The 71608-nt window shown below is 42.4% G+C and overlaps 5 protein-coding genes and 1 long non-coding RNA gene across 7 annotated transcripts; 4 read left to right on the forward strand and 2 right to left on the reverse strand.

Annotated features, from left to right (window-relative positions):
• The first annotated feature begins 1510 nt into the window (after positions 1-1510).
• On the forward strand, positions 1511-11241 carry LOC306936952 (histo-blood group ABO system transferase-like). Of its 2 annotated transcripts, XM_079520617.1 has the most exons (10): positions 1511-1650; positions 1762-1807; positions 3019-3045; positions 3498-3554; positions 4320-4388; positions 6679-6714; positions 6831-6965; positions 9456-9507; positions 9710-9976; positions 10174-11241. In XM_079520617.1, exons 1-10 carry the CDS (start codon positions 1548-1550, stop codon positions 10555-10557), a joined length of 1176 nt encoding a protein of 391 aa, XP_079376743.1. In that variant the 5' UTR covers positions 1511-1547; the 3' UTR covers positions 10558-11241. The 2 variants fall into 2 exon arrangements, with proteins under 2 accessions (XP_079376743.1, XP_079376744.1); XM_079520618.1 differs by lacking the exon at positions 1762-1807 and having other exon boundaries at positions 1525-1650.
• A 2603-nt stretch (positions 11242-13844) lies between these two features.
• Positions 13845-26932, forward strand: LOC306937450 (histo-blood group ABO system transferase-like). Its single transcript, XM_079521214.1, has 10 exons — positions 13845-13908; positions 14020-14065; positions 15412-15435; positions 15570-15626; positions 16395-16463; positions 19540-19575; positions 19692-19826; positions 25729-25780; positions 25982-26248; positions 26446-26932. The coding sequence occupies exons 8-10, from the start codon at positions 25778-25780 to the stop codon at positions 26827-26829; spliced, it is 654 nt and encodes a 217-aa protein (XP_079377340.1). The 5' UTR covers positions 13845-13908; positions 14020-14065; positions 15412-15435; positions 15570-15626; positions 16395-16463; positions 19540-19575; positions 19692-19826; positions 25729-25777; the 3' UTR covers positions 26830-26932.
• Positions 26933-34442: 7510 nt separating this feature from the next.
• On the forward strand, positions 34443-47426 carry gtf2f1 (general transcription factor IIF, polypeptide 1). The gene is made up of 14 exons (XM_079519693.1): positions 34443-34560; positions 35724-35794; positions 36148-36194; positions 36936-37008; positions 37871-38064; positions 38883-39053; positions 39633-39841; positions 41807-41963; positions 42413-42477; positions 43358-43489; positions 43679-43755; positions 44539-44680; positions 45987-46131; positions 46903-47426. The coding sequence occupies exons 2-14, from the start codon at positions 35783-35785 to the stop codon at positions 47105-47107; spliced, it is 1629 nt and encodes a 542-aa protein (XP_079375819.1). The 5' UTR covers positions 34443-34560; positions 35724-35782; the 3' UTR covers positions 47108-47426.
• Positions 47427-53588: 6162 nt separating this feature from the next.
• LOC306937615 (GDP-L-fucose synthase-like) lies at positions 53589-59553 on the reverse strand. The gene is made up of 11 exons (XM_079521471.1): positions 59533-59553; positions 59152-59309; positions 58846-58960; positions 58587-58715; positions 57098-57171; positions 56774-56907; positions 56502-56566; positions 55808-55874; positions 55192-55271; positions 54898-54997; positions 53589-54555 (listed from the first exon to the last, which is right to left on the reverse strand). Exons 2-11 carry the CDS (start codon positions 59298-59300, stop codon positions 54500-54502), a joined length of 969 nt encoding a protein of 322 aa, XP_079377597.1. The 5' UTR covers positions 59301-59309; positions 59533-59553; the 3' UTR covers positions 53589-54499.
• A 908-nt stretch (positions 59554-60461) lies between these two features.
• LOC306936352 lies at positions 60462-61889 on the forward strand. The gene is made up of 3 exons (XR_013791482.1): positions 60462-60894; positions 61532-61564; positions 61796-61889. It is a non-coding gene; the product is annotated as an uncharacterized lncRNA (long non-coding RNA).
• Positions 61890-62093: 204 nt separating this feature from the next.
• On the reverse strand, positions 62094-68276 carry alkbh7 (alkB homolog 7). Its single transcript, XM_079519843.1, has 4 exons — positions 67890-68276; positions 64451-64624; positions 63506-63630; positions 62094-62578 (listed from the first exon to the last, which is right to left on the reverse strand). Exons 1-4 carry the CDS (start codon positions 68160-68162, stop codon positions 62458-62460), a joined length of 693 nt encoding a protein of 230 aa, XP_079375969.1. The 5' UTR covers positions 68163-68276; the 3' UTR covers positions 62094-62457.
• Between the last annotated feature and the right edge of the window lie 3332 nt (positions 68277-71608).

The raw sequence follows: 71608 nt of genomic DNA on the forward strand, positions 1-71608 counted from the left end.
TATATGAAGAGATGTTGAAAAGTGGTGAAGTGGTCCTTTAATTCTCCTGAGTGTTTCCTCATGAGGCTGACAATTTTTGAGTGGTGCAACCACTCCTATACGGAGCTTTGTGTGTCTCTGGCTGGCTGTGTCCCTGGCTGTGTCCCTGTGTTCCTGGCTGGCTGTGTCCGAGCACGAAAATAGCGCTTGGTTGCTTTCTATCACCAAGTGTCTCTGTTGTGCAGCCTAACACACACACACACACACACACACACACACACACACACACACACACACACACACACACACACACACACACACACACACACACACACACACACACAGACAGACTGTACCACTTTGAGTGATAAGCAGAATTGTATTGCCACTATGTATAATAGGGTGCAAAGTTGCAGGACAGTGTTTACATTCCGTAGCTCGGAGAAAGTATCTATTCTAGCCTACTGAATGGTCAGTCGGTGCTACATAGTTGGTACACATATTAACTGTATATATGATGATTTTGGGTTTGACAGTACAGTACAGTGACAGTACAGTACAGTAGAGGGACCCCCTGGGGACCCCCACATGGTAACTCTGTCATTTCTCACCCGTTTCGGACGTGAGGCGGCTCGCCAGAACCGGCCCGACCCCCTGGGCCCCCCTGTTTTTTGCCCCGTACTAGCAGAGAAATTGTCTGCATGATGACAATTGTATGCAAGTATAAATAAAAAGACAAAAATAGAGCATGTAGATATAAACATGATGAAACATAGTAATGATAGTAACAATACTGTAATAGCATTAATTGCTGTAGTATTAATAAAAAAAAGTCCCTGATTACACCAGTTACATGAATATAAAATAGTAATAATAATAATCATAGTGAAAAATAAATAAATAAAACAAAAAACAAAATAGGCATGCAGGCCACCGAGAGAACCAATAGGTGTCTCTGCCTCTGGATTAATGATTACTGTTTATTACCCAGGCTTTGAGGCTTACTCAGCCATCCTGTATTTAAGCAATAAGCCACGAGAGGTCTCAGGTTATCGGGTATTTTACAATGGCTGGGAGGTGTAGGCAGACCCGACGCGCAGCGGAGGGTCTTCCACCTCCCAGCCATTGTAAAATACCCGATAAGCTGGGGCCTCGAGTGGCTTATTGCTTTTCTAAAACGGTTACAAACATATAGCAATATTAACCTAATAAAACTATTACATTCACAAAAGTAGCTACGCTTTGCGCCACCAGAGCGAGCCACATCACTTCCCTGTTTTGCTCGGCAAGTAGACTATGTGACGGGAGAATAGCGCTTGATGTCTTTACGGGGCTGCCTGGAGCCACACATTCACAGTCATATGAGCCGGGTGGTGCTTAGACGCCCGCACGGCATGGGTTCGTAAGGCAATCAAGCGCTCCCCTTCCCCAGTACAGCTACAGAGCTGCGGAATCAGCTGGGAATGATATAAAGTGATTGAAGGTGTGGGTTATCGGTGAAATTTACAACGGTCACATGACGGTAACCAGCCAATCAGAATCAAGTATTGGGACTAGCCGTTTTAGAAATGCAAACTAGTGACAGTTTTAACAAATCTTTAAGACTGTCTGGAGCTAACAGATCATTGCCTCTTGTTCTCCACTATTTGACTCAATCAAATATGTCAAAACGTGAGTAGACTATTTACTACGACGAATAATTTACTTAGTCTATTAAAAGAAACAAAAACGTATCAGTGTCATTATAAGGATATTAGCCTAATTGTTATGTATTGTTTAAAGGACAAGTTCTACTGTTACTTGGAGCCGTACTGCTTTGTCTCAGTTGGTAAGTTTTGTTTTCAAATCATGGTGGCGTGGTCATCTGGGCATGCACATCAATGTAAAATTGGCTATTTTGTCATGCAAAATGTTAAGAAAGAAATATTTGAAAAAGTGTACATGATTAGCACATGCTTAAAATATGAGAGTTAAGGTCTAATATTTCTAATATTTCTTAATACTTTTGATGCACTGTTGTTGTTCTATATGCCTATCCGTTGGCTTGGTCGTTTCTCTTTTTTAATATAGACTATAGATTTTATTAATAAATAAAAAGCTAATGTATACCCTCTGATTGCCTATTGGTCACACTCGATGTTGCCAGCTACTATACTAACTTGCTAATTTGCATAGGCCTAACAAAGGTGCGAGGTTTGCATGCCCTATATTCAGTGGTTCCAAAACTGTGGTGCGTGCACCCCTTGTGGTGCGCGAGAACCTTCTAGGGGGTGCGCGACATGAAAAGGCTAATGGTGGTGCTGTGGTTTTATTTTAAATATATTAACATATTATGCCAATATATGGCAAGTATATGCAGAATATAGCCTATGCTGCATATATAAGCCATATTCAGGTTCATATATATGTGGATAAATAGGAAATGTATATGTATATGTCCTTATATAGCTTATGCAATTTATATTTCCATGTGGGGGGGTGCGTCAGCTAGGTCAGGAGGTAACAGGGGGTGCATGGCCAAAAAGGTTTGAGAACCGCTGCCCTATTGCTACAAAACCTGTAAATCCAGTCATTTTGGGGCATAAACAAAAAGTTGAAGGATAAGATATACTGTGCGTTTGATAATGATGTGCGGTGCATGTCCACATCATATATACTTTACATTAATACGTTTAATTAATACTTTTCAATATTTTTACATTTTGGACAAAGTAGCCAATTTTATATTGAGATGTCCAAGGTGCCTACCTATCCTGGTATCCAATTAACATATTTTTGTCCCTGGATACTTTTCTAGCTGTGTGTGACCATTTTCTAACAAATGTGTGGATTGAATTTACACCTGATTCTGATCACAATTCCTTGCATTAACAACCATTGTCCATCAGGTGAAACTATATCCAAACAATATGTCAATATTAAAAGCACATACCCATCGAATGTACTCCATGGGTGTGAGCAATTATTTACTGTATACTTAAGGTGAAATCGTGTTTAGGGTGGGTGTATGACTCATACAGCTTCTTTATTATTCCAAAGCTTCCTGTTTTCATCACAACGTTTGAGGTAAGGAGTGGCAGAGAAGTATCTTTGAATTCCCTCTACTCCCCAAGTCCCCTTACAGTTTTCATTTAAGCATATATATATATATATATACTTTTCTAGCTGTGTGCAACACTGTGTGTGACCATTTTTATTTATTTTCTATAACAAATATATGGATTGAATTTACACCTGATTCTGATCACAATTCCTTGCATTAACAAGCATTGTCTATCAGGTGAAACTATATCCAAACAATATGTCAATATTAAAAGCACATATACCCCGTGGATGTGAGCAATTATTTACTGTAGTATATACTTGTGGTGAAATCGTTTTTTTTTACTGTGGCCGTGTACTCGTTTGTTTGTTTATTTATTTATTTATTTATTTATTTTACTGTACAGTATACATAAAGTTCCACTTAAATGTCCATGTCAACATTTAACCATTGTCACATTTCTCCACTTTGCTAGTGGGACCTCTGCTGTTGGAAACCTGATAACACAGCCGACTGAGCCGATACCAGAAAGGTAGGGACTTTTCAATGTTTGATAACATATTATCCTCAACCTCAATGATTTCAAGAAGCAGAAATAAGAACGAAGAATAAGAAATGCAATATGATTAGTCCTTACACTGCACAACAACAAAACATTGAAGTACATTGAATTAGTTTAAGCCTAACCTATTCAAGGATGTTTGATCCTTGAATCCACAAGGGACACATCAGAGGACACATCAGTGTCCACAGACACTCTGATGTGTAAATGTCTTAACAATAGGCAAGACTGGTGCATTCTTATTTATACATATTCAGATTGTTGTACGTATATGTAATAATATAGAAAGCAGCTTACAGTGGTCAGCATCTTTTACTGTTATTCTAAAATGTACAAAGGCAAAGCTCTAGTCGACCAGGATCCTTTTTTATTTCATACTGCATGCTGACCTGCATTCTCAACAACATGATTTTTTTTTGAGTGGTGCAACCACTCCAAGGAACAGCAATGTCCATGTTAACCTATGTGACTATGTTTGTGTGTGACTCATGTGTGACTGAGTACCAGTAGGGGCGCTGTTGTGCCAGAAACAGAGAGAGAGAGATAGTGCTGCACTGTTGCCTGCTAATGAGAGCGATAGGGGGGGGGGGGGGGGAGTTGCACCACTCAGTTCACACGGGTGTGATTTTTTTTTTTACTGAGCATGTGAGCAAGCAGGTTTCTGACCAATTAATGCATATTGTTCTTTTTAAATATGCATGTATGTGCCATTGTCACATTTGTCTGCTTTGCTAGTGTGGACTCTACTGTTGTTCCAACCCTGACATGGCGACCCATACCAGAGAGACTAGTGGTGAAAATATGGTAAGCTGTTTAAACTGCTCAAATTTGAGTTGATTTTCTACTTTTGGACATCACAATCACATTGCTCATTGCACAAGTACAATTCGTAGATGCAATTGCTTACAGTGTGTTAGCACAAGGCTAATTCTCTATCAATGGTCTATCAACCAGTCCAGAGAACAAAGGTGAAACATGACCATGTAAACATTAAAAAAAAAACAATTTGATGGGGAAAAAAATGTCAAACGTAAAAAAGTTGTGTTTTTTTAAATCCATCTCATTGGCTTTTGATCCATGATTTGTATAGCCTGTTTGTATATTGATGTCATGTAATTGGTTTTAAGACAGTTCCTGGTCTGGATATGTCTTTCTGCCAGTGGAATGTGTTGCTTTGTCTTCTACCAAATCAGTGGTGGGAATGAGACCTGGGAAGGTTGTGGCTTTAAATGTTACTATCCAAAAAGGATTGAGTCTGTCACTACTGTAAAAAGATATGGACAAAGTGAACCGGCTTACATGACCCATTGGTATCTATAGTACAGACCCGTTTTGTTGTCTCCACCAGGCCGAAGGCATGGGGAGAGAGTATGTTTTGCACTCCGTCCGTGTGTGTGTGTGTGTGTGTGTGTGTGTGTGTGTGTGTGTGTCCGTGTGTGTGTGTGTGTGTCCTTCCGTCCGTCTGTTACCAGCTAATCTCCGGCACCGTTAACCCGGTCGATGCCAAACTTTGCACACACACTCCCTGGATGCCAACGATGAACCGCTGCCCCACATTTTCCAGAACGGCCTGTTATAGCGCCACCAGGAGGCCGCTTTGTGCAAAACAAGTTTTTGGACAGTACACCTACAGATTTTGTCCAAACATCACACAAATTGGTACACAGTCTCTCTAGAGCCATTCAACGAAACAGGTCTTTCAGATTTCTCAGACTCCATCCTGATTGGCTAAGATTGGCTTCCAAAGTTCGCAGGAGTGCTCAGTTTCAAACAAAATGCTGCAAATCATGAACACATCGTGTGATTTCCGTGAAATTGTGCACGCACATTCCCACTAGGCCGAGGAAGAAATGCCACATGAACATTTTCAACTCAGCCTCATGGTGGCGCTATAACTGGCCGAAAAGTGTTTTTACCTCTAACTGCATGGATCTGTGGATAACTTTGTATGCCAACTCCCTAGAGGCCAAGGAAAAACCTTTGCCTGGAATTTTTCACATCTGCTCTTTATAGCGCCACCAGGAGGCCGACATATGTAAAACACATTTTCTAATATTACTCCTTCAGATTTTATCCAAATTTCACGCAAATCAGTACACATGTTCTCCATAGTCATGTGATCAAGACGGGTTTGTTTGATTTCTCATAATCCACCCTCATTGGCTACGATTGGCTTCTAAACTTTTCAGGAGTAGCCCGCTTTGTACCCGTTTTGTACAAATCGCCACAACTACTCAACGCAGCGTCCGATTGCGGTGAAACTGTGCATGCATATTCCCACTAGGCTGAGGAAGAAATGCCACTTGACAGTTTTCGAATCAGCCTCATGGTGGCGCTACAACAGGCCAAGCCGCGTCTCACACACACACACACACACACACACACACACGTTTATATATTACTCCTACACATTTTGCCAAACATCACACACACTGGTGGAGACCTGTGCCCGGAAGGGCACTTTTTCTAGTTTGTACTTTTTTCGTCTAATTCAAATCCACCATCTTGGAACGTCCGGTCCTGAAAATAAACTTGAAACGATCATTCATTTAAAAATTGATGTAACCATAATTTACTGAACGCATATCATGATAGTTGAAAAAAGACTTTAAACTATAGCGATTGAAAATATAAAGTATTTGTGAAAATGTTAAAATCAAGTGTAAAGTCTGGGCAAAATCTTGTTCACTTGAATTATTATTGAATTATAGTTGTTGCAGCCTGTAGGCCTAGGAGGTGAAATAGCAACATCTTATAATATATGCCACAATACGATTGGAAAATCAGTCAGATTGAAAAAGGTGCACTCGGTTTCACCGTTGAAGGCGGTCACCTGAAGGTGACTTTCAATCTGACTGGTTTTTCAGTTCAGAATACAGAATATTTGGGCGCTGCACTGCGGCGACATGGGCATAAGGGCTACGCTTGCATGCGGGCCCTTTGTCTAAGACACATTTCTTCCTCGGGAGGCAAATAATAAAGAACCTTGAACCTTGAATATTACACGTAAGATGTAAGGTAAACCTCCCCACCTCTATAGGTCTTATGTGAGACCTCCAGGGTCCAATTCTTTAATGTCTTTTTTACATTTCAGGCAGGACACCCAACAGGCTAAAATCATGCAGCCGAGGTAAGTACAGTATATTGTACATCAGACAAGATATTTTCAAACACAAACATCTCTAGGTCAGTTAATCAGCACAGCAACAGAATCTACTTTTCTCCATAATGTTTTTTTTGTTGAAGGCGTCAAGATGTTCTAACAGTTACTCCATGGCTAGCACCTATTGTTTGGGATGGCACCTTTGACCCTGTCATCATAGATGAGGCCACCAAGGCGCAAAATATTGTCATTGCAACCACCGTGTTTGCAGTTGCCAAGTAAGTTTATGATATTGCACTTTTCTGGTAATGTTGCTTGTTTTGGTTAAGTGAGACTCCTAAGCAACAAGTCTGTTTCAGGAATAGTTTTTTCATCTATTCTCTTACATGATTATATTTATTTTTGTCCCCACCAGGCCGAAGGCATGGGGAGAGAGTATGTTTTGCACTTTGTCCGTCCGTGTGTGTGTGCGACTGTGCGTCCGTCCGTCTGTGTACAGCTGATCTCCGGCACCGTTGGCCCGGTCAATGCCAAACTGTGCATACACAGTAGGCTACACTCCCTGAATGCCAACGATGAACCTCTGCCCCAAATTCTTCACAACGGCCTGTTATAGCGTCACCATGAGGCCGGCTTTTGCAAAAAAACAATTCTTTATATTAGCTGTACACATTTTATCCATACATCACGCAAATCTGTATACACTATCTCTATAGTCATGTGATCAACACGGATCTGTCCTCTTCGCTTCCTCGTTTTTACCCCAGTGAGGGGTGGGAGGGGCTAGGGGCTGTTTGGATGGCAGACAGCTGTGAAACTTGAAGGACAACGGGACGTATAAAAACGTAGGCGAAAACAGAAGCGCAACACGAGGATAAAGGAAACCTTCAGTACAAATGTCCAGTTTGCTAATTCACAATAACTACTACTACTTTGGTGTTGAAACTTTGAACTATAAACTTTGACGACAGCAGACAGCCTAAGTACGAATATAATTTATGAATTTATGTTCTCCATACATCTGGCCATCTCATTTGTGCTTTCTGCACCAGCGTCTTTCTTTAGTATGTCCACGTAGGTAGGTGTGGGACGTCCTCTCGATCGATGCCTGTGTGTTGGTTCCCACAGTACAAGCTTTTTGGCCGGGAGTTCTTGGTGTCGGTGGCAGTGGCCAGCAAGTCTCATCCTCCTTACTGCTATCTTCTCTGATACACTTAGTAAAACCCCGTAAAACCGACGCTTGTTGGTGATGTGCTCGTCCTGGTTGATGTTCAGTACCACATGTAAGATTATTGTGTAGCACCTGTCCAGGGATTTCTGTAGGGCTTGTGTTAGTGTCCAGCATTCACAGCCATAGAGGAGAACGGACTCCACGGTCGCAGAGAAGAAACTGATCTTGATGTGTCGGTAGGTTGGATTTCCACACACTGGTCATACCATTAAGAGCTCTCCAGGCAAGTGCTTTCCTCACTTTAAGGTCCATTTCTGTGGAGCCGACCCATGCGCCCAGGTATTTAAAGTCACTGACCTCCTTTAGCGCAGTACCCTCTATTGTTGTTAGGGGCAGATGTTCTTGGGGGATGTTATAGGTTATGACCTCGGTCTTCTTTGCATTTAGCCTGAGGTCAACTTCAGCGCACTCCAACTCCACTCTGGTCAGGAGAGCCTGTGCCTGCCTTACGTGGTCAGATAGTAGACAGATGTCGTCAGCGTGTGAAGGTTTCCGCAGGGTGTCTCATAGACCTTCTGGGTACAATAGTGAAGCCGAGCTCCTGCTCCTTTCCTTTAATAGCTTGTCTCAGAGCATAATCCAATACTATTATAAAAAGGAAGGGGGCTAGGGTGTCTCCCTGTGGCACTCCGGTTTGGATGTTGGATTCCTCGCTGTTATCGTCCGGCGTTGTCACTCAGGCTCTCGTTCCCGTGTGCATGGTCCCATTGGCTCGGAGCAGGTTCGGAGGAACATCATCATTCGTCTGTGGATTGAGTCAAAGTCCTTCCTGAAGTCAATGAAGCATAGCACTGCTGCCTGGTTGTTCCTCTTTACATCTTCAATGATCCTCCGTAACGCAAGGATCTGGGCTAAGGTGGTTCTCCCCTCTCGGAATCCGTTTTGGTTTTCCCTGAGGTGGGGGTCGATTGCGCTCCTTATCCTGCAGTATCATGCGATTGAACATTTTTGCAATGATACAGGTCAAGCTGATACCATGGTTTTGAGAGATCTCCAGATTTTGGTACTGGGATGATGTGAGAGAGAGACCAGATTTCTGGCATGATGTTTTCCATTAGAGCCTGGTTGCAGATCTCCAAGATGACATCATCAAGATTGCAGTTCTTGATTACCTCAGGTGGAATGCCGTCAGGTCCAGCACTCTTCCCTTTCCTCAGGGAGGCTTTGACCTTGGCAAACTCCCCTGTTGTGAAAGGGCCGTCATTAATGTTGAGATCCTCTAGGACTGCAGGTATTTCCTTCTCAGCACCTTCCAGTTTGGTGTGGCCAAGGAGGTTCCTGAACACAGCGTGCGATTTCCTGTGAAATTATTCACGCACATTCCCACCAGGCAGAGGAAGAAGTGCCACTTAAAAAAATCCAAATCAGCCTCATGGTGGCGCTACAACAGGCCAATTCATGTTTTCACCTATAACTGCACCGATCTGTATACAACTTTGTATGCGCAACATTATGTATACACTGAACGTTTTATATTACTCCTACACGTTTTCTCCAAACATCACAAACGCTATTATTTACTCATCTTTTCATTCAGATATATCCGTTATCTACAAGACTTCTTAGAGACAGCAGAGCAGCACTACATGGTGAGACACAGAGGACATAAATGAGTCCATATCATTAAAAATAATTATGGGGTTCCACTTGATATCTGACAAACCTTTCACATACTTGGCCCATTACCTTTTTAATAAATATTTATCAATAAGTATACTAATTCAGGAAATTATGTTTTGATGAACTCAACCAACATCCTATTTTGGCTAATCTGTCCGTGTACTCTTGAAGGTGGGACTGGCTGTGAACTTCTATGTTTTCACCGACCAGCCTGATGCCGTAGTCCTACCCATCAATATGACCATGGCAGCAGGGAGACAGCTCCATGTCATCAAAGTACCTAAATACAGCCGCTGGCAGGAGATCTCCATGAGGAGAATGCAGTTCATCCAGGAGACCATTGAGAAGCGCATACGCTACGAAGCCGACTACGTGTACTGTGTGGATGTCGACATGAAGTTCCACAGCCGCGTTGGTGCTGAGATCCTTGGTCGGCTGGTGAGTTCATGAAAATAATTAAGTCAAATAACCCTGATTTGAGAAATGCTCTCATACCAGCAACATCATGTTGTATACAAGTTACATGTACACATTTGAAAGCAGTACAGGCGAAAATACTGAACAGGCACAACTATTTGGCTCTTTTCAATAAAAAATAAACAACATTTAATTTAATTTAATTTCTATATATCCAGGTGGCTGTCCTGAATCCTTGGCTGCACAAAAGTGAGCGAAACAACTTCAGCTACGAGCGACGTAACGCATCTACTGCTTACATCCCATATGGCAAAGGGGATTTCTACTACGCTGGGGGTTTCTTTGGAGGAGCGGTGGGCGAGGTGCATAAACTGGTCACGGCTTGCCGGGCCAACCTGGAGGCAGACAAGCTGGTGGGAATAGAAGCCAAGTGGCAGGAGGAGAGCCATGTCAACCGCTACCTGGTGGTCAACAAGCCCACCAAGGTCCTGTCCCCCGAGTACCTCTGGGATGAAGAGCTGGGCACAGGAGGCAGTGAAATAAAGTTCATCCGCTACGCCACAATACGCAAGAACATGAAGGAAGTGAGGGAGAACATTTGAACATGTACATTAAAAAATATATATATATTACACAGAGATTCATGAACATCATTACGATGAAGGGGTCAAGGAAACTATGGTGAGCAAGGGCTTCCTTTTTTTTTTAAATAAATAAAGGAATACATTAAATAATAATAAGTAGATAGTAGATAACTAGAAAGAAAAGTGCAGGTTAATTTGAAAATAAATAATTGTGCGTAGACAAATACATAAATGTATTACTGGTATGTGTGTGACAAGTTATATTTCCAATTGTATTTATTTGTGTTGTGTTGATATCTGATTGTTGTGTTGACTATTTCTAGCCAGAATTTTTGTATTATTGGGCAATCCCAGAATACATGTAAGTGGTCAGCCATTGCCTTTGCCTTATTACATTTTCTCCAACAATTCCCTGATTCCGGTGTCCCACTCTGTAGGCTTTTTATTTTCGAGGTAATGAAGAACCTAATCATGTTTTTCCATGAAAATTCTCTCCATAGGCCAGAACTAGTGGTTGTGGATATCATATTACATATATTCAGCCAGTCCTCCTGCGATGGTTAGATTTGCCTCCTTTTCCCATTTAAGTTTGACATAAGATGTGGAGTGATCTTTAGCAGACTGTATATTCGAATATAGTTTTGATATTAGCTTTTTGGTGGGTTCACCTTTGTAGGCTTCAATAAAGATGTTAATCAGGTCCGTTTCAGGTTTGTCTGTTTTTATGTTTTTATCAAAATGGTGCCTTAACTGTAGGTACCTATAAAAATCCTGTTTTTCTATCTTTCAGATATTGGAAGCTTTCTAGGCCTGTACTGGATGAAATCAGACAATATGTTGTTATACCATCCCAAATCCATTGTTTGAATCTAGCATCCATCTGGGCTGGTGTAAAATCTGTATCATATGCTATCCATTTCAATCTCTTTATCTCTTTATCCATCTTTTAATCCTTACATTCCTTAAACCAGATGTTCAGGGGGACTTTCGTCCAGTTACTTAAAGGACCACTTCACCACTTTTCAACTTCTCTTCCTATAATTGGTCCTCACTAATGTTCATGATAAGATACCACCATTTTTGTCTCCACCAGGCCGAAGGCATGGGGAGAGAGTATGTTTTGCACTCCGTCCGTGTGTGTGTGTGTCCGTCCGTCCTTCCTTCCGTCCGTCTGTGTACAGCTAATCTCCGGCACCGTTAACCCGGTCCATGCCAAACTTTGCACACACACTCCCTGGATGCCAACGATGAACCTCTGCCCCACATTTTCCAGAACGGCCTGTTATAGCGCCACCATGAGGCAGCTTTTCAAATGTTTTACCTAAAACTGCACCGATCTGTGTGAAACGTTGCATGCACACTCCCTAGAGGCCAAGGACAAATCTTTGACCTGTATTTTTCGCATTTGCCTTTTATAGCGCCACCAGGAGGCCGACTTTTGTAAAACACATTTTTTTATATTACTCCTCCAGATTCTGTCCAAAAATCTCACAAATCGTTACACAGTATCTCTATGGTCATGTGCTCAAGTCGGATCTGTCCGATATTTCATATTCCATCCTAATTGGCTATAATTGGCTTTCACAGTTTGCAAGATTGCCCCGTTTTGAACAAAAGCCTCAAATCATGAACGCAGCATGCAATTTACGTGAAATCTTTCACACATTTTCTTACTAGGCTGAGGAACCCTTTTCACATTGGCCTGTTATAGCGCCACCAACAGGTTGATTTTTGCAAAACACATTTTTGGAACAAAATGCCTCAAATCGTCCAATTGCCATTAAACCCTTTTCACATTGGCCTATTATAGTGCCACCAGGCACTCTGCATTTCCTCAACAAAATGAAGAAAATTGTTGCAAAAAACTAACAAACAAAAAAACCTGTTTATATTACTCCTAAACATTTTGCCAAACATCTCACACAGTCCTATCCTCCTGGTGGAGACCTGTGCCCAGAAGGGCACTTTTTCTAGTTTCCTACTCAGTCTGTGTCTCATAGGAAGGCTGTGGGCAGTTCAGAAACCCGTCCACCAGTGACATCATCGATGGTGAATCCAAGCTAATAGAAACGGCAGGCTTTCTTTTCCTGAAAAGTTGCAATGCAAAAGTTGAAGCCATCGTTCTCGCGATAATAAAAATCTAAATGTATTTTAAAACAAATATTTGTTTTAAACAAATCTGCCTAATGATGATGTCACTGGTGGACGGGTGTCCGAACTGCCCAAAGCCCTCCTATGAGACACAGACTGAGTAGGAAAAGATGGTGGTGTTTTATCATGAACATTAGTGAGGACCAATTATATGAAGAGATGTTGAAAAGTGGTGAAGTGGTCCTTTAATTCTCCTGAGTGTTTCCTCATGAGGCTGACAATTTTTGAGTGGTGCAACCACTCCTATACGGAGCTTTGTGTGTCTCTGGCTGGCTGTGTCCCTGGCTGTGTCCCTGTGTTCCTGGCTGGCTGTGTCCGAGCACGAAAATAGCGCTTGGTTGCTTTCTATCACCAAGTGTCTCTGTTGTGCAGCCTAACACACACACACACACACACACACACACACACACACACACACACACACACACACACACACACACACAAATAAATAAATAAAACAAAAAACAAAATAGGCATGCAGGCCACGAGAGAACCAATAGGTGTCTCTGCCTCTGGATTAATGATTACTGTTTATTACCCAGGCTTTGAGGTTTACTCAGCCATCCTGTATTTAAGCAATAAGCCACGAGAGGTCTCAGGTTACCGGGTATTTTACAATGGCTGGGGGCATAGGCAGACCCGACGCGGAGCGGAGGGTCTTCTACCCCCCAGCCATTGTAAAATACCCGGTAAGCTGGGGCCTCGAGTGGCTTATTGCTTTTCTAAAACGGTTACAAACATATAGCAATATTAACCTAATACAACTATTAAATTCACAAAAGTAGCTACGCTTTGCGCCACCAGAGCGAGCCACATCACCTTGTTTTGCTCGGCAAGTAGGCTATGTGACGGGAGAATAGCGCTTGATGTCTTTACGGGGCTGCCTGGAGCCACACATTCACAGTCATATGAGCCGGGCGGTGGTTAGACGCCCGCACGGCATGGGTTTGTAAGGCAATCAAGCGCTCCCCTTCCCCAGTACAGCTACAGAGATGCGGAATCAGCTGCGAATGATATAAAGTGATTGAAGGTGTGGGTTATCGGTGAAATTTACAACGGTCACGTGACGGTAACCAGCTAATCAGAATCAAGTATTGGGACTAACCGTTTTAGAAATGCAAACTAGTGACAGTTTTAACAAATCTTTAAGACTGTCTGGAGCTAACAGATCATTGCCTCTTGTTCTCCACTATTTGACTCAATCAAATATGTCAAAACGTGAGTAGACTATTTACTACGACGAATAATTTACTTAGTCTATTAAAAGAAACAAAAACGTATCAGTGTCATTATAAGGATATTAGCCTAATTGTTATGTATTGTTTAAAGGACAAGTTCTACTGTTACTTGGAGCCGTACTGCTTTGTCTCAGTTGGTAAGTTTTGTTTTCAAATCATGGTGGCGTGGTCATCTGGGCATGCACATCAATGTAAAATTGGCTATTTTGTCATGCAAAATGTTAAGAAAGAAATATTTGAAAAAGTGTACATGATTAGCACATGCTTAAAATATGAGAGTTAAGGTCTAATATTTCTAATATTTCTTAATACTTTTGATGCACTGTTGTTGTTCTATATGCCTATCCGTTGGCTTGGTCGTTTCTCTTTTTTAATATAGACTATAGTGGCATGGTGGCAGCGGTGGCCGAACGGATAGCGGCGCGGTCTAGATACCGGAAGGTTCCCAGTTCGAACCAGCCGTCCGACACGTTAAAATTACCACCGCTGAAATGCCCTTGAACAAGGCATCAACCACTACGATCAAATGTGTTCTATGAGCAGGGCCTGGCTGGAAACAAGTTCTTGAGCTTAGCCCAGATACCCTGGGTAAATATAGATTTCATTTCATTTCATTTCATAGATTTTATTAATAAATAAAAAGCTAATGTATACCCTCTGATTGCCTATTGGTCACACTCGATGTTGCCAGCTACTATACTAACTTGCTAATTTGCATAGGCCTAACAAAGGTGCGAGGTTTGCATGCCCTATTCAGTGGTTCCAAAACTGTGGTGCGTGCACCCCTTGTGGTGCGCGATAACCTTCTAGGGGGTGCGCGACATGAAAAGGCTAATGGTGGTGCTATGGTTTTATATAAATATATATATATATACATATTATGCCAATATATGGCAAGTATATGCAGAATATAGCCTATGCTGTATATATAAGCCATATTCAGGTTCATGTGTATATATGTGGATAAATAGGAAATGTATATGTATATGTCTTATGCATATAGCTTATGCAATTTATATTTCCATGTGGGAAACAAAAAGTTGAAGGATAAGATATACTGTGCGTTTGATAATGATGTGCGGTGCATGTCCACATCATATATACTTTACATTAATACGTTTAATTAATACTTTTCAATATTTTTACATTTTGGACAAAGTAGCCAATTTTATATTGAGATGTCCAAGGTGCCTACCTATCCTGGTCTCCAATTAACATCTTTTTGTCCCTGGATACTTTTCTAGCTGTGTGTGACCATTTTCTAACAAATATATGGATTGAATTTACACCTGATTCTGATCACAATTCCTTGCATTAACAAGCATTGTCCATCAGGTGAAACTATATCCAAACAATATGTCAATATTGTATAAGTACATATACCCCATGGATGTGATCAATTATTTACTGTAATATATACTTGTGGTGAAATCATTTTTTTACTGTGGCCGTGTACTCATGCAGCTTCTTTATTATTCCAAAGCTTCCTGTTTTCATCACGTTTGAGGTAAGGACTGGCAGAGAAGTATCTTTGAATTCCCTACTCGTCCCTTTACAGTTTTTACTGTACAGTATACATAAAGTTCCACTTAAATGTCCATGTCAACATTTAACCATTGTCACATTTCTCCCCTTTGCTAGTGGGACCTCTGCTGTTGGAAACCTGATAACACAGCCGACTGAGCCGATACCAGAAAGGTAGGGACTTTTCAATGTTTGATAACATATTATCCTCAACCTCAATGATAGGCAGTATAAAGGGGCATGATTTCAAGAAGCAGAAATAAGAACGAAGAATAAGAAATGCAATATGATTAGTCCTTATACTGCACAACAACAAAACATTGAATTAGTTTAAGCCGCAAACCTATTCAAGGATGTTGGATCCTTGAATCCACAAGGGACACATCAGAGGACACATCAGTGTCCACAGACACTCTGATGTGTAAATGTCTTAACAATAGGCAAGACTGGTGCATTCTTATTTATACATATTCAGATTGTTGTACGTATATGTAATAATATAGAAAGCAGCTTACAGTGGTCAGCATCTTTTACTGTTATTCTAAAATGTACAAAGGCAAAGCTCTAGTCGACCAGGATCCTTTTTTATTTCATACTGCATGCTGACCTGCATTCTCAACAACATGATTTTTTTTTGAGTGGTGCAACCACCAGCAATGTCCGTGTTAACCTATGTGACTATGTTTGTGTGTCACTCATGTGTGACTGAGTACCAGTAGGGGCGCTGTTGTGCCAGAAACAGAGAGAGAGCGAGATAGTGCTGCACTGTTGCCTGCTAATGAGAGAGAGAGGGGGGGGGGGGGAGTTGCACCACTCAGTTCACACGGGTGTGATTTTTTTTTTACTGAGCATGTGAGCAAGCAGGTTTCTGACCAATGAATGCATATTGTTCTTTTTAAATATTCATGTCTGTGCCATTGTCACATTTGTCTGCTTTGCTAGTGTGGACTCTACTGTTGTTCCAACCCTGACATGGCGACCCATACCAGAGAGACTAGTGGTGGAAATATGGTAAGCTGTTTAAACTGCTCAAATTTGAGTTGATTTTCTACTTTTGGACATCACAATCACATTGCTCATTGCACAAGTACAATTCGTAGATGCAATTGCTTACAGTGTGTTAGCACAAGGCTAATTCTCACCACCTGTCCACAGGAGACTTTTCTAAAAAGACGGTAACACTTTAGTTCAAAAGACCCAATCGAGTAAAAAAATTACAATACCCATTACATTGACCTACTAAACATAATCACTCAGGTAACCAGTCAGACACTATACATGTGGGCACAGTTGATTTGATTTCAACCAGTTTGAGTCCTCTGTAGAACACATTACCATCCGTCTCTAGTTTTAGACCCGTATAGGCAAGGAGTTCCAAAGGTTTGCCCCCTTTACTTAGAACTTACTATCCGAATGTTGTTACACCTGGGAACAATACAGTTACCACTTGTTGAGGCATGTAGTTTCTCTACCAGACCAGAGCTTGGAGGTCTATCAACCAGTCCAGAGAACAAAGGTGAAACATGACCATGTAAACATTTAAAAAAACAATTTGATGGTAGAAAAAACTTAAAAATGTTGTGTGTTTTTTAAATACCACAAAGGTGCCATCTCATTGGCTTTTGATCCATGATCCATGAAGTTTGTATATTGATGTCATGTAATTGGTTTTAAGACAGTTCCTGGTCTGGATATGTCTTTCTGCCAGTGGAATGTGTTGCTTTGTCTTCTACCAAATCAGTGGTGGGAATGGTGGGCACATGAGGTGTTTTCTTGCAACTTGTAAGGTATAATGATTGTGTTATAAGCACATTGTACAGTAAAATAGTTAAGCTGGCTATCAATCAATCAATCAATCAATCTTTATTCATATAGCACAATTCAGACATCGAGTGTACTTCAAAGTGCTTCACAGAAAGTGAAAATACAACAATAAAGCATCAAGTACATAGTAATAGTAAAAAGAAAGGAGCAACTAAAACAGGGAAAAAAGACATGCAACGATCTAAGTAAAAGCAATGCTAAAGCGGTGTGTCTTAAGATATCGTTTATAAATGTCCACAGATTCAGAGAACCGTAGATCCCTTGGCAGCCTGTTCCACAGCACAGGGACATATATAGCTAAAGGCAGCTTCTCCATATTGTTTTGTGTTAGGGGTCTCTGGAATCTCTAGGAGACCAGCACTAATATCCGCTCTGTATCTTCAATGCCCACACTGCAGTATATATTTTTGAGTGGTGTAAACCACTCCTACAACTGGCTTTGTTAGTTTGTCTGTCTGTCTGTTCGTACCAAAAAATTAGCATGGTTGCTATGGTCACCCAGTTCACACGGGTGTGATTTCATTACGTCAGACATTACGTCAGACCACAGCTGATCAGTCTATATAAGACCTTACACCACTCAGTTCACACGGGTGTGATTTTTATTTTAAAGATGGAGTGCAGTGATTTATTTTTAAAATTGTCCAGTTTTTCATGTGTTTGAGGTGACAGTACTTCATTAGATCCCTTGGCGTGGTTATGTGCAATGATGTCTTCCCCTTGTATTTAGGGTTTCTTCCTGGAGGCTGAAACCTCGACAGTCAAACTTGCCAATGAAAAAAACAGTGTTGTGTATTGTTGTGTGTTGTGTAAAAATCACACCCGTGTGAACTGAGTGGTGCAAGGTCTTATATAGCCTGATCAGCTATGTCAGTGACGTCACACACTAACCATAGCAACCATGCTCACCTGTGCACGGACACGTACACAGGTACAAAAAACATACAGACAAAGCTGGTTGTTGGAGTGGTTTGCACCACTCAAAAACAGTGTTGTATATTGTGATGTCACTAGAGTGACATCACAATATATTTCCCTCCCCTAACCCCCTCCCCCTTTATCATACAACGAGGTAAAGAAATAGAGGTGGTTTTGAGCCAGAAGAAGTGAGAAAGGGAGGAAGTGAGGTGTGTTTTTGCATACTTTATTAAGTAAAGTTCAGTAAAGTTAAACAGTCCTTCATCACAGACTGTCAATCATCATTACAAAAATGTCCACATTATATCCACACTACTTGCCAAATGTGTGGTTCACCGTATGATAAATAGTCATTATGTCAGTCTGTCAGATAACAATAACAAGTACAGGAGCACCCACCCTATAACCACAATATACAACAATGAACAATCCACATAAAATGGGAATAGCAGCAGACTACATATATTTTGACACGTATACCATAAAAGTGAAAACCCCTTTTCACTTTTATGGTATACGTGTCAAAATATATGTAGTCTGTAGAGGAAATAAATACCTGAAGAGTCCTAAAGAAAAAGAGAAAACTACTAGTCTACATCATCATTGAGGCTCTGGGCTAAGCTCAAGTTCTTGAGCTTAGCCCAGATACCCTGGGTAAATATAGTAATCATTTCATTTCATTTCATTTCACCTGGGAAGGTTGTGGCTTTAAATGTTACTATCCAAAAAGGATTGAGTCTGTCACTACTGTAAAAAGATATGGACAAAGTGAACCGGCTTACATGACCCATTGGTATCTATAGTACAGACCCGTTTTGTTTGTACTTTTTTCGTCTAATTCAAATCCACCATCTTGGAACGTCCGGTCCTGAAAAGAAACTTGAAACGACGAGTGTGTGTCTTCACTCAGTAGAACCTATCATTAATTTAAAAATTGATGTAACCATAATTTACTGAACGCATATCATGATAGTTGAAAAAAGACTTTAAACTATAGCGATTGAAAATATAAAGTATTTGTGAAAATGTTAAAATCAAGTGTAAAGTCTGGGCAAAATCTTGTTCACTTGAATTATTATTGAATTATAGTTGTTGCAGCCTGTAGGCCTAGGAGGTGAAATAGCAACATCTTATAATATATGCCACAATACGATTGGAAAATCAGTCAGATTGAAAAAGGTGCACTCGGTTTCACCGTTGAAGGCGGTCACCTGAAGGTGACTTTCAATCTGACCCTTTGAACCTTGAATATTACACGTAAGATGTAAGGTAAACCTCCCCACCTCTATAGGTCTTATGTGAGACCTCCAGGGTCCAATTCTTTAATGTCTTTTTTACATTTCAGGCAGGACACCCAACAGGCTAAAATCATGCAGCCGAGGTAAGTACAGTATACTGTACATCAGACAAGATATTTTCAAACACAAACATCTCTAGGTCAGTTAATCAGCACAGCAACAGAATCTACTTTTCTCCATAATGTTTTTTTTGTTGAAGGCGTCAAGATGTTCTAACAGTTACTCCATGGCTAGCACCTATTGTTTGGGATGGCACCTTTGACCCTGTCATCATAGATGAGGCCACCAAGGCGCAAAATATTGTCATTGCAACCACCGTGTTTGCAGTTGCCAAGTAAGTTTATGATATTGCACTTTTCTGGTAATGTTGCTTGTTTTGGTTAAGTGAGACTCCTAAGCAACAAGTCTGTTTCAGGAATAGTTTTTTCATCTATTCTCTTACATGATTATATTTATTTTTGTCCCCACCAGGCCAAAGGCATGGGGAGAGAGTATGTTTTGCACTTTGTCCGTCCGTGTGTGTGTGCGACTGTGCGTCCGTCCGTCTGTGTACAGCTGATCTCCGGCACCGTTGGCCCGGTCAATGCCAAACTGTGCATACACAGTAGGCTACACTCCCTGAATGCCAACGATGAACCTCTGCCCCAAATTCTTCACAACGGCCTGTTATAGCGTCACCATGAGGCCGACTTTTGCAAAAAAACAATTCTTTATATTAGCTGTACACATTTTATCCATACATCACGCAAATCTGTATACACTATCTCTATAGTCATGTGATCAACACGGATCTGTCCTCTTCGCTTCCTCGTTTTTACCCCCAGTGAGGGGTGGGAGGGGCTGGGGGCTGTTTGGATGGCAGACAGCTGTGAAACTTGAAGGACAACGGGACGTATAAAAACTTAGGCGAAAACAGAAGCGCAACACGAGGATAAAGGAAACATTCAGTACAAATGTCCAGTTTGCTAATTCACAATAACTACTACTACTTTGGTGTTGAAACTTTGAACTATAAACTTTGACGACAGCAGACAGCCTAAGTACGAATATAATTTATGAAAAGGCTACTACAGTGAAGTCGGTTCACGGAAGTTGTTATAGGCTATGTGGGGATTATCTGACGAATGTGACGATGTACCATTTGAGTGGGCAAAACCTTACATATACTAAATTGTTTATAGGGTCAATGTTGCGAAGGCTCTCAAATGGATCTCCATATATGGGGATAAAAGGCTGTCACTTGGATCTCCACATATGATGATGATTTATGGCCCATATGTGGAGATAATGGAAATATCCAATGCTGACATCGGATTGATGTGGGAACCCCATATAGGGATGTACACGTGTGTCATCGTCATATGCGATTGGATAGCATTGTCATTATGACACACATATAACTAAAAAGTATAAAAGGATTACAGTCAGAGACTTAAGGGGGCAGAATATCTTCTAATATCTTTGGCCTGAGTCAGTTGGATAGGATGGAATATCTGGCCAAGCAAATTATAGAGCTTTTCATTGGAGGTTTCCACATCCCGGTTAAGTTCGTATCGAACACCACTGTCGTGGGTCCTAACTAAATAACCAGCACTGGTTCGAGCTATTTTACATGGTCCTTCGAGCCGGATTAGGGCGTACGGCAGTAACAGGATGTCGGAGGCCTTAGAGGATGGTGGTGGGACGGATTTCCCAGGAGCCAGGAGGCTACAATACCAGGTGGTATAGCTTGTGGAGCAGGTGCGCTTCAACAATCATCATTTGGGCCCAGGGCCTACGGGCTCTGGACGTTGTCAACGCATGCTAGCCAAGGTGTCTGGCCTTACAACCCATATACCTTGGATAGCTTTTATTACCTTTGGCATGCTAGCCAAGGTGTCTGGCCTTACAACCCATATACCTTGGATAGCTTTTATTACCTTTGGCATGCTAGCCAAGGTGTCTGGCCTTACAACCCATATACCTTGGATATCTTTTAGAGATGCCGGGGACCCGAAGTGGTGGGACACACTTCGAGGTTCTGGACATCGGTTGGTTAGATGCCAGGGACCCGAAGTGGTGGGACACACTTCGAGGTTCTAGACATCGGTTGGTTAGATGCCAGTGACCCGAAGTGGTGGGACACACTTCGAGGTTCTGGACATCAGTTGGTTAGATGCCAGGAATCCGAAGTGGTGGGACACACTTCGCCTTCGGAGCAGGTGGGCTCCGGAGGTTCTGGACATCAGTTGGTTAGATGCCAGGGACCCGAAGTGGTGGGACACACTTCGCCTTCGGAGCAGGTGGGCTCCGGAGGTTCTGGACATCAGTTGGTTAGATGCCAGGGATCCGAAGTGGTGGGACACACTTCGCCTTCGGAGCAGGTGGGCTCCGGAGGTTCTGGGCATCAGTTGGTTGGATGCCAGGGACCCGACGTTGTGGGATTTCCATGTCCAGCAGAGATTGAAGGACCCGGCGTAGGACAGGAGAGTTCATCTTCAAAACGGCATGGGAATCGATTCTTGGGACAGCAGAGCAGGCTCGGACATCAAGACTACGATGGATATACCACCGATGGCGGAATCTACCGAGGAGCAGAAGATACAGCAGTCGAAGAGGAGCAGGAAGATACAGCAGCCGACAAGGAGCAGGAAGATACAGCAGCCGACGAGGAGCAGGAAGATACAGCAGCCGACGAGGAGCAGGAAGATGCAGCAGCCGACGAGGAGCAGGAAGATACAGCAGCCGACGAGGAGCAGGAAGATGCAGCAGCCGACGAGGAGCAGGAAGATACAGCAGCCGACGAGGAGCAGGAAGAAGCAGCAGCCGACGAGGAGCAGGAAGAAGCAGCAGCCGACGAGGAGCAGGAAGATGCAGCAGCCGACGAGGGTCCCGCTCACCAGCAAGACACCACATCCGAAGAGGGTCCAGCTCACCAGGAAGACACAGCATCCGACGAGGGTCCAGCTCACCAGGAAGACACAGCATCCGACGAGGGTCCAGCTCACCAGGAAGACACAGCATCCAATGTGGCGATATCATGAGAGCATTGTCTGAACAGCATGATGATGCAAGGGCATCGGAGCTATATCAACCCTCCCATAGATGTTGGAGCAGTCGGAGGACGGAAGCGGAACGCTCTGGTGGATATCATGAGAGCATTGTCTGGACAGCATGATGATGCAAGGACATCGGAGCTATATCAACCTTCCCATAGATGTTGGAGGAGTCGGAGGACGGCAGAGGTTTGTTCACCAATAGGATATCGAGATGAAAGTGCAAGCTGACAGACCAGAAGTCCAGGTTCATAGGGACCGAAGTAGTCCAGCAAGGAGGCTGGACGGTCACTCTTGCAGAAATGACCATGAGCATAACCGGAGACGAACAGTCATCATGCATGGTACGGTAGTAGCACCCCAAGGGCCAGGTACGCTCTTGATGCAGTGGCTCGAAGAGCCAGGTACGCCTTCGATGGGGTGGCCCAAGGGCCAGGTACGATCTTGATGCGGTGGCTCGAAGAGTCAGGTACGCCTTCGATGGGGTGGCCCAAGGGCCAGGTACGCTCTTGATGCGGTGGCTCGAAGAGCCAGGTACGCCTTCGATGGGGTGACCCAAGGGCCAGGTACGCTTTCGATGGGGTGGCCCAAGGGCCAGGTACGCTTGCAATGGGCGAACTGTTCAAGCCTTCTTGATATTTTACATATTTCCATGGGAAATCTGGGGGTGGCTGTTGCGAAGGCTCTCAAATGGATCTCCATATATGGGGATAAAAGGCTGTCACTTGGATCTCCACATATGATGATGATTTATGGCCCATATGTGGAGATAATGGAAATATCCAATGCTGACATCGGATTGATGTGGGAACCCCATATAGGGATGTACACGTGTGTCATCGTCATATGCGATTGGATAGCATTGTCATTATGACACACATATAACTAAAAAGTATAAAAGGATTACAGTCAGAGACTTAAGGGGGCAGAATATCTTCTAATATCTTTGGCCTGAGTCAGTTGGATAGGATGGAATATCTGGCCAAGCAAATTATAGAGCTTTTCATTGGAGGTTTCCACATCCCGGTTAAGTTCGTATCGAACACCACTGTCGTGGGTCCTAACTAAATAACCAGCACTGGTTCGAGCTATTTTACAGTCAATATAAGTAAAACAGTCTTTCCATGAGTATCTATGTATTATATTTTTCCAAAAAGAATACAAACAGCCAATAGCATAATTACAAGATATGAATCTTGAACCTAAGGCAATTGCAAAGGTTGTTTGCTGTAGGCAGAGTGTTTCAATCTGCATACATTACAGGGCTCTCGCTCTCCCACAAGAAATCGGGTAGGAAAAACGGGTATGCGTCCACTTCCCCATATTCCATCCCCATTGGCCAAGTTTGCAGGATTGGTCCGTTTTGAACTAAATGCATTCCCACTAGGCTCTCTCTACGTCGTTCTCAGACGAGCCCTCCATCGGCGTCTCCAGTCATCTCGGTTCTCCATACATCTGGCCATCTCATTTGTGCTTTCTGCACCAGCGTCTTTCTTTAGTACGTCCACGTAGGTAGGTGTGGGACGTCCTCTCGATCGATGCCTGTGTGTTGGTTCCCACAGTACAAGCTTTTTGGCCGGGAGTTCTTGGTGTCGGTGGCAGTGGCCAGCAAGTCTCATCCTCCTTACTGCTATCTTCTCTGATACACTTAGTAAAACCCCGTACAGACGCTTGTTGGTGATGTGCTCGTCCTGGTTGATGTTCAGTACCACATGTAAGATTATTGTGTAGCACCTGTCCAGGGATTTCTGTAGGGCTTGTGTTAGTGTCCAGCATTCACAGCCATAGAGGAGAACGGACTCCACGGTCGCAGAGAAGAAACTGATCTTGATGTGTCGGTAGGTTGGATTTCCACACACTGGTCATACCATTAAGAGCTCTCCAGGCAAGTGCTTTCCTCACTTTAAGGTCCATTTCTGTGGAGCCGACCCATGCGCCCAGGTATTTAAAGTCACTGACCTCCTTTAGCGCAGTACCCTCTATTGTTGTTAGGGGCAGATGTTCTTGGGGGATGTTATAGGTTATGACCTCGGTCTTCTTTGCATTTAGCCTGAGGTCAACTTCAGCGCACTCCAACTCCACTCTGGTCAGGAGAGCCTGTGCCTGCCTTACGTGGTCAGATAGTAGACAGATGTCGTCAGCGTGTGAAGGTTTCCGCAGGGTGTCTCATAGACCTTCTGGGTACAATAGTGAAGCCGAGCTCCTGCTCCTTTCCTTTAATAGCTTGTCTCAGAGCATAATCCAATACTATTATAAAAAGGAAGGGGGCTAGGGTGTCTCCCTGTGGCACTCCGGTTTGGATGTTGGATTCCTCGCTGTTATCGTCCGGCGTTGTCACTCAGGCTCTCGTTCCCGTGTGCATGGTCCCATTGGCTCGGAGCAGGTTCGGAGGAACATCATCATTCGTCTGTGGATTGAGTCAAAGTCCTTCCTGAAGTCAATGAAGCATAGCACTGCTGCCTGGTTGTTCCTCTTTACATCTTCAATGATCCTCCGTAACGCAAGGATCTGGGCTAAGGTGGTTCTCCCCTCTCGGAATCCGTTTTGGTTTTCCCTGAGGTGGGGGTCGATTGCGCTCCTTATCCTGCAGTATCATGCGATTGAACATTTTTGCAATGATACAGGTCAAGCTGATACCATGGTTTTGAGAGATCTCCAGATTTTGGTACTGGGATGATGTGAGAGAGAGACCAGATTTCTGGCATGATGTTTTCCATTAGAGCCTGGTTGCAGATCTCCAAGATGACATCATCAAGATTGCAGTTCTTGATTACCTCAGGTGGAATGCCGTCAGGTCCAGCACTCTTCCCTTTCCTCAGGGAGGCTTTGACCTTGGCAAACTCCCCTGTTGTGAAAGGGCCGTCATTAATGTTGAGATCCTCTAGGACTGCAGGTATTTCCTTCTCAGCACCTTCCACTGTTTGGTGTGGCCAAGGAGGTTCCTGAACACAGCGTGCGATTTCCTGTGAAATTATTCACGCACATTCCCACCAGGCAGAGGAAGAAGTGCCACTTAAAAAAATCCAAATCAGCCTCATGGTGGCGCTACAACAGGCCAATTCATGTTTTCACCTATAACTGCACCGATCTGTATACAACTTTGTATGCGCAACATTATGTATACACTGAACGTTTTATATTACTCCTACACGTTTTCTCCAAACATCTCAAACGCTATTATTTACTCATCTTTTCATTCAGATATATCCGTTAACTACAAGACTTCTTAGAGACAGCAGAGCAGCACTACATGGTGAGACACAGAGGACATAAATGAGTCCATATCGTTAAAAATAATTATGGGGTTCCACTTGATATCTGACAAACCTTTCACATACTTGGCCCATTACCTTTTTAATACATATTTATCAATACGTATACTATTCAGGAAATTATGTTTTGATGAACTCAATCAACATCCTATTTTGGCTAATCTGTCCATGTACTCTTGAAGGTGGGACTGGCTGTGAACTTCTATGTTTTCACCGACCAGCCTGATGCCGTAGTCCTACCCATCAATATGACCATGGCAGCAGGGAGACAGCTCCATGTCATCAAAGTACCTAAATACAGCCGCTGGCAGGAGATCTCCATGAGGAGAATGCAGTTCATCCAGGAGACCATTGAGAAGCGCATACGCTACGAAGCCGACTACGTGTACTGTGTGGATGTCGACATGAAGTTCCACAGCCGCGTTGGTGCTGAGATCCTTGGTCGGCTGGTGAGTTCATGAAAATAATTAAGTCAAATAACCCTGATTTGAGAAATGCTCTCATACCAGCAACATCATGTTGTATACAAGTTACATGTACACATTTGAAAGCAGTACAGGCGAAAATACTGAACAGGCACAACTATTTGGCTCTTTTCAATAAAAAATAAACAACATTTAATTTAATTTAATTTCTATATATCCAGGTGGCTGTCCTGAATCCTTGGCTGCACAAAAGTGAGCGAAACAACTTCAGCTACGAGCGACGTAACGCATCTACTGCTTACATCCCATATGGCAAAGGGGATTTCTACTACGCTGGGGGTTTCTTTGGAGGAGCGGTGGGCGAGGTGCATAAACTGGTCACGGCTTGCCGGGCCAACCTGGAGGCAGACAAGCTGGTGGGAATAGAAGCCAAGTGGCAGGAGGAGAGCCATGTCAACCGCTACCTGGTGGTCAACAAGCCCACCAAGGTCCTGTCCCCCGAGTACCTCTGGGATGAAGAGCTGGGCACAGGAGGCAGTGAAATAAAGTTCATCCGCTACGCCACAATACGCAAGAACATGAAGGAAGTGAGGGAGAACATTTGAACATGTACATTAAAAAATATATATATATTACACAGAGATTCATGAACATCATTACGATGAAGGGGTCAAGGAAACTATGGTGAGCAAGGGCTTCCTTTTTTTTTTAAATAAATAAAGGAATACATTAAATAATAATAAGTAGATAGTAGATAACTAGAAAGAAAAGTGCAGGTTAATTTGAAAATAAATAATTGTGCGTAGACAAATACATAAATGTATTACTGGTATGTGTGTGACAAGTTATATTTCCAATTGTATTTATTTCTGTAATTTCTCAACTATTTCAGTATTTCTTCAGCCATAATGTTAATTAGGGGCCATGTCTTGTCTGGAACTGAAGGATCTGACCAATTGGTAGGATGTGATGACTGAGTACTGTAAGTGTGCGTGCGTGTGCGTGCGTGCGTGCACGTGTGTGTAAACTTTAAACTACATAGGAGAGCACGCCACATGCCTTTCTATTGACGATATGCACACGGCTGCCATCTTGCCAGCAAGGTGCTAACTTTGATTGATTAATTGAAATATTTTGCAGAATTACAGTAGCCTACAATTCAAGCACAACTCAATACAAAGACTGCATGTTAACTGTGAGTGGATGACCCAATAAAGCATTACACTTGTTTACAAGAGGGTCCACCTTGTTCAATTCATCAAAACATTTAGAGACGTACAAATATACACTTCTATAAAGCCAAAGAACAGAACGGGAATTCATCATCAAGGAGGTGTAGATTCCCTGGGATAGGCTGCTTCTTCCCCCCACATGTCGTAGGCTTAAAGGGACACTTCACCCTTTTTGCTAAAAAATATATGTTAATGACGTTTAGGAGCTTTAGAACACTTTCCTGGGGGTCTTTATGTGTGTAATATGTGGTTTTAGATATTTTAGATTGTAGCAGTGAGCCCAGTGTCTCTGATGTCATGGACACTGGGTTCACTTACTTCCTGGACTACATGTTGTCTCAGTAAGACAGCCCTCCCCCTATCCACAAGGAGGAGCAGTGTACCAAAGTATTATGGGAATTGTAGTCCAGGAAGGAAGTGAACCCAGTGTCCATGACATCAGAGACACTGGGCTCACTGCCAAAATCTAAAATATCTAAAACCACATATTACACACCTAAAGACAGTCCAGAGGCTTAGTGCACTTTTTAGGAGAATAGTGCACTTGCGGATAAAAGCGCCAAATTTTGTATGAGGCTTCTTTATGTCATGCTAAAGGATTTTAGCCTAGGAGCCCTTGTCAAAATATCTATTTTAAATATCAAATTGCAAGACTATCAATATCAATGAAATATGTGAAATATGTGAAAATCCGCCTAGTATTTTTCAGACTATATACATCATAAAATGATCAGATTACTTCCAAATGTGATAAAGTTGACTTATTTTGACATATACAAGTCACAGAACATGAAATATCATCAATAACACCTTTATTGCAATGAAGAATACAAATGAATATGCATCATAGTGCGAAACATGTTATAGAGCTGTGCGCATTCTGCCTAGCTGTCACAATTGCATTTGCAAAGTGGGGAACAGTCCAAATTTGCATTGCTGCATTGGCAGGTATACATCACCTTTACAGGTGCATCTGATCAGCTCTCTGCAAGCTCTGGAAACCTTTGGAATGGTCAGTAAACTAGCACCCATGACCCTTCTTCCTTGGCCCATAGTTTTGTGGAGAAGGAATCATTTGATGGCTTTGTGTGCTGGTGGCCCAGATGCCTGCTTGGTAGACTGCCCGTTTCACATGTGAGTGCACCCTGGGTGGGAGGTAATTTCTCTATCGTTCGATTTTGTTCACAGAAGAGTTATTTTCTTTTTTCGTTGATGGAGCTCAAAGGACTGGATTTGTCGTACAAAATTACTGTCAGTCTTTCAAGCTCCCGGAAGTGCTGGCAGTCAACATCTAGTTGCTGGAAGGGATGCTTTGCCAGATTGACGAATGTTTCTGTCGCAGGCAGCATCATAGGCTTGCCAGGTCCGCCAAGCTGACTTCTTACCCTTTCCATTAATAGCCGGGGAGCGGGAATAGAGATGAACCTGTGATGTCATGACATACTTTTTATTTGTGTTTTTTCTATTAACTTGGTCATTAAGGAACACAGAATGAGAGGTCTGCTCTGACCAAATGAATAGAAAAAAAACACAAATAAAAAGTATGTTATGACATCACAGGTCCTCTCAGATTTTGGGTGACTGGCTCCCCGGCTATTAAGGCATATGTTGTGTCACAACCGGAATATGCGTGAAACATAGGCAGGGCTCGAGATTTGGGTTCCCCTAGGGCCTAGGCTATTGCAGTCTACCAAGCGGGCATCTGGGCCACCAGCACACGAAGCCACCAAGTGATTCCTTCTCCACAGAACTATGGGTGGGTTAAGGAAGAAGGGTCATGGGTGCCAGTTTGGCTGACCATTCCAGAGGTTTCCAGAGCTTGCAGAGAGCTGATCAGATGCACCTGTAAAGGTGACTGTAGTGTAGTACCTGAAAATGCAGTAATACAAATTTGGACTGTTCCCCACTTTGCAAATGCAATTGTGACAGCTAGGCAGAAAGCACAGCTCTATAACATGTTTCACACTATGATGCATATCCTTGTACTATAATGGAAAGGGGGAGCAAACCAATATATTTATCCGTCCGGCTTCTCCTACGAAACTTGGCAATTCTGCTCAGCAAGCCATCCTGAGAAGCAGTATAGGGGAAGGCCTCTCGGAGGACATGAACACCCTTTCTTCATACCTGAAGGACTGCCGCCTCAAGCTCAGTGTTGAGAAGACTGTAGCAACAATGTTCCACCTCTACAAAAGGGAAACAACTCGCCAAATCAACATCATGGTCGACGGTGCCCGGCTACAGTCCCAGTCCTCACCGACATACATGGAGTGAAGCTCGACAGAACACTGTCCTTTAAACAACACCTGGACAGTGTTAAGGGAAAGCCCGTGCCGCACTGATACAGCATCTAGCTGGCACCACGTGGGGAGTCACCACAAAGACACTGCGCATCTCCACCGAGGCCCTAGTTTTCCCTGCCGCTGAATACTGTGCCTCAGCCTGGAATCGCCCCAGCAGAGGTCAGGCGAGAAGCAGCCACACTGGCCCTCACTCGGAAGGCACAGTTGAGCAAATCTCACCTCCTCCACAAGGTCGTCACGGAGACACCACAGCGTACGCATCTCAAGTCCTGGCGGCCCTTTGCCACACAGGCCCAGGAACTGCTCGGCACAACACCAGCCGACACCTCCAAGGCTTCCTGGGTGAAGGCAAGATGGAGGGACCAGTGGAAGGCAGCAGATCCTTCCAGGCTTCACTACTACATCGAGGATCTCACAGATGTTCCTGGCCAGCGCCTCCCCCGCAGGGAGTGGACAACCCTCAACCGCCTGAGGACGGGTGTGGGACGCTTTGGTGCATCCATGCAGAAGTGGGGTCTCACAGACAGTGCCCACTGAGAATGTGGATCCATTACAGACTGTGGAATACGTGCTGACCAGCTGCCCCACATACCGGCCACCAAATGGTGATCAAGGCTTAATTGACCTAGACAATGACACACTGGACTGGCTTGCTGCAATGGAGCTGAAGGCCTAAGGACATATACTACAGAAGAAGCACAAACAAATTCTACATGCCACAGGAATCCATCTGCACTACATTGCCTCCGCGCACCTGTCATATGTATTGTACAAATATTGCTTTTGTGTGCCATACTGTTATTGTGCAACATTTTGCTGTGACGCAAATTATATCACAATTTCCACATTCACCGACCCCTCCCCTTTTCACTTCACACACACACACACGCACACGCACACACAGCAGCACGGTATGGTACAGTACAGTATGGTATGGTACGGTACGGTAACGTACAGTCTGGTACAGTACGGTACAGTAACATACAGTATGGTACAGTAACATACAGTATGGTACATTGCAGTACAGTACAGTACAGTATGGTACAGTAACATACAGTATGGTACATTGTACTACAGTACAGTACGGTACGGTACGGTACAGTACAGTACAGTACAGTACAGTACAGTACAGTACAGTATTGTACAGTACGGTACAATATGGCACAGTACAGTACGCTACAGTATGGTTCAGTACCGCACCCAAAATGTAGTCTGACTGAACAAGTGGGCACCCTGCACAAGTGGCCACCCGGACAACTGGCCACCTGGATGGTGTGGCGCGAGACCGTCCGATGGCCGGTCGAGTTATAGTTCATTTGTATGTATTCTTCATTGCAATAAAGGTGTTATTGATGATATTTCATGTTCTGTGACTTTAATAATGTCAAAATAAGTCAACTTTATCACATTTGGAAATAATCTGATCATTTTATGATGTATATAGTCTGAAAAATACTAGGCGGATTTTCACATATTTCACATATTGCATTGATAATAATGTCTTGCAATTTGATAGGGCTCCTAGGCTAAAATTCAATAACTGACCCTAACGAACCATCATGCAAAAAATTACGCTTTTATCCGCAATTGCACTATCCTTTCACTAAGCCGCCGCACTACAGGAAAGTGTTCTAAAGCTTCTAAACGTCCAGTGTTGGGTATATTACTTTATATTTGGAATATATTTCTTATTACTTATTACCTTAATTTGTCAAGTAATATATTGTATTACATATTACTGTCTGAGCAAGAGTAATATATTAATATTACTATTACATATTACTTTTTTTAAATGCTCAAATCGAACAATTAAATATTTAGTATAATTATAAATTATACATTACGTAGACCAGTGGCGTATCTACAATAAGGCGAGGCCAAACGGCCGCCTAGCCAAATCCATTTGAAAACACGACTGAGAAAAAAAGAGGACAAACACCAGACCTGAGAACTATTAGTGGGGAGCGGAAATACGTAATTCTTTAACTTCTGCAGTTGTCACATAATGTCACAAGACAGAGCCACGGGCAACGAGACAGACAGACAGAAAGTAATACAGAAAGTAATGCAGTAATACAGAAAGATTTTTAGAATATATTACAATTCTTTTGTTAAGTAATGTATTATATTACAAGTTACCGTATTCCGGTAATATATTACGTAATATATTAAGTTACGTAGTGTTAGTTACCCAACACTGTAAACGTCATTAACATATATCTTTTTGCAAAAAGGGTGAAGTGTCCCTTTAAGGCCTTGTCTGCCATTAGCTGCTGATGGTTCAGTGGCATGGCGCCTCGAGTCATGGCCTCGTATGCCGACTGCATGCGGTGCATGGTTCAGCTCCGGTTCGGTGTCATGCTGCGTGTATGGACCAGAGCACTGACGTCATGGCCTAGTGTGGCCCTCTTCATTTGAGGAGGAGCTCTTTGCCTCTGCTGTTTTTGTCAATGTTATTTTGGTTATTTGTTTTGTTTATTTTGTTTCTGCAAACCAGCTGTTTTAATGTAACTTAATAGTAGATCCTCATAACAGTGTACATTTGGCCCCAGCGTGCCAGTATAGCAGGTGGTTCAGATAGTAGTCCGACAGGTGGGATGGTCATGGTTGGTAGGCTGTGTTTGGGATTTAGTATAGTCTGCATGCGTATTCCCACTTTCCCAGTTCTATTGTGAGTGTTTAACAGTATCTCTTGTCATGCAGTGATTGAGGAAAAATATTCTCTATGAGGCAGTTCTCTGGGCAATATCGGTAGAGGGCGCATTGGAGTAACTAAAAGTGTTTTTTTCCCGGTGGAAACAAAATCCCTTTTTGGCTATTATTTTCTTTCTTCCAGGAAATAAAACGTCTGGGTTTCCGAGGCTAGCTTTCTATTGACACAACCCGTCTTTGTTTTGGTGAGTAGGTCAAACGTGGAGAGGCTGGTCTGATTTCGATGTGAGCTTTAAAACTGAAAGACCCATAGCCTGAAGCAGTAGAAGGCTATGGACCAGAGCTAGGTGGCGGTTAGACATTTCCCTTCTCTCCCCTCCCTCCCTGCCTCTCTCCTGTGTCAGGACACCCTTTAAAACCCCTGCTACCTGGTATAGTATAGCATATATCTGTCATATTCGTAATCCCTTTTCAAATTGACTTTGATATTGATTTTAGTAATGAAGTCACTTTTAACTAAATGGCATTTTGCAACTGATAAATAAATATATATTCTAACCTGATATTTATTCTGCCTTGAGTTATAAATAAAACGAAACAATATATTTTGTATAACTGGAAATACACGTCTCTGCTCCCATTCTTTATTTCAACCCTGTGGGTATTCAATGTGTTCTCATATTCTCTGGGTGAAACTCCCAGGTCTGGTGTTCTGTGTCTGGGCCTTAGTGCCCAGGTAACAGAGGCAAAAAGGGAAAGGAAACATATACAGTGAGGGGAAAAAGGGGTGGGGGTGTGGGTAGGGGGGGGATTCAGATTTTACGGGGGCCAGTTTAGAATTGCAGCCGTCCGTAGGTGCCCTTTGAGAGCCGATTTGAAGGAATCAAGGGATTTGCATGTCTTAATGACTGTTGGTAGGGCGTTCCACATTTTGGTGGCATAGGAGTGAAAATAATTTAGTCCCTTGTTTGTGCCGAATCTGCTGTGGTACCAAGAGGTGCATGCATATGTAGCAATGGTGGCAGCGGTGGCCGAACGGTTTGCGGAGCGGTCTTGATACCGGAAGGTCGCCAGTTCGTATCCCCGGACCAGCACGTTAAAATTACCATCGCTGAAGTGCCCTTGAGCAAGGCATTGAACCACTACCATGAAATGTTCTATGAGCAGGGCCTGGCTGTAAACAAGTATCTGATGCTTAGTCCAGTTACCCTGGGTAAATATAGTAACTTTGCTTAGCCTTTGTATTGAGTTTTGTACTGTAATTCTGCAAACTGTTAATAAATATTTCAATCAATCAATTTCAATCAATGCTTCCTTGTGGAACGCCACAGCTCACTGGGAGGGGAGGGGACAGTGTTCCGTTCACCTCCACCATCTGTTCTCTCCCCTCCAGGTAGGATTGCATTCAGCTCACTGATGTACTATCAAAACTAGGTGCAACTTCATTAAATAATGTCAAACTTAACTCACCAACATTGCAGCTGTACAAAAAGCTTGAATTATTGTCTTACTGTCTATCTACAAAGTGTAAAATCCACCGTAGACATGTTATGAGCTACTTCCTGTCAATATATTCCTTGCATATGATTATTTTTTTGTCAGAGTCAGAGTTTGGAAGCACTCGTTATCAGTAAAGTAACCTCCTGCTGGTTCCTGCATTATGTGCATTATGTGCCATGACTATACCATGTCTGCAGGAATAATTAAATAAATAACGTGGATTGGATAGATACATCCCATGGCTATTACATTTCACTCAATTAAACTGCTTGCGCTACTCTCAAATCCCCACATCCAGAGTCCTGACCACATTTATGTTGCATTTGGAAGCCTGAAAGGTGTCAGGAGATGGCAGATCTGGTCAACATACATAGATAGGCAAAGAAAAGAAAGAAATGGGCCTATTTTCCTATTATTTCATTACACGTTGAATAGTTGTTGAAGAATAGTTGTGGATGTATTGCGGTATTGAAGGGTAGTGTCAGTCTGCCAGAGGAAAATAAATAAACAAACCAAACTCTGGATCCAGGAAACATAGGAACCAATGTTTACGGTTGATGTTCCCAGCCGATGAGTTAAGTTGAACGGACATCTGTTTGCATGCAATTTGGTCCCACTCGCTCGCTCGCCGGTGTAATAACGGTTGTCTGTGAGTACAAACGTTTTTCTCTTTGCTGTCTTGTTATTTTTTCCATATGCAGTTCCCCATATTTGACAAATATGTGATGTAGTTCAAATAGACAGTCCGGTGTATCTAGGGCACGTCGATTAGCGCTTTAGTTTGTGCACCATGCTCTGTTTACAAATTACAAAACCAAGGCCAGCCAAAAACGTAATGGATGGCTAATATATTTATATTCCATCCAGCACGATGTTGGTGCTGGGTCATTGTAATCGCACCGTGTAATGTATACGACCATTGTAGGAAGTTTAAATGTAGTGCTGTGGTGACCAATGCCAACACCGTCGCATACAGTGAGGAATGTGGGTCTGAATTAGCTCTGGTCCATAGCCTTACTGCTCTTCATTAGAGCTATGGACCAGAGCTAGGTCTGAATCTCTTTGCAAGGGGGGGATTAGAATCGAGAAATGCATTATTCACAGCATATAATTATTGGGTTATTTCTACTATTATTTATCTTTATTGAACAACAAGTAAAACATTGACGCGTGAGGACAACAAAACACCGCCGAGATGAATGGTTCCAGGAAATTGCATTGAATGTTCGCTGTTTATGGAATACACGCAGTGTAAAGATTAGATTAGAATATCGGTCATTCTAGGCCTAGGGCAAAGACAGCTGCAGGTCATTAAATAAATGTGTCCGTTTGATTTAAGTGTGACATTGGGAGCAGATATCTTGGGTTGTGTTATCAGTCATAATAATTAAAAGGTAATGCCAGTGGCAACTGGTTCAAGCATACCCACAATTCAGCTGCAGTTGTGTTCCCAGTTTTAAAACGTGGAAAAAAGGTTCCATTTGTTCTCTTTGGGCATTGAATAAGCTTCATAACAATGCATATCTTTTAAGACCTGGCTAAATCAGACATGCCAGCTTCGAGGTGCATATTAGTATAGGCATTTTATGGATAATAAGGGCTTAACCTAGAACAAATTGCAACAGAAACTCTTGCTCTTTTTTCTTTTTGTTTTCTGTTAAATATGTTTAATCATGTAATAACATCAAAAGTCCTAAAAAAATCCAGACGGTGGAACATATTGAAAAATGCTCACTAGGAGTAGGAGCATGGTCTGTGTGCCAAATGACAAAGCCACAAGCCCACCCATGTAATGTTTGTCTTTTTCCACAGGATACCTAGTGAGTAAACACACCGATAACCTGCATTGTGAACACAGACACTCATCAACCATGACTTCACTGGTATGTCTAGGGTGTGGGTGTACTACTAATTACTAGTGCAATGTTGTCAATCATTCTGTCATATTCACTCTATTTTTGTATTCACTCTATATCCTCTACCATATATTTGCAGCTATACACATATATTATACTTGGCTAAATGTTATAATAAAGTAAACAGTTGAAACGAGAAGTCAAAGTCTGAGACATTTACAAAAGCATATCATCTCGGACAGTAGTTGGTTCATTAATAAACGGAACATATTGGCGAAAGCATATCACTATACAAGAGTACAACCACATTTGAAAGAGGACAGAACACATGTTCTAACAACTTGTCTTCTCACTCTTCTGGATGGGTTGTTGTCTCCCAGGGGAGTAGCAGTTCTTCTGCTACTGAATACACTGTACGAGTCCCCAAGTGAGTCCTCCTGCTGCCTACGCAGATAATCCTACAACAAATTCTGGGCTGCCTACAATGTCTTGTCAAAGGCCTCTCTTGTGTGCCAAAGCTGTTCTTTGTTGTGTGTGGCTGTGTATGTCATATCATAATGATATTATTCCTTCAAGTGTCGTGATCAAGTGAAGCCCAGCTTCTATTGTCTTAGAAGCAAAGACAAAATACAAACGCATCTAAAATATACATTAAGACACAACAATCTACATACCGGCAATACCATGTTAGGAGAACCAGCGACCAAAACGGGCAAATAAAAGCAAATATCTATTACATAGAAACCTGAGATTGCCTTCTATTCCAGTCTTTAGATATAAAATGGGCAGATACTTGAACATAACCACTACACCTGTCCATCTACCCAGAAAAGCACAGGTTATTTATTTTGCATTTCATTAAACATGGGAATCCTCATAATAATGTACAATAGAACATCAAAACTTACATTTTGACATATTTTAGATGACATATACTATTCTCTGCCAGCATTGCTAGCTATGGATGAACCCTATATTGTCCCTATTCTGGGGGCGAACATTCTCCCAGGAGATCTACAATGCGTCGCAACTCGTAGAAGGGCAAGTGTGTGTGTGTGTGTGTGTGTGTGTGTGTGTGTGTTCTGTGTATGAATGGGGGGGGGGGGGATTAATGTGTTTCTTTGCGAGTATACATACAAATGTGTCTGTCTGCCCGTCTTCTCTACAGGAATACCTCTAAGAAGTACAGCATCATGGCATTCAATGCGGGTGACAAAGTCAACTGTTCCAGCTGGACACAGGTGAATTTTCTCATGGATGCATAACTGCCACATTGCACTGGGACTCTGGTCCACCATAACCACATTAACCCTGGCGTCCCAACTCCCTATTTTAGGCATAAGATTAAAAAAATATATAGTAATACAGTTTTTACAACATGGCAGTATAAAAGGCTTAACTGGGTAACAGGATGTAAGTCACTGTATCAGTTATCGTATCATTTCTTCTCCCTATATTGAAGAACATAAAGTGTACTCTTGGTTATCTTTTACTTAGATTTTTGGCATTTGGCACCATATACTATATCAACTTTGAAGAAGTCGGACCTTTTTAGAATTTTAGGCATTGCAGTCTAAAATCCTTAAACACCGAAGAGAGTCTAAATGTACCCTTATGTACCCATTTTGTTACATTTGTGTCTTCAGAGTAAAATGAGCACTGACAATTTTAGTGTGTACCATCACTTCAGCCTGTTCTTTCCTTTTCTAAACAACAGTCATCTTCCCTGGATGCTGCTCACATGAACAATAACCCAAAGACATTGTCACATTTCATATTCTTCAACCTTTTGATGTAATTATACAGTGGCGGAAAGTAACTAAGTTCATTTCGGCCATTTGAAAATAGCCGATCTAGATCTGCTATTTTCAAAGGATTTTTATACATTTTGAAATGGGGCAGTGTGCATAATGAGTACTTTCTAGCACTCACTCAAGTACATTTTGAATTATGTACTACTTGTAATGGAGTATTTCTACATTGCAGTATTCATACTTTTACGTGAGTAAAAAATGTGAGTACTTTTTCCCGCCACAGTATATACTGTATATAATCTTTTTTGCATGTTGTGCTGACTTCTGCCTTCCCTCTCCCTCCCTCCAGGCTCGCATGGAGCGAGACATGAGTGCTCGACGGATGTACGGCGAGGAGGAGAGCAGTGAAGGCGCGGCAGGCAGCGAGTTTGGCAAGAAGCAGCGGGAGGAGGCGCGCCGGAAGAAGTTTGGGTGTGTGACGCGCGAGTTCAAGGTCGAGGACCAGCCCTGGATCCTCAAGGTCAACGGGAAGTCCGGCAAGAAGTAGGAGAACTCGGAAACATCTTCGCTTAATTTCACTTCTCTCGTTTGCATACAAGCTCTACTAGGGCTTCCCCCCTAGAATAGCTGATTCATCGAACGGATTGGTCTTAGTTGAACAATATAAAGATGATTTTATTTTTTCCATTTTCAGAATCGATTATTTGCTCAGAGAATCCTGTGGTGTTGAGGGGCTAAAGATACATTTTAGACGGAAATAGGAAAGTTGCACGTGACCAAAATAGCTGAGAGAACCAGAGTCTAGTTTACAGGAGTGAAGACCGGAGAGGCGCTTCTGAAATGCATCTGATGGAATCACAAGCATTGTCTAGAGCTGTGTCTGGAACCATGACATACTTTTGACACGGACAGCTGAGATGGAGGAAATGCATGGTTTAATCTTATAAGATTATCCTTTTGATTTTAAAACTTGTGTAGTGAGCCCAGCTTAAGGTATATTGTGAGGAAAGAACCAGCCACTTGCTGAATTTGCAGCAGTCGAAATTCTTTGAAAACATTGCAACACAAAGTTGCGAACTGGCACTTAATATTTTGTAAATTAGCATTTCAACAAGACCGACGTCGTAGAGGCTTGTGTTTGTATGCCTGTTGTAGATGAGTGCATGGCAGAGTGGTGGTGAAAGGAAAACGTATAATATATAATAAACAGTTCTCCATGGGCCACGGAACTTCAGTATGTATGGCAGTGTACAGTATGTGCCATGTCTAGGTGATGGAAGGTTTAGACTTTAGAGGAAAGTAGTGGAAGGTCGCACTCTTTCCAGTAAATGAATGCTAACATATGTGTTTGCGTGTGCCAGATTCAAAGGTCAAAAGAAGGGCGGCGTGACGGAGAACGCCTCCTACTACATATTCACTCAGTGTCCCGACGGGGCCTTCGAGGCATTCCCCGTCCATGGCTGGTACAACTTCATACCGCAGACCAAACACCGCACTCTCACCGCCGAGGAGGCAGAGGAGGAGTGGGGAAGGTGAGCATGCAGAGATGCAGAGTTTTTGACACATTCAGGGAGTGGTAGTGTTTATTAAGTCCTGACCTTTATTCTTACTTAAACAGACATGAGTTACAACTATACTCAGATCAGACCACTTTTTTATTCCGATTCGGACTCTATTCAACAAAAATAGCCACTCTTATCTGGGACTTCTATAGCACTTTTCTAATACACAAAGACGCTTTACATGTGTGGGGGGGACAAGAGAAAAGGACAACTTTATTAGAAGAATAAGTAAAATAAGAATAAAACCAGTAAAACACTCAAACACGTGGTGTGTTTCGAGCTTGTAGATCGACTATTTTGGCTGATTGTTCCCCCTAGACTAGGCATGCTGGGGAGGAGTAGGTAACGTAGACAAAGCCTATGGGCGGCCACAGCAAAAGCACAGCATGCATGCAGTAGTTTTCTCTTATGGGGTGATTATGTGTGCATGTTAGTATTCATGTGCGTGTGAGAGAGTCTGTGCATACTATTGTGGGAATGGATATGAAATGTTTGTTTCACAAAAATGCACATACAATTACACACACACACGTTTCACGTTCTCAACAGGAGAAACAAGGTGGTGAACCACTTCAGCATCATGCTGCAGAGACGCCTGCGGGAGACGGATCGCGGTGACGATGACGACGATGAGGGTGAAAAGGGAGGCAAGAAAAAGAAGAAGAAGAAGAAGGGCGGCGGTGGCGACCTGCGAATCACCGACCTGGAGGAGGACCTGGAGATGAGCAGCGACGACAGTGACAGCAGCATGGGAGAGGGTGAGGACAGCACACACACACACACACACACACACACAGCAGCATGGGAGAGGGTGAGGACAGTACACACACACACACACACACACACACACAGCAGCATGGGAGAGGGTGAGGACAGTACACGCACACACACAGCAGCATGGGAGAGGGTGAGGACAGTACACACACATACAGCAGCATGGGAGAGGGTGAGGACAGTACACACACACACAGCAGCATGGGAGAGGGTGAGGACAGTACACACACACACACACACACACACAGCAGCATGGGAGAGGGTGAGGACAGTACACACACACACACACACACTCACACAGCAGCATGGGAGAGGGTGAGGACAGTACACACACACACACAGCAGCATGGGAGAGGGTGAGGACAGTACACACACACACACACACACAGCAGCATGGGAGAGGGTGAGGACAGTACACACACACACACACACACACACACACCACATATAGCAGCATGGGAGAGGGTGAGGACAGTACACACACACACACACACACACACACACACACACACACACACACACATACAGCAGCATGGGAGAGGGTGAGGACAGTACACACACACACACACACACACACACAGCAGCATGGGAGAGGGTGAGGACAGTACACACACACACACACAGCAGCATGGGAGAGGGTGAGGACAGTACACACACACACATACAGCAGCATGGGAGAGGGTGAGGACAGTACACACACACACACAGCAGCATGGGAGAGGGTGAGGACAGTACACACACACACACACAGCAGCATGGGAGAGGGTGAGGACAGTACACACACACACATACAGCAGCATGGGAGAGGGTGAGGACAGTACACACACACACACAGCAGCATGGGAGAGGGTGAGGACAGTACACACACACACATACAGCAGCATGGGAGAGGGTGAGGACAGTACACACACACACACAGCAGCATGGGAGAGGGTGAGGACAGTACACACATACAGCAGCATGGGAAAGGGTGAGGACAGTACACACACACACTCACACACACACACACACACACACACACACACACACACACATACAGCAGCATGGGAGAGGGTGAGGACAGTACACACACACACACATACAGCAGCATGGGAGAGGGTGAGGACAGTACACACACACACACACACACACACACACACACACACACACACACACAGCAGCATGGGAGAGGCTGAGGACAGTACACACACACACACACACACAGCAGCATGGGAGAGGCTGAGGACAGTACACACACACACACACACAGCAGCATGGGAGAGGGTGAGGACAGTACACACACACACACACAGCAGCATGGGAGAGGGTGAGGACAGTACACACACACACACACAGCAGCATGGGAGAGGGTGAGGACAGTACACACACACACACACACATACAGCAGCATGGGAGAGGGTGAGGACAGTACACGTGAGTACACACACAACATACAGGGCAGCGCAGCTTTATTGTTATGAGTCTTGTGTTTGTTTGAACACAAACATCAGTAAGGTTGAATTGAATGAGAGAGAGGAGAGACCGACCAGTAGCATGGGAGAAGAGGGCTGGGTGAAGTATCATGGGAGGGAAGAAGTAGAATAGTGGAAAGAAAACACAATCACACCCATGTGAATTGAGGGGCGAGGTGTTTTGGCAGGTGCTTTCTTCTCCCTGAAGCTTAGTTTGCCACATTATTTTCTTATGATTCTTGCTGAAAGACCCCAAAATAGCTGTAACTCATTATTTGAGTTTCCTATCGCACCCATTGGTTGATGAGTGGATCCATATTTACACTCTGAGTTAAATTAACATAATTGTACTGTGTAGGTATTCCCACTCTGCAGCATCGCTCTGCCTTTCTAATTGAAACATTGTCTTTCTCTCTGTCCCCATCTTTCCTTGTTCCCTCTCTCCTCCACCAACTTCACATCCATCCATCCATCCATCCATCCATCCGTACCTGCCAGATGGGGAGGGCAAGTCCAAGGTGAAGAAAGAGAAGGAGAAGGGAAAGGCCGGGAAGAAGAAGAAGAAGAGGAAGGGAAGCGACAACGAGGCCATGGAAGACAGCGACGATGGAGACTATGAGGGCCTGGAGGTCGATTACATGTCCGATGAAAGCAGGTCAGAACACGTACACACACACACACACACACACACACACACACACACACACACACACACACACACACACACTGTCTTACTGTCTTTGTGGTGATGTCACATATTTTGCTTTTTGCGTGACCTGCTGGCCCAAACTAATCTTTATCCTAACATCAATTCTAACCTTGACCACAAAAGCAATTTTATTCAGAGCCTAACCTGAATCTTGTCTTAATTCTAAAGATCTTAACCATGAAATGACCAATTTGGTGACCAAAGTAACAAGGTTGACTTTTACTGGTTATAATATACACATGTGGGATTTTAATCCCTAAAATAGATGGTAATGGCGCGCGCGCACGCACACACACACACACACACACACACTGTGGACGTTTGTTATATATTTATATATATGTATCAGGATACATGCACACACAGGCATCTGTCTTTGTTCTCCCCAATTACAGTTCAGAGGAGGAGCCGGAGAAAGGACCTAACAAACCTAACAAAGGAGAGGAATCTGTCCCCAAAGGTCAGAACATGTCTCCTCATACCTGCACTGTGCTGCACAAGGGTTTGTGCCTGTGCATACAACTACGGTTGAAGGCATTGGCATCCCTGATTGGCTACCCCAACCCATAGATTGCACGGATTGGCCGAGCTTCGCGTCAAGTTTGTGCCGCAGTATAAGTGTATATACAGTAGATGGCAGTGCCCGCTATCTATCTATATATATATATATATATATATATATATATATATATATATATATATATATATATATATATATATAGCATCTGTATTGTAGGTAACTGGTACTAGAGCCTTGCATCGGGAGTGGGATCCAGCGGGACCCAGCGTGGTATTTAAATACCTGCAGTCGGGAACAGGCGGTAACCAGTGGGACCCACAAAATCCTGCATCCTCCTGCAATTAACCAGATACAGAGCTTATACACTTTAACAAGATATGAATATGTCAGAGCAGAACGTAATTTCCCCTACTGCGCTGGTAACTGAGGGCGGTCAAATCATCCACGCAGGGCTCTAACGGGTACCACACTGCATACTCCTAACAACAGATACAGCGAGTACTCTGACAATGGGTACAACAATGGGAATGATATAAACATGTGAAGCATGCAATCCCAACCTTCAACGTTCCAGATTTGTATGGTCCCCGATGTCCTCCAGACATGATTGAACATTGCATGTATTTGATTGATAAATTGCTGCTACGAGTACCACAGACGAAAAACAGTCTAAGTCCAAATTTCATTCTGACCCCTCCACGAAAAGGCCTCGTTGTCCTGAACCCTTATCTATCATTTATACATTATGGATCAATAGTGTGGACTTAGACTGTTATTCGTCTGTGGCATTCAATACTACCTTACCACACTCTATCTGCAGGAATTGATGAGGCCTCCGAGAGCGAAGAAGAGAGTGAGGAGGAGAAGCAGAACGAAGAGGAAGGCAAAGAGGATGAGGAGGAAGAGGAGGGGAAGAAGACTCCAGTCCAAGGGGAGAAGAAAAAGAAGAAAGGTACTGATAATTGTATGGCTAGAACAGATGATCTGAACAAAATATCTGACTGACTAATAGAAGAAGAGCTTTGCTTAATTTACACGATGATGTCTCGCAACAGCAATGGCACGTCTACAAGCTTGACATTTTTGCCGTGCGACATGGAAGCGCCAAAGTATAAATGTGTTTTTGTGTGTTGCCTTGCAGACAGTAGTGGAGAGTCGGATAGCTCAGATGACAGTGACATTGAAGGAGAAGGAGCAGCTTCTGCTCTCTTTATGGTGGTAAGTATAGGGATGGGGATTAGGGCTGTCATTAAAACAACGTAAGTAGACAATTAACCATTTTAATTGTGTGGCATTGAAGATTGGAACATATGCATAAAACATTTAATTTGCATTTTATGCTTTGTAATAAAACAAATGCACAGGTCAGATCTGTCAAATAACCAAATAACTAAGTATGTGAAGACATTTCATAATTTTATACTGCTGAAACAGCTGATCTAGCTGGTAGATCTGCTATTTCTTGTATTTTTGGAAAATGTTCACATTTTCCAATATGGAAATATATTATAATTGCGATTATCTCAATAATTGCGATTATCTAAAATAATTCCGATTAGGTGATTATGTAATTCATTGTGACCGGCCTATGGGTGTGACTGGCCAGGTTTTGATGGGGTCGAAACCTGGTTCTAGCTGGTATTGAAAAATCTGTATGCGTAAATGACGTATACCAGCTCAGTGGCCTTGTGGTTAAAGTGTCCGTCCTGAGACTGGGAGGTCGGTGTTCGATCTCCGGCCAGGTCATACCAAAGAATAAACATGGGACCCAGTGCCTCCCTGCTTGGCACTCTGCATCTAGGATTGGATTGGGGGGCAAGTCCTGCGACATACTAGCGTCATGTCCAGGGGGTGTACTTGTACATCAAGCTGCCTCACGCTACAGAAACAGGAGATGGGCTCCTGCCCTATGGGCCTCATGGCTCAGCTAGACTTACTTACGTATAATATATTCTTCTTCCGCTTACGCCCGTTCTTTTCTCCTCCTCCTCCCGGTCTCAGAAGAAGCGCACGCCTCCCAAGCGCGCGGGTGGCCGCGGCTCCGGGGGCAGCTCTAGGACAGGCAGCCGTCCCGGGACACCGTCCATAGACTCCGCCTCCACATCCAGCACGCTGCGTGCCGCTGCCAGCAAGCTGGAGCAAGGTGCTTACACACAGTTCCTCGCTCACTCAAATGCACACTGAACTAGGATGGTGTGGTTCCCAAACCTTTCAGGCAGTGTTGATTTTAGTTTTAGTCATAGTCTCTTCAATAGTTTTCATTTAGGTTTTTTTGTATTTTAGCCGGCCTTGATGCCGTCATAATGGCTGATTTTACAAGCTCACAGATCGGCTATTTTCAGCAACCAAGTGTAAAATGACTTGTTTTTTATTTATACTGGATCTCTTGTCCACTAGTCCCTTCCTAACATCCTAATTTTTTTTTGTTGACAAAATTGTCAACATATTTAGTTTTAGTCATCATAGCTTAGTTTTAATTTAGTTCATTTAGTTTTTGTCAGTGAAAAAAGGTAGTCGACGAACATTCTTCGTCATAGTTTTACTCTACAAAATCAACACTGCTTTCAGGTCGAAACCCAAAAAGAGATTAGACATTTGCCCGTGACCTAAACTACTGAGAATAGCAGATCTACACGCTCACAACCCGCCGCTTTGCACAGCGTTGTGAGCTTGTACATTTTGTATTTTCATTACTTCTTAAAACAAGTAATGTTTTCTAATTTATGGAAATTCTTAGATTTTTCTTTTATTATTTAATGAAATTACCAAAAACAAAAGACATTGAATTTGTTTATAAGTCATGAAAAACTTGAAAGTTTTAATTTGAAATAATTAAAAACTAAATGTGTCCACGACCCACAGATGGGTCCCGACCCACTGTTTGGGAAACGGTGAACTAGGAGACACTGTTGTAGTGATTGTGGGTGCGATCAAAAGTCTGCAAAGTCCAGTAAATGAAGTAAAAAATTCCTCTCAGGTTGGACAAAATTGCATTATTTTGTTTCTCACCTGATTCTGACAGGACATTAGGTCTACTAGCCAGGATAAAAAAAATCTACTCTAATCTTCTCACTGCTAATACCCTAAATGTGCCTTAATCCAAGATGGCCCTATTGATAACCTATTATAAGGCAATATTTTCTAAATTTAATTATGCTTTAAGTAGCATGTGACATGTCAAACTAGGGGGTTTTCACTGGCTGTTCCGGCAAGTTGCCGGAACAGCCAGTCTCTAGGGGAGCAAGACATGTCATCAAACAGATGTCACACACACACACACACACGTGCGCACAGTGCCGCACATGCACACACACACACACACACACCTCTTAATTAATTAATATGTTAGCAATGGTACTTTGGTACTTTGGTTTTTCCTCTGAGTTCTGTGATTATTAATTACTGTCTCCTGACGTTAAACCCTCCCTCATCATCGACATCCTCACCAGGCAAGAGACAGCCTCCAAGTGGCGCCACTGACACGCCGGTTGCCAAGAGGCTGAAGATGGAGCCCAACATTCAGAGTCCTGCTGCCTCTGGCTCTGGGAAGAGCACGCCCCAGCCCGCTTCTGGCAAATCAACCCCCAGCACTAGGTAAACGACAACTTATGTTGTACCTTTTCTCTCTAGCTCCGTTTTTACATATCTTTGTTTGTCATCACGTCGCACCCCAAGGGCCGCCACACATTTGAATGCAATGGCAAATGTATTCAAAAACAAAGCACACAGGCCCTCACGTCATTCTCGGTGAACTCCTCCAGTCCTAGGAACAGTCGACGTCTGGTGCAGTGTAGCAAGGTTATGCACATCCCTCACCTTTAACCCGTCCTAACGGGGACATTTTTGATTTTTGCGTTGCGCTATTCAAAAATAGCAGATATAGGAGCTTGCAGTATCTTGGAGTGTCGGCCTCAGGTCATAAAGGGTTATGGTGTATTAATTCCACTTCAGACACTGTACAACCAAATAAGTTAGTCGACATAACTGACAAATCAAACCAAACCAAATGTGTCCCCTTCCAACAACTTGATCCACAAATCACAGGAAATGTGAAAAACACTTTTTTTTCAAACAGATAGCCGGTTTAGAGTTATTAAGTGGTTTAAATTACATTACAAAAACAGATGTTTGTGTGTGATTTCTTGTGTGGGTCGGAGAGTGATATTAACATGCAGGGACAACATTTGCATGAGTGGTTTTGGTTGGTCATTGGCCCCATTCTTCTCCAGTTTCTTCTCCTTAAACACCGCCTATCAGTACCCATTTGCTTTTGTTTGTATACAACAGTATACAGTACTTGCTGCTAGCAACAGAAAAAACACTTTGCGTTCACCACCACCACCACCTGTCCTCTCGTGCCCACAGTGACGTGCAGCTGACGGAGGAGGCGGTGCGTCGCTACCTGATCCGCAAGCCCATGACCACCAAGGACCTGCTGAAGAAGTTCCAGACCAAGCGCACGGGCCTGAGCAGCGAGCAGACGGTCAACGTGCTGGCACAGATCCTGAAGCGCCTCAACCCCGAGCGCAAGAACGTCAACGACAAAATGCACTTCTACCTGACCGAGTGACCGGTGGAGGGGCGGCCACGTTGTGTTGTGGATGGGGAGAGGTTTGACGAGAGCTGAGAGCGACCCCGGTGAGGAGGAAAGGGAAAAACCATTGAAGAAAATGTGATGGAAGGAACCAGTGTTTATTAGTAGTCTTCACCCAGCCCTGTGCTATACACTCCTCACATAAACAATAAAAGCAGGTGTGTTTGTGTGTACGCCGTTCTAACAGACTCTCAGACAGATGGGCAAAATTCCATTTGAATGGTAGAAAAGCTGTTTATTTTTATTTTTATTCTGATTATTTGACTAGTTTCCTAATAAAAGATTGTTACTTGTAGGTTGTTATCTGTTCCTTTTTCTTCATTAAGGGGTTTTGTATTATCTTAGTAAAGAAAACACTTGTCATATGGTCAAGAAACAGTTTTATAACCTATAGTATGTGTATTGGCCAGAATCTGGTGATATTTATACGATATGATAGTGGTTCAGATGATTCTGACTTTTTTAATGCAATCAACATTGGGATCTGTATTTGTATTTTTAACATCCAACATCCTAGCAGAACTTTGTGCAATTAATCTTTGCCTATACCAGTAAAAATATGTATTAAAAACTATTGCAAGTATTAATGGTTCCGTTCACCCCTATTAGCCTAACATGGTCGAATTGGAACTCCCTATTGTAACACTGAACGTTGTAGTTCTTTGTTGTATATTGAAGACAACCCACTGCTATGCTAAATTGGTTGTTAATTCTTTATTTCATTTTTTTACTTTATTGGCAGAAATGTAAACAATACAGAGTACAGTCAAACACTTGGTCCAAAATGACATAACCTAAAAGAAAAGTCCTTGCGGTCTTGTTTCCATTCAGGTCTTGGGTATTCAATTCATAATCATGACATGAAAATTAACAACACAATTCAAATCATCATACAAAAGTAATGAAAATCACACCCGTGAATCTTTGAGTAGCTAGGAAAGTGGTTAACTAAGTTCATGGTGATAAGGCATCGTTAGAGCATCCATCTAAATAAACAAAGTAAAGTATTGGGCCTTTGAAGTCCAGTAATTCTGCAAGCATCTCCACAACATCTTTGATAAATGGTAGACAGGGACACTTCGACATGTAGACAGGAGGAGCCGGGATTCGAACCGCCGACCCATGGATCATTGGACGACCTGCTCTACCTCCTGAGCCACAGTCGCCCCGGATGGAGTGCTCTTCCTCTTCCCCCACTGTGTGACCCAGAGACAAGAAAGCATGGTTGTATACAGTACATGCACACATTGACAGTCTCATTTACATGTGCGCAAACTCAACGTACTTCACAATAAAATATAATTTCCAAATTATAGCCACTCAGTGCTAAGTTTTTATCTACTGAGTAGAGTGCTTAATTTACCAGAGAGGATGATGGGTTCTATGATCTCATTATACTCCCTCAATGCCCAGATGATTAGATGGCCCAGATTTCGAGGAAAAAACACATACACACTTAACTGGTTAGGCTGCACTTAATATTTATACATATTTTATAATGTGTAAATAATATGTATATTTATGCAAATATTTATGCTGCACTACTGTACCAGGGAATAAGTGAACTGTCTTCTAGCCATGCCAGAGCCCCACACATTCACAGGAGTTCCTTCCTCTATGGGAAAAACAGGAAAATATATGTGACACCATAATTTACATGACTTTGTTAGGTCTGTACTAGGCCTACTCATGGGTGGCTTGAGCTACTGTACAGCCGAAATCAAAGAACCCTTTAATTCAAGAACCCCTGCTGTTGACTGTTCCAGTGGTGGAAAAGGTAGGCCTACTCCGTTTTTAGTAAAGTAAAAGTCTGGTAATCAAAATGTAGTTGAGTAGAAGTATTGGTATGAAAATGTACTTAAAGTACCAAAAGTACTCATTATGCAGACTGTCCCATTTCACAAGTTTTCAAATGTATACAAATCTTTTGAAAATAGCAGATCTACAAGCTCACAAAGCACCACATTGTGGCGCAGTGTGTGCTTGTAGATCGGCTATTTTCAAATGGCCGAAATGTATAGGGATGAAGTGGTTAATGTATGTTAATAATAATCAAAATCTACAAAGTAACTAGTAAATAAAGCCTTCAAATAATTGTAGTGGAGTGCAATAGTCGCCCCTGAGATGTAGTGGAGTAGAAGTAAAAGTACTGAAAATTGGATATACTCCAGTATAGAGTAAATACCTCCACTACTTTCCACCACTGGTCGGTTCTCTCCTTCCAAGCCATCCACAGCAGGGTAAGCATTGAGTACATGTACTGTACGTACTTTTGGCTTTGTACGTCTTGTGGACGAGTGCTGAAAGCACATGTCATTTTCGTGTATGTGTGCGTGCGCTTATTGGTTTCATAGTATATTGTGTAGCCTACCTGGCTTGTATGCACCTAAAAATACCTAAACTCCATATGTTTTACATGCTTACATACTGTACACACATGCACATGACATGTAATAAAGACTTTCAAAATGTTTACTGATGATCTGCCTATCCATAGAGGCAGGCTATTTAAGGCATTACTGGTGGAAATGTGCAAATTAAAGGAGCATTCAGTGATTTGGGTGATTTGGAAAAAACTAGTCATGGTAACAAGATGTGCACATGCACACGCTCTACAGTGTGGGAAGTACAACAGACCAACAGCAGGTGCACCAAGGCCTGTCCCACTCTATCATGATTGGAGGAAGGCCCCTCACATCCTGATTGGATGAAGGCTTTGCCACCCAAAGCCCAAAACGAAACTAGGGTTTTTTGACCCCAGGGGCTCACTGGGGACAGGGAGGAACTCCTTATATGGTCAGCACACTTTATAGTAGGGAGGATTATCCAAAAAATAAGAAAACATAAGTGATATTTGAATTAAGTGAAATCACTGAATATACCTTTAAGAGTAATTGAAAATAGCAGATCTACAAGCACAACAGGTGATGATGCTACACATCGTGAGCTTGTATTGCCTATTTTAGAAAATAAATGCAAATTAAGTGATTTTCTTTAAGTAGTTTTGAAAATGATTGAAAATAGATTTTTAGTGTTTATTATATCTCGAACTCCCTACTAAAGAGGAAGGTATGGTATACTACTGGCTCTATTTGCTGCTTTTCAAGCTGTTGTTTTTGTTGAAGATAAGTGCATGTCAGATTAACCCGTTTGTCCCCTCCACAGTCCACACCCTGTTTGTGTGCACAGCTCACCTGTTCTGGACATCAATAATTCTTTTAGCATACGAGTAGCCAAAGTTGGGGTCGTGGCGCGGCCCATTGTGTATCTGCAAGCGTTAGGGAGAGCAGGTATTCATGCAAGACAAGCTTTGTCCAAATAATTAACAGATCGTGTTTCTCTGTCATATAGCCGTACAAAAACAATGCTACAAAACCAGGATAATTGCTTCTGTAGGACCATATACTGTAACTACTCCTATGGAGCCTGTCATTTCTATAGGCTCTCTCTCCCTCTCTGCATATACAATATCATGTAAAAGGCTATATATTTTTCTTTGTATTAGTTAATGCCTATCAGTTATAAACTGTACTCACCATAGTCTCATCAATAGGGTAGGTTGTCTTGTCAGGGAAGATGCAACCCGAAAGGCAAGACACCACCTTGGTGACGCCTATTTCATGAGCTGTTTGTAGCATGTTATTGTTTATCTTCAGATTGTCTCTCTGTGAAGACAGAAGACACTCAACTTGTCTGCTTGTATATTTCAACTAAACTGAACATCTTTACAATAGAGAAGTTGGCTGCTGAGAAACTCATTTAGATTGTCTCACCAAAAAGTGTTGGTACAGTCCTCCTACTTTGGCAGCCAGGTGGATGACATGAGTTGGCCGGTACTTCTCAAACACAGCCCTTGTTTGCACAGGATCTCTGTACATTTGATACAGTCTTATACCTCACAGTTGCACCGCAGTATCTTTTAGAGATCACACTCATGGGGGGGAAGCAGTTGGTCTCGCCTTGCAAACTGGTTCCCTGTGTAACTTCTCTGTGCAGCACTTCTGTTTAGAAAGGTGCTCTATATATATATATGCACATTGCACATTGCACTAGGACATTCACTTCTAGTCATTTTTACTAGTTGCCTAGTTTACTAGTTGACTAGTCGACTAGTTGTTTAACTACCTATTATGTAAAAAATAAAATTAATTTAAAAAAAAAACATGGTGACTATAACTATAATCTACCTGATCTTGAGGCCTACAAAATCGGGGATTTAAAAAAATATATATATATATTTTTTTTTCTTATCAACTAGTCAACTAGTACCAACAAGGTCGACTAGTGGATTTACTAGTCGACTAGTAAACTAGTCGACTAGTTGCTTAATGCCCTACATTGCACGCACGCACGCACGCACGCACGCACGCACGCACGCACGCACGCACGCACGCACGCACGCACGCACACACACACACACACACACACACACACACACACACACACACACACAGACTTCATGATAGGCCAGTATGACATCAGAGTACATACAGTATGAGTATTAAAGGCAGAGCAACTGTATGTACAGGGGTCTCCACATATGGCCATAAAAGGACAAAGACACATTACAACACATTTTTGATAAAATCACAATCCCCATCTAGTGATGTCATAGTACTGGTGACGGAGTCATAGACTGGCCTGGACTCCATATTTGGGCATGCCTGATGGGCATAAAAAGGACACAGACGGGTACAATGGGTATGCCGGTCTAGTAACTATATATCATCTAATACCTAATGTAATAATACAATTTAAACTTCAAATTGATCGCCAAATCAAAGCTCACTCACACATAATTGTATGATTGAAAGTAGCAAATCCACCATTATTCATTTATTGAGTAAAATATTAATAGAAAAATATTAAGTATTTTTGATTTATCTACTTTCTTATGAAATGAAAAGAAGAGAGAAAAAAAAAGAAAATATATTGTACAAGTTGACCATATGGCATCATGAGTTTTGCACTCACATTGTTAGATTTGGTACTCCTGCATCAATTAACTACTATAGTCAACTAGTGCATGTGAAAATGTGTTTGGCCTGTGTAATATTCATGTAATACATTGTGGTAGGGTGTTGTCTTGTGATGACTGTGGGTGAGCCAAGGGGTGTTCCAAGGTGCTGTACAAATAATACAATTATAACAATAAAAAGGAAGTTTAAACAAAGAAAAACAATAGACAGTAAAGACATTACGGAAGGTGAAAAACATTACAAGATAACATGCTTGCAAAACAGGAGTTTTAGCAGCTTTTAAAGGACTCAACTGACACCACAACTGATGCAGCAGGATTATGTTGTCCGTCGGGAAGACACAATGTCCGTAATACTATGGGGGTTTTTTGTATGTGAAAGTGGTTAAGTCTGTCTGTGGGTTTTTATAAATATTGAACCTATGCAAAGTATTAATAAGAGCGTGTGAACATACGGTAGGTTCCTTTTTCCATTCCCTGAAAGTCTACTCGACGACGATATGGAACATGCCTCTCTGACAGGTCACTTTTTACTCTTTGGGTGTGGCCTCATACAGTTACAGTAATCCTCGGCTGTCATCAGTGCGTGACTTAACGTCTGGGTTTCCGAAGCTATAGTGCGTGACAGAACATACAAGTATTTCATCATGTTGCTTTACTTGTTGTCCTAGTTACTTTGAAGGGCCTGAAGGAAGACTGTAGACACAGTAGGTAATCTCATAGAGATTATGACATGTGTACCATGTGTTGTCTTTCTTTGAATGTATTAATATATTGTGTCAATTGGCACGTATGACAATTCTCTCAGACAATAGTATTTAAACTGATACACCGACACAATTGGTACGCAGCGCTCAAAGACCTTGCTCAGTTCAGGAAACAAATGCAATCTGTGAAGAGGGGTAGTTGTTTTGCTCAAGGACTTATGTTTATCATACAGTAAGACTCAAGGAATACACTGTTGCTCTTGAAGAACAAGGACTGAAAAACGGATTAAAATGAGCAGATTTTAGGGGATTGATAATAGGCCTTTTTTATGAAATGGAGAACCATGGTTGATTTTTCATATTGTCTTGAAATATTACCATGATGATTGTCGTCCTTTTTTATTGTACATAATTAGTCATATTAGAATAAAGGCTTCTTAACTTAAAGGGAAACTAGGTAACTGTTTTGTATAGGCCTATATGTATATAAATATTTTAGCCGTAATTTTCCTCTATCAAACACTATTATTGTGCTGGTGTGTTTCCTTGCAGAAAGACCTCTGGCTATATTTTGATTGTGTTCCACTGTTTATGTCGACATTCATCCCTTGCAGAGATGCCTCTCTGTGGGGAGGAGGGGAACTTGAACTTCACTTCAGTTAATTGACTGGGCTGAGTGAGTTCACTCAGTCTAAGAACACACTGTACTACAACTGACATGAATTGCTTCATTTGCTTGTGATCAAAATAGAATCACTCATGATGATAAAAGTAATGGAGGGGAAAAGTGGGTTTCACTTCCATTTTGCTGTATTTCTTTAGTTTTGTTTATTTTTTAATCATCTCCAGTATCCATAACATCACATACTGTACATCAACATAAGCAAACTGTTCAAGGTGATCAAAAAAGGGATAGGCTGAAGCTAAAAGCTTAAAGTGCCTATCCTACGTACATGACCTTATGTTTGGCAAAAATAGTTGGAATAGCTGAATAAACGAAAGTAGACACTCACTCAACAAACAAAAACAATCCCACTCATCAATAAGCATGTCATTATATTGATTTATATCCTTATATGCTATTATACACTACATCATTATTATTATTACTGTTATAACATACCATCATCATCATCATTCTAAGCATATTATCTTAACATCATCCCCATCACCACAACCATTACCACCAACATTTCCATCTCTGCCACCATTGCTGTCACTAGGCTATAATCATCACCACCATACTACCATCATCATGTATTATACTATTATATACTATATTTATACTGTATTTAGCCAAGATTTGTTTGAACAGTTTCATGATGAGAGTGACATAAAGGTGGTTGCACACTGGGCGCGTTTTTCGGAAAAAAACTATAAAAACGCCACTAAAAATCTGAAATCGCGTCCGGTGTGTAGTGACCTTAATACTGTGTTTAACATCCTCAGTCAAGCCATTCCATATCTTCACCCCACACAGACAGAATTGCATGCACACACTCTTCCGAGTGGTGTGAGCACTGGGTTGCTGGATTATGTAAACGGTACAACATGGCGTACCCAGCAACATCTATTTACATAGTGTGATAGGTGCTTGTGTCATCAAATGGAACAGAACACAATATTTTGAGAATACAGGTGTTTGCCATCTCAACCAAAATGCTTGGTGGTTGGATGAGGTCTCTATGTGCGAGCAATGTCATAGTTGGCCTCAAACCAATCACAGGTCTTTTTCACAGCTGAAAGAGAAGTGGAAAAACAAGTTATGTGATGCCAAGTTGCCAACATGCTGCATGCAAATATTCTGTACGCTTGTAGGCCGAGCGTGGAGGGCCAAAACTACAGAGATATTTCCTTGACACAAATTGAATAATTTGGTCTTGTTATCTTTATCTACCGGTAGCTATAGTTATAATCAAAAACAGCTGTTGCATGAATCCATTTTAAAACAGAGACTTGTGTTTGACTGTTGTTAATATCTCATTAGTTGTGCCCTCATCATTACACATTCTCGCCACAACTCGTCAAACACCTGAAGCCAACATTGAAGCTGAAATGAATTGAAGAATACAAATTCTGACCTTCTTTAAAGGGCGTGAAGGTGAAGTCGGGGAGGTAGCGTCTCAGCTTGGCATTGCTGGCTGTCTTCTTTATTTGGCCATCAGACATGGTTGTGTCGTACTGGCGTGAAGGGGTCAAGGACAGTGGTGGAAAAAGTACTCACATATTTTACGTAAGTAAAAAAGAATCAATACTGCAATGTAGTAAAAGTCCAGAATTCACTTGAGTAAAAGTGCAAAAGTATTGGTATCAAAATGTACTTAAAGTACAATGCATCATTCGAGGATTTGGTTAATGGTCATAGTTTTGGATACAAGTATTGGGCCTTTGAAGTCCAGTATTTCTGCAATCATCTCCACAACATCTTTGATGGAGACTTCATCCCCTTCCCCCACTGTGTGACAGAGAGGCAAGAAAGCATGGTTACAATACACGTATATACACCTGCACACAGTGACATATACACTGTGTGTAAACGCATGTGACAAAGACAATGAAATGTGTTCAAGCTAAATGTTAATTCACCATCATAAGCCAAGGAATCTGTTACTTGGAACATAAGATGTTTTATTAAAAACGGTTCAACTGTTTGAATTTGGTGTAACTCATTTGGTTTGAAGTAGACTTTAAAGTAAATCTACTATTGACAAGGTCTAAAAAGAGAAAGTGTTGTGCCTAGTAGTATGGTCTTGACCTGCTCATATATGCAAAACATCAGGAGATAATCTTTGTGACCTGCTCATATATGTAAAACATCAAGAGATAACCTTTGTGACCTGCTCATATATGTAAAACATCAAGAGATAACCTTTGTGACCTGCTCATATATGTAAAACATCAAGAGATGAATTTGTTGTGATTTGGTGCTATATAATAAAATTTACTTTTTACTTTTACTGACCCCTTGGCTTAAAGTATGACTGAACTTACCTGAGAAGATGATGGGGTCGACCTCATTATACTCCCTCAGTGCCCAGATCATTAGATGGCCCAGATCCTGAGGAAAACACAGTACACACGCTATGAGAGTTAACCGGTTAAGGTCCTTTCAGATGGGAAGCGATTATCGCGCCTAGTAATTCATTTCAATGAGAGGCCTGCGTTTTTTTGTACACGTGGAGAAGTTGAGGGCCGACAACACAAGCAAATTTATGTGGGCGCCCGTGAAATTGTTGCGCGTGTGCTCGTTTCGTGCACACACCCGCGACTGACTAGACCTGGCTTGTGTTTTTTCTTACGCTTGCGTGGTCGTGTCCCTCATGAGCAGATCTAGCCTTGTGTAGCGATACCAATATAACTGCGTGCATGTTAGTATCGTCCCTCTCAGTATTAGATTTTCTTTTCGCAATGCCCCATATTTGAATACTGAGCCCTGGTTGGTTATAGCCTGGTTCCATGCAAATCTGGTTGGCTCGTCACCATTTCGGCCGTGAAGTCCTCCCACAATTGAGAGGGGCCAGACTTAATCTGCCTGGGTCAATATGCATTGCAAAGGCAGGTGAAGGCCGGCTACGCAAGGCTAGAGCAGACCTGTCGTTGATCCAGGCGACAACGTCTGCCCATTTGAAAGGACCTTTAGGCTACATTTGAATATTTCTGTTGCAAATATTGATGCACTACTGACCAGGGAAAACATGAACTGTCTTCTAGGTGTACCAGAGCCCCACACAGTCATAGGAGTTCCTCCCTCTATGGGTAAGACAGGGGAAAAACATTGTCATTTTCTTTTTCATTTGTGTGTACAGTTACAGTAACATTGGTGTGTGTGTGTGTGTGTGTGTGTGTGTGTGTGTGTGTGTGTGTGTGTGTGTGTGTGTGTGTGAGTGTGTGTGTGAGAGAGAGAGAGAGAGAGAGAGAGAGAGAGAGAGTGTGTGCTTGCGTGCCTGTGTTACATACTTTTGGCCTTGTACATCTTGTGCACGAGTGCTGTAAGCACATGTCCATTTTCTATGTTGAAATTGTCATGTGGTCCGAACACGTTAGTTGGGATGACTGCTGTGTATCGATGTCCATACTGCTGAAAGTATGCCCTGTGAACATACACATCACATCACACACACACACACACACACACACACACACACACACACACACACACACACACACACACACACACACACACACACACACTTCTGAAGGATTGTTGTTTTTGTTGAAGATTAATGCATGTCAGATTAACCTGTGTGTCCCCTCCACACCCTGTTTGTGCGCACAGCTCACCTGTTCTGGACATCAATCATTCTTTTAGCATGCGAGTAGCCAAAGTTGGAGTCGTGGGGCGGCCCATTGTGTATCTGCAAGCGTTAGGGAGGAGAGCAGGTATTCAATAAAGACAAGCTTTGTCCAAATAATGAACAGATCGTGTTTCTCTGTCATTGCTAGGCTTCTCTTTCTCTCTCTCTTGTGTGTGTATATATACAGTATATATACACAATATATACTGTACAATACATACCCACACACTATATCAGTATATGTATATGTAGTATATATTTGTCTTTCTATGTATTAGTTCATAAAAAAAATCACACCCATGTAAAGTGATACATCATCATTGTCAATAAAAGGCTCATGGAGAGTCACTGACACTCAATCAAGTCTGAGTGATTGGCAGCTTGTCCATTGGCCGTGCAGGTATTGGAGGATATATAAGTAGTTATCTGGACTCATTCCTTCATGCATGCTCAGATCACCACAAGTGCTGCCTCTTGTCTCCCAACCTCCAGAACTACCACCTTTCTTCAAGCCTCAAACAGTGTGCGTCCAAGAACTAACGTGAGTCAGAAAGCCATTGCCATCATCACCCATTCAAAGATAACAATGGCCCATCATGAACTCACTGCACTAATTAGTCCATGAAATGTGGACTAATTAGACCTAGTGTCTGGCCTGCCTAAACTGCACACACACACACATACATATACATTAGGCCCAAATTATTGATTGATTACTTATTTAGATATAAATTATTCCATGATCTGAAGATGGTTTAATATTGAAGTGATTTAGATTGAACTGCTATTTATGATTTGTTTATTGGAGATGATGATTATTATTATTGACACAGAATTCCATATGTTGGCCTGGGCCATGGCTCAGCGGTCTAGGCACCTTGGCTGGTAATCCAGTCTGGCAGTGTGCCGCGGGTTCGACTCCCGATCCCGACGGCCTTTACTGCATGTCACCCCCCATCTCTCTCCCCATTTCCTGTCAGCCTACTGTCTGTCCCTCCATAAAAAATATAAAATAAAAAAGGTGAAAGCCACAAAGAAAAACATTAAAATCTAATCCTCTGCCTCTCTGCATTCCTTTATATGGTCAGCCTGGCCAGTGGCCTTGCCTGCTCACCTGTCAATCACTATACCTGAACTATTTCCAAGCGACACTCTTTCAATCATACATCATCTCATGAACAACTGAATTTATGTGATTGGTTAGCGGCCAATTTGCTCGTCTACATATGACGTAAATGTTCCCTTCATTGTCAAAGGCATTTAATGTTTGTTGTCACAAATTTACGTCATATTCGGAGCACATTTTACCTAATTTCTCCTTTCATTGTCAATGGCAAATATGAGACGTGTAGGGACAACATTTACGTCATATTTGAGGCACATATGTTCTAATTTCCCTTCATTGAACTGAATTTATGTGATTGGTTAGCCGATTTGCTCGTCTAGCGCCCCTCAAAAAATATACCTAAACTCACCATAGTCTCATCAATAGGGTAGGTTGTCTTGTCAGGGAAGATGCAACTCGAAAGGCAAGACACCACCTTGGTGACTCCCATTTCATGAGCTGTTTGTAGCACGTTATCGTTTATCTTCAGATTGTCTCTCTGTGAAGACAGACTGTCATAACCAGCAACTCAGTAGATAGGTTGTGGCCCCATATTTATGGTGGCTCTATAACCAAATTGTTAACAATAGAGTAGTTGGCTGCTGAGAAACTGCTTTAGATTGTCTCACCAAAAAGTGTAGGTTCTCCCTCATGTGTTGGTACAGTCCTCCTACTTTGGCAGCCAGGTGGATGACATGAGTGGGCCGGTACTTCTCAAACACAGCCCTTGTTTGCACAGGATCTCTGTAAACATTTCATACAGTCTTAGCATCACAGTTGCACCGCAGCATCTTTTAGAGATCACACCCATATTGATCAGCAGCATCCCACAAGTTTAGAGAAGTGGTCAAACTCAGAGATTCACAGCCCTCCCACCACAACAGCAAACTGGCCAGTGTACATATGATTGATAAAGACATGATGATATGACTTACACAAGATTGGCCTCCTTGGAAGAGAGGAAGAACCACTCTTCTCCCTCCCGTCTCTCACCTTCCTCCTGCACCACATGCTTAATGGCACTGCCCACCAGCCCAGACCCTCCAGTCACAAGGACACGCATCGAATTGTTCTCCAAATCCATCTTCCGTATCTGGTTTTCAATGACGTGGCATAATTTGACTTTTTTCCCCCCCCTTGAAAACAAAGTAGGCCTAACTATATATACTAAATAAAAATAAAATACACACTGTACGTGTACACTAAATTAACACGGCACTGAAACAAACAGTATTAATTTTAAATGCTAAATTATCAAACATGCGTTCCAATTAAAACCAGGTACATTTAATCATTAGTCTTACCATTTTAGCCACCTGCTCCTTACCCGTGTGTTTTTTTTGTGTGGGTGCCAGTCCTGTCTGGCAGGTTAGTCACATACACAAAAAAAGAAAAGAAGATTCACCCAGGCTTTCATGGCATTTCAACCCTGACTATGAACTGAAACAGGTTACCTGTGGGTGTGGGGATAGCTACTGACCCCACCTACAAGGTGGGGTCATCCAGCATCTCAACCACCTGGATAGATGGGATATACTACCATCTTGTGGCTGCAGCTAGGCTTCATGGGGTGTGTAATTGATAGAAAATAAGTCTCTTTTTTTTGGGTGAACTACTCCTTTAACTTAAACAGCTGAGGTTGCGGAAGAGTTTAATCTAAACTCTTACCATGGCAAGACTGAGCATACTGTATATAGTGTATAGTAACAGGACACAAAGTGATCATCCTGCATCTGTAAGGTCTCTCACAGGCAGAACTCTCAGTAGGGATTCTGATTCTGCTTATCGGTTCCAGACTGGCCTCTAATTAATCGCTGATAACGGGTCGGTACTGCACACATGGCCGTCATCGGCCACGAATGACGGACAGGGCACTGCACTAGTATCTACAAGTTGATAAAATGTATAAATCAGTACCCAGCATTACCCAGGTTGTGTTGTACTTTGCGACCACTATGATGATGATGTGATGTCAGGCATGTCCATATACGTACTGCATGGGGCCAGGCGGCAGACAAGCCAAAGATGACCCACAAGACAGACAGCTTCAACTTTATAGAGTAGATAGTACTAGATACATAAGTACCATAAATCTGTTATCCTGTCCGTCTAGTACTGATGTCACAGCCAGGTAGGGAGTTTTTGCAAATTAAAATGCTCTTTTCTTTTATAACCAAGCATTTTGTTTACACAGATGCACAAAAGCAAAATGCGCTTTTTTAAATTTTTTTATTTATTATTATAATCAAGCAATTGTTTTCCACAGATGCACAAAAGCAATTGAATAAAGAATAAGTAGCTCAAGGACCATTGTGGTTGTGTTTTGGGAATTTGGCTTTTTTTTCCTCCTCCATATTCTTGAAATTGACTTTAGTAAATTACTTTACTAAATAAACTACAAATAAAATGCATACCGGCGTACTGTACATGGACAATACATCATGGTAACACAGCAATAAAATGTATTGTATCCATGTTACAGGCACACCTTCACGCCAGGCTTCAGCATCTCAACCCTGACTTTTAACTGATGGACAGAAGCGGGTACCTGTGGGTGGGGGGGATAGCTTTTGTGTTCTACCACATTTAACCACGGGTCAAATGCTGACTTTTCTTTGTTAACCACTGGTCTAATAAACCCGCACTGCCTTCCTTCCCCTTGTGTAGGCCTACAGAAGGTATGAATGAACACTGCCTTCCTTCCCCTTGTGTAGGCCTACAGAAGGTATGAATGAACACTGCCTTCCTTCCCCTTGTGTAGGCCTACAGAAGGTATGAATGAACACTGCCTTCCTTCCCCTTGTGTAGGCCTACAGAAGGTATGAATGAACCTTGTGTAGGCCTACAGAAGGTATGAATGAACACTGCCTTCCTTCCCCTTGTGTAGGCCTACAGAAGGTATGAATGAACACTGCCTTCCTTCCCCTTGTGTAGGCCTACAGAAGGTATGAATGAACACTGCCTTCCTTCCTCTTGTGTAGGCCTACAGAAGGTATGAATGCACTGCCTTCCTTCCCCTTGTGTAGGCCTACAGAAGGTATGAATGAACTGCCTTCCTTCCCCTTGTGTAGGCCTACAGAAGGTATGAATGAACTGCCTTCCTTCCCCTTGTGTAGGCCTACAGAAGGTATGAATGAACACTGCCTTCCTTCCCCTTGTGTAGGCCTACAGAAGGTATGAATGAACACTGCCTTCCTTCCCCTTGTGTAGGCCTACAGAAGGTATGAATGAACACTGCCTTCCTTCCCCTTGTGTAGGCCTACAGAAGGTATGAATGAACACTGCCTTCCTTCCCCTTGTGTAGGCCTACAGAAGGTATGAATGAACATTGACAGGAATATTTAATGTGTTTAGTACTTTGTTGCATGTCATCGTGGCAGCGGTGGCCGAACGGATAGCGGTGCGGTCTTGATACCGGAAGGTCGCCAGTTTGAATCAGCTGTCCGACACGTTAAAATTACCACCGCTGAAGTGCCCTTGAACAAGGCATTGAACCACTACGATGAAATGTGTTCTATGAGCAGGGCCTGGCTGGAAACAAGTTCTTGAGCTTAGCCCAGATACCCTGGGTAAATATAGTAATCATTTCATTTAATTTCATCCATCTATACTTGTTTTCCAATGCAGGTGCACATTATTGACCCAGTTCTTTGATGCCGTTGATTCGAAAAACAAAATCACATTTAGCTGGTTACAAATATTTAAAGGATATTTGCAAGATGTGTTCTCATCTTGCATTTGCAAGCCTAATTCACATCCACAGCTATTTTTTTCCTAAACCCTGTAAGAAACATGATCATACTGATTTAGGCTCACAGAGCCTTTAAACTGTTTTGTTGCAAGGAGTTGCATTGGTGCGGTCTGACCTTATTAAGCATGCTTTTAAATTAGACCTGATGCAAAATGAGTTTACAGTTCCTGTGCAACTTACATTTTATTTTAGTAAAGTGCATCAGAAAGTCAACATCATAAATGCTTTAAGCACTTCTGTGTATTACACAGACTTTACAGTGATAACAATTTAAATATAACTTATCTAAACACTATGAATCACATTCACTCTTTGATCAAATCTGTGTTGGTAATTGCCAACAACATTTTTGAAAACATTCCCAACATTGTATGAATGCATTTTTATGTGACTTCCCCAGAGCAGATCCCCTCAGTTCAAGTTGTGGCCTTTCTGTATTAGGACTCCAGTCTGTGTGGCAGTTATGTGTTCTCACTGTAGCTCTCTGGCTTCAGACCGGAAGGTTCCGACAAATGATGGAGACACGGCGCTGGCGAGGGACCCTCTGTCCGCGGAATGACGACTCTTCGTCTTTCAGGATCTCGTGGGTGAAGTCATACCTGGCCTGGTCCCTGCGTGGTTTTGGACAGACGAGGGGGAATAGATTAGGCTACTTTTTAGCGGCATGAATGTGAAAACATTCATGAATATGAAAACGATCAACTGAACATGATGGCTCATGTTCAGGATGGATTTTGCTAATTGCCATCCACAATCCCAAAACATAAAAGCAATGAAGTTACATAACTACCAATAAGAATGAATATAAAACATTTCAGATCATTGTTTTAGTTGTGTTTTAAAAGTAAACAGGGTTTGTTCAAAAGGACATATTTCCAAAAGTGGTCTGCCTATGATGGACATCACTATCACCTCTGGTATCTGACCTAGTGCCACATAGTCTATCTCTATGTAAACATGAGTATACAAAACAAAGACTTAATATGAGCAAAACATTAAAGCTACAGTATGGTTTCCTATTGAAAACCTTGATAGCTCTCTTCAAAAGCTGTTCAATAGAGCGTCGCAGTCCCGCCCCCTTTCATGACTACGCTAGGACCAGAAGTGAATTCCTCATTCATTTTTCCCATAGACATTTCAAAAAGTATTTTTTAAAGACTATTACGCCACGGAAAAACTCGAGTTGTGACAAATCATGACAACAAACAACATTTAGGGCCGATCAAATAATTACAAAGAAGAAAAACAACAAAAAAAGTGTTGTAGCGTTTTCTTCTTCTTTCTAATTATTTGTTCGGCCCGAAAAATTGTGTTTGTTGTCATGATTTGTCACAACTCGAGTTGGCTTTGTATGAAGCTTAAAAGGTCTTTAAATAAATACTTTTTGAAATGTCTATGAGGAAAATTAACGGGGAATCATTTCCTGGTCCCTGGTAGGGGGCGGGACTGCGACCTTTATTGGTTGTAGGACTGTGGCACCAGAAAATGAAAAGTGTATAAAAATATACTTTTTGAACCAGTCTTGACATTAGACAAACCTGATTATGTAAAGGGAGCGACGGAGCAGCAACAGGTCCAACCATTCGTCGGTGCCCCCCTCCTTCACCAAACGCATGACACTGTCTGACAGCAGACTTAACCCTGCGATGGTACTGCCACAAAACTGACAGAGGATGAAGATCAGAACAGGACATTACGAAACACATGAGGGAGTTTTGTTGTATGTATTTAAATCTGGAATTTATTTCAGCTTGTTTACCATCGACTTACGTTCATTGCAACTACTTTTTGCCAAACAAACAGTTTGCTTATGTTGATGTATGTGATGGATACTGGTGAAGATCGAGATAAACAAAACTACGGGAGACTCTCAAAGGACATACAATGAAACAAAAAGTAATATTGAAATCTGGCTATTTATTAGATGATATTTCTGAAATGGGTCTTAAAGCTAAATTACATTTTGTTACCTTACCTGCCCTGATGAAGACTCCTGCGTGAGTCGAAGCATTTTGGCTTTTTTTTATACTTTTCTAAATACCTTGATTTTTATCTACCCTCTCCTCATTTCCTCATTTTTAAACTTGAGAATGCTCTGATCGCCGCCTTTTTTCTAGTATTCCAGCCCCACTGATCTTTGAAGCACTATTTTACTTTTAAACTTATATTGCACCTCCATCGAGCACCTGGTTGCTTCTCTTTTTGACACTTTGTTAAGAGGTTTGGGTTGTGTCGTAATAGTGGGGAGATATCTTCCATACATTTTGCTCCATTGATTAGAAATAGATTTCCCAAAATAGACTTAAGAGGTTAACAGGTGCATGCGATTTTTAACCCACAGCACGGGTGATTTTTAATCGGCAGCACAGGTTTGTCTGACTAATGACTGTTGGTAAGTCTAACCAACGCATGCACCCCGAGGTTAACTTGTTACAGGTCTGCAATGCATGCAGTGAGTGATGACTGAGTAGGAGAGAATTCACCTTGACGCTGTCGACATGTGGTTTGATGTAGCCAGCCTTGTCCAGGTCTAATATGTGTACTGGGCCCAGCAGTGAACTGCCCTCAGGGAACGCTACAGATCTGAGCCGACTCAAGACGCCCTCACACACCGACCCCCATCTCAGACGCTCCGTCTCTCGGTACCCGTGAATAGCCTGAAGGGTGATGAACACAAGATACTAGGCGGTAAATTCCACATTGTTAATGAATAACAAATGGATACAAATATCAATATTTTGCTGTAGATCAGTCAGACTTCGATCTTGTGATGCACAAGATCTTTTCCAAAGCTGGTGAGATGCTGCCCCATCTGGCTGAGTCAGGTTAGGTGAGATCACCCATGCGGCAAAAGCAATGGTGGGCCATGCCAGACAGTGAAAACCCACCATTGCTTTTACATCAGTCAATGAATTAATAAAACCAAACAAAGAATTATGAAAATATGACACCACAGAAAACATTGTTAAACATGGCGGAGCTGCAATTCAAAACTGGCCCCTGTAAAAAAGTTAAAGCCCATTTTGCATAGAAGTGTATATTTGTAAATATTCTGATGAATTGAAAATGGAGGACCCTGATGTAAACAAGTCTTAGTGCTTGTTCTGGGTTTATCCTCGTAGCAGTTTTTGTATTGACCTGTGCTTTCGTTGAAATGTACACATTCTACATACTGTGAATAACCCATGTACCTGTCTAAATACTTCCTTAATGTCAACGAAGTCCACACCCACAACACCAGAAGGTGTTCAACAAACCATGTGCAACCCAGATTCGGCACAAACAAGGGACTAAATTAATTTCGCTCCTATGCCACCAAAATGTGGAACGCTCTACCAACAGTCATTAAGACATGTGAATCCCTTGACTCCTTCAAAACCGCCCTCAAAGAGTTAAAGCCCATTTTGCATAGAAGTGTATATTTGTAAATATTCTGATGAATTGAAAATGGAGGACCCTGATGTAAACAAGTCTTAGTGCTTGTTCTGGGTTTATCCTCGTAGCAGTTTTTGTATTGACCTGTGCTTTCGTTGAAATGTACACATTCTACATACTGTGAATAACCCATGTACCTGTCTAAATACTTCCTTAATGTCAACGAAGTCCACACCCACAACACCAGAGGGAGTTCAACAAACCATGTGCAACCCAGATTCGGCACAAACAAGGGACTAAATTAATTTCGCTCCTATGCCACCAAAATGTGGAACGCTCTACCAACAGTCATTAAGACATGTGAATCCCTTGACTCCTTCAAAACCGCCCTCAAAGGGCACCTACGGACGGCTGCAATTCAAAACTGGCCCCCGTAAAATCTGAATCCCCCACCCACCCCTTTTTCCCCTAAATGTATGTTTCTTTTCCCTTGTTACCTCCTATGATGATTTCCTGTTTTGACTATATAGTTGTGTATATTCATATGTCTCTAATTGTTTTGATGAATTGAAAATGGTGGGCCCTATTGTAAACAAGTGTAATGCTTTATGGTGTCGTCCACTCACTGTTAACAGTTGTTGTATTGAGTTGTACTTGAAATGTAATTTGTAATTAATGTAATAAATCAATCAATCAAAAACATGTTCACTCAAGCAATCAATCATAGATGGCGATAGTGAGTGGGCGTATCCGTTGAAGGTCGGAATTACGTTCAAAGTAAACAGGAAGTAAACGAGGGGGAACTGGCGTTCATCCACAAACGGTATTAAAATACTTCTTTATTGAAAACTACGAACTAATACATTGCACAAGCACTCCGTAGGCCTCTCTAACATTTGGGGCATCGGTGTAAGCACTTTATATTTAGCATCAGATTTTACGGGGGCCAGTTTCGAATTGCAGCCATCCGTAGGTGCCCTTTGAGAGCGGTTTTGAAGGAGTCAAGGGATTCACATGTCTTTTTTTTTTAATATTTTTTATCCCACGATTTTGTAACCCATTTTTCACCCCTGTGTCAATTATCTAATGTGATCCTGGGCCAGAGTCTGTGGGGGCCAGGGCCCCCATGAGGAATTGGACCAGGGATCTCAGCCCCCATGAGGAATTGGACCTGAATATATATTCGCCTCGCCACGGGCCCCCATGAGGATTATGAAAACTATTCGTCCCTGTCCTGGGCTCTACTAACCTGACTCCGCGGAGTCAGGTTAGGGCTCTACACACCCTCTGCCAACCTAGTCCCCATATATGGGGGACATGGGGAGAGCAACGGATTTGAACTCATGCTTTCCTTCATGCCTGAGGCCCTTCCTGAAACCAGTCCCTTGACTTGAAGTGCTCTCGGGAGGTTCCCTCGTCAGGAAGTGCCCCTCCAGCTGAATCAAGTTCCCTTGATTAGGGTGCTGGGTATAAAAAACTGTTTGGAAATACACTCGCCCTCCTTGTGCAGAAACAGGAAACAGACACAATTTGTTGCCATGGTTACCATCATGCAATTGTGTTACCTGTTATTTTGTTTGTACAGTTAAATTGCATTGCATCGTGTATGTTTGTGTGACATGTGGATTTCATTAATATGGAAAAAGGAAATACAGCGTGACTGTCAAAAATGACATGTCACATAGGCTATACATCCATGGTGTTTATAAATCATTGTGTTAAAATTTGTTTTGTTTGTGTGGTTTCATTTATAGTTTTTTCACGGTGGGGTAAATAAAGAGCCCTTGTGAACATCAGTTGGAGCGTTGTCTATTCTGCATCAGATGAAGATTGTTTAGGAGGAGTTTATTTATCATTTATTTGTGGTGGTACTTACATTTGTAGGTCGCGGTTTCCATGCGGACAGAGAGCAGGGCTGCACAAGGCAATCGAGTCTAGATCGGCACAGACTCGCTCTTGAGGGCTTTATAAGCCACTTCCACTCAAGGCTGCTTGGTTTCGGACGACACTTAATATGGCGCAGCCTCGCGTGAACGCGCATATCGAGGGCAAGTGTGTAGAGCGAGTGGCGAGGAGCTGGTTTCAGAAAGGGGGTGAGTGTCCAAGTTGCTCCTTTACACCTGACAGGGGGGAGTTTCCCTGGTTGGACGTAGCGCGTGAAAGGAACACGTTATTCCAACCAGTTCCTTTCCCCTCCATCAGGCGCCCCGGCTGGCCAGGGGGAGGCAGTTTAGAGACCAGGATTACTGCATGTTTTTTGTGAGGGTACCTACCCTAGAGGACACGGGGAGAACATGCAAACTCCACACAGAATTCAGGATGCACATGTCTTAATGACTGTTGGTAGGGCGTTCCACATTTTGGTGGCATAGGAGCGAAAATAATTTAGTCCCTTGTTTGTGCCTTATCTGGGTTGTACATGGTTCGTTGCACTCCCTCTGGTGTTGTGGGTGTGGACTTCGTTAACATTAAGGAAGTATCTAGAAGTATCTAGTCTCGACTCGAACTGTTGTTAATTATATTCATGATTTGATGTGAGTCACTTACACCATCCCAGTGGTCAAATTCGTATCGTTTCTTCTTCAGGCCTAGTTCCAATTCTTGCATAAGAGCCGTTTCCTCCTCCTCGCTGATGAAGTTCGGCCTCACCTCCACGTGCGTTCTGAACCTCTGGACCATCTCCCGAGTCGAACCGACCACCAACTCCTCATCTCGGACATGGAGCAGACCGCTGTTCGCAGGGGAGCCAAAACAACGCCACGATGTACACGGAGCAGGTACTTTGTGAATTCGTCTTACAACTTTTAGCAATAGTTTCATTCTGTCGTTTTGTATCGGTTTGATTCGCTGTAATAGCCTAGTAGTAGGATTTTGGTGTTTGTGTTTACATTCAAGTCGGGTCAGACTGCGATGGGCAACGCCATGTTAGATTACGCAAAGCATTGTGGGGGATGTAGTTCTCTGTGAAAAGCTGCTCATAGTAGCATGCAGCCAGGTTACAGGTAGTAGCTGCTTCAAGCTTTCCGCTCTAATTTTTCCCATAATAATAAGTAAGCTATACATAAGCATCGACTCCCAGTCCCCGCTTCATAAGGCGTCATGATAATGAAATCGTGACTTTCCCTAGCCTAGAATAGAATGCTGTTATGAATGTGAGCTTGTCTCATCAACGTGTTGTTGTTTACTTTCTCCACTGGGGGGCGCGATGGAGCTGAGAGAGAGCTGCACCTCCAGGCTCCAGCTCAAATAATTTCAGTTTTAATGCCATGCAACATATACAGTACATCTACAGTCTAACACAGTACACACTACTAGAGGATATTGCATTTAATTATATATAAGTTTATACTGCAGTGTGTGTAGCCTACTGTTGAGAAACCAATTTTCCATCGGAATGCCACCGTAGAAAAATAATGTACATATCCTCAAAACAGTTTTACTTTACTACCTCCAGGCCTGTATAATATGGCAGATGAATGACAAATTATGTTGATAATTGATAATGCTTGTTATACCAGTTTTAATTGATGACTTTTAGCTATTGATGAGTTTTTTCTAATTAATTTATATACCTGACAGACAGAAGTATGTCTTACACTAAATCATTGTTTTGAATACAGTCACAATCCCCCCCCCCCCCCCCCCCCCCCCCCCCCACACACACACACACATACTGTATGACTACTTTTTAAGCATTTGTTTTTTGCTTTTTCTTCCTGAGAATACATTCACTTGCATGTGACACATTACATATATACGAGTGCGCGCACACAGCTATAACCCACACACAGTGACAGACCACTCACATGCGCACATACAGCTGTCGTTTCTAGACTGGCAGGCTATGTGGCCTGCACGCTATGCACAGCCACAATGGAAGTCCACTCATCGCTGTCCTGCGCAGGCCAATGCTCTCATAGCTTTGGGATATAAAGAGACACACACACACACACACACACACACACACACACACACACACACACACACACACACACACAGAGCGAGGTGGGTGTGGGGTGATAAAGGCAGAGGAAAAGACAAATCGAGCTGCAACTATTGATTATTTTCTTAGCAATTATTCTATCGATTACTTTTTAAATTGATAGAATTATTATCGACAAGCAACTTAATTTTTTTAAAGTGTTTTATTATTATTATTATTATTATTATTATTATTATTATTATTATTATTATTATTATTATTATTATTATTTTTTTGTTTTTTGTTGCTGTTGTAAGTGTTAAATAGCCCTATTAAGTAACAGGGGTCTCCTAAATAGAAAATGTATTTCAGGATCAGGATATTATATTTTTACTATTTTTGACAATGTTATATTATTTTTAAAGTTTTTGCCTATAATGACATGCCCAACGATGATTATTTAATTTCATCATCGATTATCGTTTCTTTTTTTTATAGTCGTTAACTGTTGCACCCCCCAAAGAAACCCAAGAAGCATTCAGAAGACTGAAAGAGGTGAAGGGAAAGGGAGGTCACCCTGGCCACTTGCCTGACCGACTGTGTTTCATGCCTCATCTCCTGCCTCTACCCTCTGTCCTCTCAGCTGGTCACCACCCGCCAGGGCCGCCATCCAAGTTCCTCCTTCGTCGTCAGCCATTTCTCCAGGGGCATTTTAGTGCTGGGATGTGAGTTTGCGCCAGAGCTGTGGAGTAACCTACAAAAAGAGGATGAGCTGCTGTGTGAAACGAAACCCTACGTACACAGGTATCAACATCACATCACATCACATCACAGGCAAAAAACCATGCCCTATGCAGTTGACCAGGTTTGCTCCTCTACTCAAAATCTCTTGACCAAAAATAGCCAATGAGGGACGTTGTGTGGCGGTCCAGGGCGTGAAGCGAGAGGAGCTGCAAAGACGTGATTGTAGCCCCCAGCCAAACCACCGCCCGCCCACAGCAACCCTGCCAATCGGGCTTGGCCCTATATTGGCACAATAGGTCTGGCAAGTGTGATACTGGGGCTCCCAGCTACATATCACTACATATATATTTATGTACAGTATGTGTTATGGTCCATAGCGTTAGAAAGACTTCAAAGTCCTTCTAACGCTATGGGGGCAGCGGTGGCCGAACGGTTTGCGGAGCGGTCTTGATACCGGAAGGTCGCCAGTTCGTATCCCCGGACCGGCACGTTAAAATTACCACCGCTGAAGTGCCCTTGAGCAAGGCATTGAACCACTACCATGAAATGTTCTATGAGCAGGGCCTGGCTGTAAACAAGTATCTGATGCTTAGTCCAGTTACCCTGGGTAAATATAGTAATTTGCTTTGCTTACCAGAGCTAATAATATATGTAAAGATAATATGACATCCGTTATTTGGAAATTGTATAGTCATACAACAACGTACATGTATATGGATTAATTAAGTTCCCGCCCATTCTGGGCGGGAACCCCTTTTGGTGTTAGCATTATGTTATGCTTTAGCTATTGAAACATAGCAGATCTACAAGCTCATACGAGCTTGTAGGTCTGCTATTTTTGAAAAATCGTGAAAATATTTATTTCAGAAAACTGGAGGATTTCGAAGATTTTCACACAAAGTGCTTGCTATTGCTATCATCACAACACTTCTCTTGCTTCACCTCTCCATGGTCTCTGCACCATGGACTGAACAGGAAGTGTGTGTGGTACTAGAATGCTGACAGGGTGACAAGTGTTGCCGTATTGATTGTAAGGTACACTGTACGTTCAGGTTGCCCTCATGCTGCACCTGCTAAATGGTTAGCTACACATCTGATTCTCTGCAAAGCTTATTATTTGGTCTGGACCCTGTTCATGTCCTGAGTCGACATGCTTATAGTCACTTGAACCCTATATACCCAGGATTCTATACTTGGTCCCCTTTGAGGGGACCAAGAGCTTGTAGGTTGGCTATTTTTGCCAATGTTTGTCTATTTTCGTGGAATGTCCACCTTTTATGACATGCTCAGAATCGGGGTGCTAGGATTCATGTGGTTAAGGAAAACCTTCACTCTTCAATCTCCACCCTGTTCCTCCTGGATTTCAGAACACAGACAGATTTAGACTTTACGGTGTCACTTGCCAAAAATAGCTATCTTCTATTATAGATCTACAAGCTCACAATGCGTCATTATAAATGAATCCTTATCATTGTTGGCATCCTTGTTATTCCAGTTTCCAGCGTCTTCTTTTAATACACAACTTTTTAGACTTGCATTTAATTGATATCCTCATTTTCCTGTCATAATATGGAATAATATGACAGGAGTATGATTTATA

The sequence above is a fragment of the Electrona antarctica genome (genome assembly GCF_951216825.1).
Source record: "Electrona antarctica genome assembly, chromosome: 14".
Classification (NCBI taxonomy): domain Eukaryota; kingdom Metazoa; phylum Chordata; class Actinopteri; order Myctophiformes; family Myctophidae; genus Electrona; species Electrona antarctica.

What these genes read in the sequence shown, in the direction of transcription:
- LOC306936952 (XM_079520617.1), top strand. Translation starts at nt 1,548, where the DNA reads ATGCAAACTAGTGACAGTTTTAACAAATCTTTAAGACTGTCTGGAGCT. An exon ending in GTACTGCTTTGTCTCAGTTG is followed by an intron (nt 1,808 to 3,018) that starts GTAAGTTTTGTT and finishes ATTATTCCAAAG; the next exon opens with CTTCCTGTTTTCATCACAAC. An exon ending in CAGCAGAGCAGCACTACATG is followed by an intron (nt 9,508 to 9,709) that starts GTGAGACACAGA and finishes GTACTCTTGAAG; the next exon opens with GTGGGACTGGCTGTGAACTT.
- alkbh7 (XM_079519843.1), bottom strand. Translation starts at nt 68,162, where the DNA reads ATGAAACTATTGCTAAAAGTTGTAAGACGAATTCACAAAGTACCTGCT. An exon ending in CACATGTCGACAGCGTCAAG is followed by an intron (nt 63,631 to 64,450) that starts GTGAATTCTCTC and finishes ATCCTCTGTCAG; the next exon opens with TTTTGTGGCAGTACCATCGC. An exon ending in CGCTCCCTTTACATAATCAG is followed by an intron (nt 62,579 to 63,505) that starts GTTTGTCTAATG and finishes AAAACCACGCAG; the next exon opens with GGACCAGGCCAGGTATGACT.
- gtf2f1 (XM_079519693.1), top strand. An exon ending in AACGGGAAGTCCGGCAAGAA is followed by an intron (nt 38,065 to 38,882) that starts GTAGGAGAACTC and finishes TGCGTGTGCCAG; the next exon opens with ATTCAAAGGTCAAAAGAAGG. An exon ending in AGAGGAATCTGTCCCCAAAG is followed by an intron (nt 42,478 to 43,357) that starts GTCAGAACATGT and finishes CTCTATCTGCAG; the next exon opens with GAATTGATGAGGCCTCCGAG.
- LOC306937450 (XM_079521214.1), top strand. An exon ending in CTGAGATCCTTGGTCGGCTG is followed by an intron (nt 26,249 to 26,445) that starts GTGAGTTCATGA and finishes CTATATATCCAG; the next exon opens with GTGGCTGTCCTGAATCCTTG.
- LOC306937615 (XM_079521471.1), bottom strand. Translation starts at nt 59,300, where the DNA reads ATGGATTTGGAGAACAATTCGATGCGTGTCCTTGTGACTGGAGGGTCT. An exon ending in GGGAGAACCTACACTTTTTG is followed by an intron (nt 58,716 to 58,845) that starts GTGAGACAATCT and finishes CTGTCTTCACAG; the next exon opens with AGAGACAATCTGAAGATAAA. An exon ending in CTTCACGCCCTTTAAAGAAG is followed by an intron (nt 54,556 to 54,897) that starts GTCAGAATTTGT and finishes CTTCTCTTTCAG; the next exon opens with CTGTGAAAAAGACCTGTGAT.